We start from the raw sequence: 72089 nt of genomic DNA on the forward strand, positions 1-72089 counted from the left end.
GTGCATGTACGCTGTGATTTTGTTTTTCTGGATAATGTATCACAGCTGGCTCCATTAGCACTGCGCCTCATCATGTGTCATTATGCTTTAAAAGCAGAAGCACATGCACCCCCGTTGTATTTCAGCTTTAATAGACATGTGAGCACAGATCAAAAACAGGCGGACAGGACAGACTGATCGATCGGTGGATGGATAGATAGTCCTCGGTGCATTGTAGTTTCACTTTAAGTGCTTCTTTCTTTCTTTTGTTCTTTCACTATCTCACACTCTATTCACCTCTCTGTGTGTGTGTGTGTGTGTGTGTGTGTGTGTGTGTGTGTGTGTGTGTGTGTGTGTGTGTGTGTGTGTGTGTGTGTGTGTGTGTGTGTGTGTGTCTCTGCAGATCCTGTGTGCGCTGGAGCGGGACGAGCAGGCACGCAGGCAGAGGTTGAGGAGTAAGCTCGAGCAGGTGATTGACACCATGGCTCTGAGCAGCTGATCAGGGCTCCGAGTATTCACGACACACAAACTCTGAAGTCACACACACCCCCAAAACACACACTGCAAAGAACTGGCGCAGTACACTGGAGCTACTACAGAGCTGGGCACACACTATTCGTCTGTGTGTGTCTGTCTGTCTGTCTGTGTGTGTGTGTGAGTGTGTGTGTGGGTGTGGGTGTCAACACCAGGACACATCACAGGAAACATTTTGATTGTTGTCATTGGTGTATAACCTTTTTAATTATTATTTAGTTGTGATGTGTGTGTGTGTGTGTGTGCGCGTGTGCTGGACCTCTTCACACACAGACACACACACACACTTTCCGCCCAACATTTTTGAAGACTCAAGAAGGATGAATTCTGGGATGCCTCCACTGCAGCCATGCTATTGGTCAGGTGTTGTAATGACACACACCCGAGAGTTCACACAGAAGAAAAACAGGACATTTGGATTAGTGTGATTTTGTCGTTGCTTTTTATTTTTTATGTTGTACAAATGTAACGGACTGCCCTCTCTCTGCTCTCTTTTGCCACTCGTGTTACTGCTGAATTTGCACAGTTTACAGAAAAAAAGTACAAAGGACAAATCTTCAGATATTATATATGTATATAAATACTGTTACATTTTCAGCCAAGTGAAAACCAACATTGAGATTTTTTGCTATGTTATCACTGAAACACAAATAGAGTCGACAAAGATGAATTAGATATTTAAGCAAAAGAAAAAAAATTACATAGGAAGGAAAAAAAAAAAAGAAGAAAATGAATAAAATGTTGTCCTGTGCCATGTTTTATTTGAATGTCGTTTAGTGAAAAGACATTTTGTTACATGGGAATGTGCTATGATTTTGTTTTATTATGATCTTGCCTGATGACTGAAAAAAAAAAATTGTACGGAGTAGATAAATAGTGCAGGTAAGCTAGGATTATCCAGAGTTTAGAAGTTAAAGAGCTCGTTCTCGGGGCTTTGTGAACCAAATGCAGCTCTTTCTCCAGTTTTCTTCCTCTTTATGCACAATGCATGTGGAGGAAGAGCAGTAGATTTACACCAGCTCCTTTTTCTCTCACTCTCTTGTATACGAGAGAGAAAGATGGGGGTGAAGCTCTTAATTCGTCACTGCTTCAAACTCCGATCGGTGAGCGAGGAAGGGAAGGATGAAGGAGAGGATGTAGACTGAGAGAAAGAGGAGCTTTAGCCTCAGCTCATTAATGAGACAGGGCTAAGTAATCCTGTTAGCCTCTGGCCTGACGCCTCCAGTGTGTGTGTTTGATTTAGCCTGCTTCTTTATAGATGATCTTTCTAATCTCGTATGAGAGACGTGTTCTCTGACGAGAGTCTATCTTAGTGTTGCCTTTTTTTTTTCTCTTCTCCTTTTTTTTTTTTTTTTTTTTTTTTTTTTTTTTTTTTTTAATTCTTCTTCTTCCCGATTTCTTGCTTTACTTTGCTTGACTAAAATCAAACTGTGATCTGTGGTGGATTTGATTTGGTGTTTCAATTTTGTACTGCTCCATTTTGTTCTCCTGCCTCTGAATGTGCTTTACCATTTGTACCTGAAAAGCTGTGTTTCTTGCTCATCATTTCTCTCCATCACACGTACATGGGTGGTGCTGTGTAAGGTACGACTATTTTAACTTATGAAAAAAAACAAAAACAAAAAAAAACCAAACACAAGGTGACACGCCAGCCCTGCTCCCTGTACTGAGAGAGATTATGTGAAGTGTTGTCAGGCTTTTTTGCTGGAATCTTTTGAATGGGACAATGAATTTCTGTTGATGTTGTTTAGATTTTCCCCTTTGCTTATGTATCAGTGTTGTCTTCTAAGTTATTACTTTTCCTCTTCCATTCCCAGAAAGGCTTAGGGTACCATTATGTTCCTCAAACATTCAGTAGATACTTTTTTGCAAAAGTATTTTTTGGACCAAACCATCAGTTAAACACAGGTTCAAACAGGGTTGTTTCCTGCCTAGAGCACATCAAGCCCTGACTCGAGTGCGAGGGCGAGCTGTCAGCGCTGGTTAGCCGGCCAACGTCCGCTAGTTCTGACACCTTCATCCATTTTTAACCAAGGTGAACGTGTGGAGAGAGAGAGAGACAGACAGGCTGACGGAGAAAACCGCTTAGCTCGCAGATGTGACTACGCAGACGGCCGCGTGTGTGTGTGCGCATGTATGTGTGTGTGGGATTTTTTTTTTCTTCTTCTTTTAAACAGGCCAGTATCTTCACCCTGCCATAAGATCTGGCCTAATGGAAATAGATTAGCTTTGTGCAAGGAGCCCTGAAGCCGTTCCACTAACCGCTAGCTGATGAGCTATCAGACTTATGTAATCAAATGAATTTTACATTAGTCTACATAGCGCAACGCAGCTCGGCCTGTGCTCCTCACTCAGCCAGAGCGAATTGAGATTCTGTACAGCTGTGGCGAGCCTCGAAAACCCTTTCATAATTTGGCTCCTTTTGAGCCGCGTCGAGCTGCGTGTTGGACCGATGATGGTATGAAGATGCATCCAAACATCTCAGGATCTCCCTTTAGTCTCCTGTGTTGGTGTTGCCTTTTGGCTGTTCACACCGGATCACACGTGTGAAAGAACAGCAAGTTAGTTACGTTTCCAAACTTTTCGGTACCGGTGCGAGTAAGAGGCACGTCTCACAGACTTTTGGGAGCGTTTTATGTTTACTTCCACATTGTGCACCCTGTGTAGAGATCAATGGAGCAATCCTTTATTTTTCTCTCAGCGCTCATGCTGATCTGTATAAAAAGGGTGATGGTAATAGCGGTGAGTTTTCAGCTGGGGAAAGAAAGCAATCGTGCACTCGCTCCTTCGGGATGCTTTGATATAAAAGCTCCTCTGGAGTGGGTGCTGCTGATCCTGACCACCCCCTCTTTCCCTCCTTCCTGTGCCCATTCTGTCTTCCTCTTCCAATACTTCGTTTTCAGCACACATCTTTCTTGACTTCCTCCTACCGCAAGTCTTTCCATCCATAACAGCACTTCTCTGCTCCGGTGCTGCCTTCATCTTTGATGCCATTCCTGCCTTTTACTTGTCACAATTCCCAGCTATCTCACATCCTGACTCTTCCTCGGTTCTTTTTATCCTTCTCCAGTGCAGTAGCTGTCCTTTTCAGTCGGCCCCTAAACGCCCTAGGCTTGAATGAAGTACTAGTAAATGAATCACAGGAAGTCACACCAGTTGAGTTTTAATGCTATGATAAACTAGGTGATTTTTTTTTTTTAATTATTATTATTATTATTATTATTCTCAATTTTAGACTTGAAGTAATTGTCATACGTTGGCCGGTAAGCATCCATTGTGTAAATATTCTGTTGTTTCCTATTTTGCAGATTTACTACTTGTAAATAAACATACATCAAGATGAAATTAAACAGTTTTTTGCTAAATCATGCTTTCTGGTGTCTTTTTTTTTTCTTCCACTCAAGCATTAATTCTAAAACCTAATAAATAGAAATAGGAGCTCTGAAAGGATTTTCAGCATAAGCCCTAAGCTGGCTGTCCAAAAAAAAAATTTACATTTTTTTTCAGTTTTTCTTTTTCTTCCCCCATTTTTCAGCAACTTTGACCCGAGCTCCTGGTTCGGACTCTAAATCCGCTTGAATTTTACACGGATGACTGTCTTGTGCATCTACAGTATATGTGTAGGTCAAATAGATTGTATATAGCAAATGGCAGATGCAGTTATAAAAGTGTTTTATCACATAAAAAAGGAGCAAAGCTACGATGATGATAAATGTTTTATAGTCTTGTAAGAAATCACTAAGATGGTTCCACTCTTCCACATACTGTACGCACATGCTGCTGTTTGAAAGAGTGATGGTTTGCTATCTCAAATGGTCTGATGAAAAAGCTGCTCTACCTAATTGTAGTTATTTTATTAATGTAGTGACAGTGCATTGAGTCCATGTTTTTTTTGTTTTTTGGACTATCAACTGTGATATTTTCTGAAATTTGTCTATTAGAGTCTTTGGTGTATTTTTGGCCGATGTTTTGAGGGTCACCTTTATTATTATTATTATTATTTTTTGCCCAATTTAATCTTTTTTTTTTTTACTAAGGGAATTTGAAGGCAAACCAAAAACAACAGCAGATGCAGAAAGAACCTCAGGCTTGACGTCCACATGCGATGGACAGAGAGTGATAGTGAGAAAGAACCCGTACGGCTGAGTCTGCCTCTATCCTCCACCCACTCTCCTTATTACAGCTGTCTGATCTTGCTTTCCTCCACATCCAAGCGGGTCAGCTCCCAGAGGAATACAGCCTGTCCTTCTGATTATAGCCAACATGCCTTAGAGTGCAAGGAGCAGGGGAGAGAGCGAGAGAAGCTTCGAATTGCTTTTCCCCTACTGATTAAAACAGCACAATGTAAGGAATAAAACACAAGCAAGTTTGCTGGGATGGGAAAGTGATCAAGGACAAGTTGTGAGGTTTTCCCCTAACAGCATATCCTGTAGTGTTATTTCATCTCTCCTGCTCTGTGCTATATGTATTTATGGTATCGAGATGGGCTAAATGTCTACCTTGTAAATAAATCATTATTTCAATGTCGAATTCGTGTCATTATTCGTAAACAATCCAAACACTTCTGTTTAACGGCCTATAGTCAGTTAAGTCATAAACCTTTATCATGCTATACGTAACATAGCCAAGCTGCTGTTATGCAACTTGTTAAAGCACCATGAAATATGAAATATTAATTTGCAGTTTGCTGAATGGTGCTTACTGTTAGACTTTGTGTCAGCGTGAATACAAGAGAAGAAGATGAACTCTTGTAATACACACTGGAATAAAAAAATAAGCTGACTCGCTGATGTTACGTCTGACTCTAAGGGCAGAAAGGTACAACAGTTCTGCATCTGAGGTGGAAAAATATTGCGTTTGTTCTAGAGATAGACTGAAGTCTATTTGTTCAAGTCAAGCAAATGCTATGAAATCAGATCAAGCAGATTGAGCAAACATGGAGCATTTCAAGCCCGTAGTGTAACGTCTTCAAGTATTCAATTGCACTGTTGTGTAACTGTGTTTCTGAAAGCCTTTGTTCCTGCCATAATGCTGGTGTGTAGAGACTAGAGGGAAAAACACAGACAAATCCTAAATTAATGAACAGTTTCTTTTGGACTAGTTTCAAATGACAGCTTGATTTACAGCTTTGTGAGGAGGAGATAAGCCTTGGACATGGCTGGCAACATCACTGACAAAAGAGCAGCACTATGTGTCTAATTAATTAAAGCAGTGTGGGGGAGGACCAGCATCAAATACCACGCAGGAGCCGGAAGGTTAGGTGGCTGCTCAGTGAACCCCCGTGTCATGTTGTGGTTCAGTACGATAAGCACGGTCTCTAAGGAAAAGTGTTAATTACACACAAACACACACACATACACACATGCATTCTCTCTATCTGTCCATTTACTGCTAGCAATTCTCATGCAAAAGTCCATTAAGCGCCCGGCTCATATCTTACGCTATCTCCAGGCCATGTGCCTTATTAAAGACGAGAGCAGAAAGAGCGCATGTTTTCATTAACCTCTGTGATTCATAATTCAAGTCCTGTTCTTCACTGCCTTCTTTAATGTCCTCTCTACAAGCCATAAGAGATAGAAGTTGTCTAATTGGGGAAAAAAGTAATTGTGCTAAAACTGCTCAGTGACTGGAAGGATGGGGCTCATGAGAGGATCAGAGAAAGATACGCCTATGAGGTATAATAAGTAAAAGGTCTCCATGGGGCTCGCTGATCTAACACCTTAATGTGATTACAAATGAGCTGTGTTCATATATTTATGGACCTGACAGTTTACTCTAGCCTCTCACCTTTCGGTCTATATCTCAACAGCAGGTGGATGTTTATAGCGGCTACTTGTTAGATTATTAAAGCGAATAGTTCACACGAAGAAGTACAACGTGCTCTCTTCATCGCAGCAATAATTATAATTCATACATAATAATAATTCTGACTTATTCCTGCTTTTAAACTTGCCGTAATAACCGATAACGTTGTCTCTGTTTCTGAAGTTTTTCATAGGGAAACTTTCAAATGAACTTCTAACAAGAGCAGCGGAGTGCTCCAGTGCGCACACATTTATCACACTCAGCAGAAGCATGTAAAAGCCTAATTTTCTCCACTCTCTAAGAAATATTCAAAAACCCAAACAAGCTGCGAGCAGAAAGGTAGAAAGACGTTTAGAACAACATTCCTGATATCAATTAATCATTCATTTTTTTCGCAGTTTTGAAGCTCATTAGCATTCTTGAGCTCTTTTCGGCAAAAAATTCAGCAGAGACGTAAAGAATATTAGAAGCATGAGGAACATGGAGTCTGTTCATTTACACGTGGGTCAATCCTACAACGAACTGCTTTTTTTTGCTCAAGTAGCCTTTCCTGTCATTAATGAAATGATTTGAACCAACACTGTAATATGCTAAATAAACATACTGCTTAATTAACACTAATATGCTTATTTAACATAACTAGCCAGTTATTCACACAGTGTGGGACAAAGACCTGGCTGTTATGCCACATTGTAGAATTATTTCTACTGCAGTGAAATTCTATTTACATTTTCCTGAGTGATCGTTACTGAATGCATTTTTAATTCATTAAAAAAAAAAGAATTTTGTTCAGACACTTAAAAAAGAAAAAAACTTTTCCCCGCAAACATGTATGCAGTATATTAAGTTATGATGTGAGATCACAGCCCGTATTTAATTATTATCAATCGGATCCCATTCATATCAACTTAAATGAAATGAAACAAAATCCTGTATGCTGTACGTACAGTATATAGATAAAAGAGTTTCATTTAATGTGTGTATAATAAAGTATCAGGAATCAGGTCAATTTGTCCTCTGTGGTGGGCTTCATGCTCCATAATGCAGACTGCGCTTCAGTGCTACAGCTATCTGTGTGTATGAAGAAGAATAAGCCTTAAGTGTGGAACTGGAGAATGAGTGTCTACTGTGTCTCGGTCACTTTTCTGCCTCACAGAAGGCAGGAAGTGAATATACAGTACTTTAATGAAGCATGTTGTGAAGCATTAGCTGATGCTAATAATGCTAACGCATTCAACCTGTTTTCTTAGCTGATGTCAGGTCAGACTAGCATTGATTCCAGGAGCTAATGTCAAGGCAGCAAGTCAAATTCTGGCTTTTGGCTTTTTCATGATTAATTTAATGCTATTTTACTATAAGCAAACAGCATAAAGTCCTGTGTATGATCAACAAACTTACAAAGATAGGTGTTTTCAGTCAAAACAGCATAGTTGCTTTAAAATGAAACTCACGGTCCAGCAGCTTTAGATCAATAATTTTGATAACATTTACTTTTTAATGCTTGAATATATATATTTTTTTTTTTAAAAAAAAAGCATATTTGGCAGGCTACTTAATTAATATGAGATTAATATGTGAAACAAGTCATACCATTGTTTTATTCAGACTCCAGGTTTGATTTCTGATGTGTATATATGTGTATATATACAGTATACAGCTTGCAGTGAAATAAACATCTGGCCCACTCATCTTTAGAGCGTGTAAATAATGATGAGAAATAAAACATGAGTAAAAAAAAAAAGGAAATAGAAGTAATCAGAAATACTTTGTATGTTCAGGAAAAATTATATATATTTGGGGAAATAGAATGTGTTTAAGAAATAGAAAGAAATGTGGTTTATAATATAAAATATTTGAGAAATAAAATACTGGTTTAAAAAATAGAATATTTGTTTGAGAAACAATATTTGCTTGAGAAATGTAATATTTGTTTCAGAAATTAAATATTTGTTTCAGAAATAGAAGTCTGGTTTATAAAATAGAATATTTGTTTGAGAAAAAGAATATTTGTTCATTTAGATAACAGCTTTAAAAAAAACTGGACACAACTTGAGTTAAGCATCTTTCTGATATAAACCCCAGTAGCTTTAGTACCGTGCGCAGATCTACTGTTTGTTGTTTGTTACCTTGTCAGCTAGCTGATCCAAAACAAATGTTATGTGTGTCCATAGTATAAGTGCAGCACTTCCCTTGATTCACTTCTCTCATATATCTGTCAGTGTCTTCCTACAGCGCACGGAGTCAAAGCTTGTCCACTCTGTTACAATGCACAGCACAGCAGAGGAGACTGGAACAGGACGGATACTGCACGCTAAAGCTCCCGTTTCTGTCCATTAAAACAATAAACCAGCAGCACAAGATGAGCTCTAAGGACAAACATTAACCACATCTAATTTTCCATTGAATGTTAAATGTTATTTATATAATATACTGCACATTACCAAAATTATTCAAATATATTATTTAAATAACTTGAATGGAATCATTTCAGCTCCAAAAAAGAAAAATGAGGAGTAATTCAAGACGTTTGCTTACTGCAATACCTAGAAAATGTCTCCACCCAAATGATAACATAAACAGATTAAATGAAGGGCAGACAATCTTTTTAGATTCTAAAGAACCGATCGTTACAACCAATTATATTTTATGTGAAATATAAAAAATTACACATTCTAAAACCACTATGTAATTTTTTTTTCTTTTATATGGAGTACAGCTATGCATGAAGAGTCTATATTCCTTATATGTGATCTCAAAGCTAGTAAAATAAATAAATGAAATGAATGAAAAGTGTACATGTTGTGTATATATAAATGGAGGTGTGTGTGTGTGTGTGTGTGTGTGTGTGTGTGTGTGTGTGTGTGTGTGTGTGTGTGTGAGAGAGAGAGAGAGAGAGAGAGAGAGAGAGAGAGAGAGAGAGAGAGACAGAGAGAGAGAGCAAGTTGTGCTGCTTTATTTTCCCTTTAGAAACCGAAAAGTCAAGGTTGTGAGCACACTCTGGACATCTTCTCTGGTCTCAAACTGAACTGACCATGAATTTTTCATCAACCGTGTTGCGTGTGCTCCTTCTCTTTCTTACAATCTCTACTCCTCTCTCATTCTTTCTATCAGCACACACTCGGCTGTGATTTTGATTCGGAGAGAGAGCAAGAGAGGGTGAGGATGAAGGTGAGGACAGAGCAGACTCACTGCTGCATGAAGTGTGGTTCAGGGCTGGTGTCCATGGTAACCGCTTTCTCCTATCACAGCAGAGCATCGTTATAAGAATGCACACTACTTTACAATCCAGCAAAAAGAAATTGGTTGTCTGATGTGCTATTTACTTATTTACTGAAGAGTGACTGAGGAAACAGTTCCAAGGGCTGCTTATGGAATCAGGATTTGCTGCCAAAAGTGTGTGTGTGTGTGTGTGTGTGTGTGTGTGTGTGTGTGTGTGTGTGTGTGTGTGTGTGTGTGTGTGTGTGAGAGAGAGAGAGAGAGAGAGAGAGAGAGAGAGAGAGAGAGAGAGAGAGTGTGACAGTTTTTCAGAAATCTCAATTTTGATTTTATTATTTTAGTCTGACGTGATTGAGATTAACTTGCTTTAATGTGGTTTGAAGTCATGACGTGCAGCAGGTTGTTCATCATGTTTTGGTCATCATGGCCCTATAGTGCACCATAGTGTGGAGGTGAAACATGTATTATCTATTGATCCCATCATTTTAAATCCGATAGGTTTGGTTTAAATTGCTCACATGATGTAATGGTGCACATAAGTGATGGTGTGATGTCATTTTCACTCTTTTGTCTAGATGTCATGCTTCACTGCTTAATAGAAAGAATGGACATCCAGTGCTTCATCTCTCATTATGAAGTAATTTCTGTTCACCCGTCACCCGTCTCTCTCTCTCTCTCTCTCTCTCTCTCTCTCTCTCTCTCTCTCTCTCTCTCTCTCTCTCTCTCTCTCTCTCTTTCTCTCGCTCGCTCTCTCTCTCTCTCTCTCTCTCTTTCTCTTCCCCCTTCATCTCCACCTCCTCACTCCGCCCCTCCACTCTGCACGAGCCCATTTGTCAAGGTCTGGTGCAGACATAGAACTTAATGCTGTACGTGTGTGTGTGTGTGTGTGTGTGTGTGTGTGTGTGTGTGTGTGTGTGTGTGTGTGTGTGTGTGTGTGTGTGTGTGTGTGTGTGTGTGTGTGTGTGTGTGTGTGTGTGTGCGTGTGTGTGCGTGTGTGTGTAAGTAAATGAACGATCTGGGCCCAGGTGTTCAGGAGGAAGGGAGCAAATGGGGACTGTACCTTTCTTTTTCTCTCCTGCTATCTCTCCATCACAGTGATCTTGCAGTCAAAGCTTAAAGTTGGATCTCTCTCTCCTTCTCTTTTAGTGCCCTTCTTTGTTTGTAAACAAAAAAACAACACAATGCCAGTGCTGGTGTTGGAGCTGGTGATTTTTTGCGTTTTTGCGGCCCACATATCCTCCAAATAAGAGCCAAGTCATTATGAAATTAGTTTTGGGAGTATTGGTGTAAAAACAATAACAATTGTGAAGGATATTACAAGTTGTACTTTTGCCATGGAAATTCTACTTTATCATCCAAAATCAAATCCATCTATACATAGCACAAAGATGATATTATGGACAAGGAAGCACAAAATGCTGCTTTTAGCTGGATATTCTGAGAGAGCAGACAAATCCACATGAAATATGGGTCTGTTATTACAAAGGCAAGTGCATTGCATGCTGAACGTGGCACAACTGTAAAAATGTCGCTGCTGTTTAGTTCTCTGGTGATTGCCAGCAAAATTATTGTTCCTTGGATCACTGATTCACAATTGCAATATTAAAAATTCAAAGAAATTCCACGGTATTTATTTCTTATTTGCAGTCATATAAATAAGGTATTTACTGCATTTCGATTAAGCACCAGCATCATGTCAATGAGACAGATCTCTGTTGCTCTGTCACTCTGACTGCATAAGACAATGGACTCATTGGCCATGTTAGTTGTAGATTTTTATGGGTGACCAAAATTTTGCAATTTGATCAGAAATAAGATTACTGAAGAATCAGGCAACCAAGAGCCAGAGTAAAAAGAAAGAAATGGTTGATGGGATGCATGCGTTGAGACAACCTAAGCATTCTCTACAGTGGTCTACACAAAACATGGACACAGCAAGCTTTATACTGATGTGTATGTGCAAATGGCACTCTAGTGCATAAATATAATGCCCAAGGCTACAGTAAAAGAAAACCAGGAAAACATGAACGAGGACTAAAACATCTTGTCCCAAGGAACAGACACGGGTACGTCATGAGTGAACTAAGACTCCTGCATTAAACTGAACTCTCATAAGATTGAATTATGTACTGTATCTAACAACACATAAAGGAAAAATAGAAAAACAATCCCACAGTCAGCTGCAGCTCATCTCTTTTTTCTTTTTCGTCTCTATGTCTCTGTATCAGGTTCTGATGTGCTTCCAGGTCAGACATTGGCTCTTGTTAAACTTGTCGGTAGACTGTGTAACCATCAGAGTGGAAACACTAAGCCAGCTTGATTTCAGGATTTAGCATAAATAAGATTTTTCAATTAAGACACAAGTTTATTAAAGTTGTTTGTTAACTTCTGTTGCGTTTTTCAATCTTTGACATAAGAAAGGACAATAATGCATGATTTAAAGAACAGAATCTGTTGCACAACAACATGAACAACATGCACACAACTCCTCAATCAGTTAATAGCATGGCATGGTGAAATAATCTGGTAAACAGAAAAATGGCCGATGTAAACGGATGAATCAAACCATTTTCTCAATTGGATTTAAAAATACCTTGAGTTCATGAGACTCTGAACTTGCAGGTAAATGATGTGGTAGTTAGTTGTTGGACTACTGAGCAAAAGGTCATGAGTTTGAATCCCAGAGTAACTTCTGGGCCCCTGAGCAAGGCCCTTAATCCTCAATTGGATGTTGGGGTCAGAGTGCAGGGGCAGTTGTGATACAGCACCCTTGGAGCAGAGAGGGTTGAGGGCCTTGCTCAAGGGCCCAACAGTGACAGCTTGGCAGTGCTGGGCCTTGAACCACTTGAGCCACCACTGCCACGGCTGTACAAATTAGATAAATGTAAGCTTTTTTTGGTTAAATGCCATAACTGTAAATATTTGAATTGGAAGCCAGTGTTTAAGGTAAATTCTCAGTGCTTTTAAGATATGCAGTCTGATTGAAGTCATTTGTTTGATTAAAATGTGAACTTACTTACTGAGAAACGTAAAACATGAAGAGATGCAGATGCAAAATGCACTGATGATGGAATTCGCTGATATGCAGGTGTGTTACTTTTTGTTTTTTTCTTTCTGCTTTCTCGCTGTGAGAAGATTCATTTAGTCTTGTAATGCACAAAGATACTGTATTTGGAGCATACACACACAAGAACGACATACACATCACTTTACATAAACCTCAAGCACATCCCTAAATTCTCTCTCTCTCTCATTCTCACTCTTTCTCAAACTCTCTCTCTCTCTTTCTCTCTCTCTCTCTCTCTCTCTCTCTCTCTCTCTCTCTCTCTCGCTCACACACACACACACACACACACACACACACACACACACACACACACACACACACACACACACACACTCTCACTCTCTCTCTCTCGCTCACACACACACACACACACACACACACACACACACACACACACACACACACACACACACACACACACACACACACACACACACACACACACACACTCACACACATCATCTAATGGTGTTTAATCAATTTTGCACAGAGAGAAACTTTGAGATTGTGTTTTGCTTCTCTGTCAAATTGGTTGCAAATTGTGTAAATAATGTATCTGAGGCATTCAGAGATCACATTCTTCTCTCTCTCTCTCTCTCTCTCTCTCTCTCTCTCTCTCTCACACACACACACACACACACACACACACACACACACACACACACACACACACACACACACACACACACACACACACACACACACACACACACACACACACACACACACACACACATTCACACTTGCACACATTAGACATTAAAAGGTGTCAGATTGAAGCTCAGTATGAACCTCAGTTGGGGGTCTCTGCCATTAAACCCGAAATCCACCATTTTATTTATTTATTTATTTTCCCACAATTTATAAAGAAAGAAACTATTAATGTTCCCAGGCCTACTGTATATGGGATTTAGTCAAAAGGTATAATGAAATGAAACGTCCGTATATCTTTCAGATCTCACTGTCTGAAATCCCTTCAGATAAAAAGTGATGTAAGAGAATTTTGAGACCAAGGATTCACATTAAGGTAAAAATGTGCTGTGATCAATAATAGAACTCAAAGAGAGTGGATGTAGAGAAATCATAGACATAGTTTCAGAAGCGGTTTGGAGAAACCTACAAAAACTATACATGAATCATCATAGCATGCCATGACACATGCATTAAAGATGTCTAAAATATTTTGTACATTGTTCGGCACATCTCTTGTATCACTCAATGCCAGAACTAATTCAATTCAATTCGATTTTATTTGTATAACGTGTTTAACAATCTACAGTGACTTAAAGCAGAGTTACAGAACACAGGAAATATAGTATAAAAAGTTCAAGATTGTTATTGGACTTAGATTTAAACTTGTTTGTATTTACCCCCAATAAGCAAGCCTAAGGTGACTGTGGCCAGAAAATACTCCCTTAGATGGAAGAGGAAGAAACCTTGAAAGGAATCAGACTCAAGGGAACCTCGTCCTCATTTGGGTGATGCTGGAGGATGTGATTACAATTAATTATAAACACCAGAGAATGTTATTATGATTGTCCTATAATGTTTGATAAGATTGTTATAATGTCCTTTCTACAGTCATATACAGTCGGTCATTTGTTTATTGATTAGAAGGTTGTTGTTCATATGTAGATGTCATCTTCTCTTTGAATGTCCAAAATTTTCATGAGGCAGAATCCAAGTGGAGATGAATTAAAATAGCTGTTGTTCAGGAAATATGATAGAATTGAGAACAGTTACATAATAGTCTATAATGTGGAATTTCTGCAGCAATTCCAGACCAGAGATATGTCATGTGAGAGAGTGAGTGAGGGTGATCAAATTACAGAACCTTAACCAAACCCTTCTGACCCAACCTGATATTCATTCCACATAATGTGTCCGACAACCCTGTACTGATTTTTTACTAACATACAATATCCAGTAGGAGCTTCAGCTGAGATGACTGTGGCGTATATAATGATCTATAGCTCCATCATACGCTCTATTATCCTGCCTCCCACATCTCTGACCCCTCGGCTGTGGTGAGAATAGGCGGCTTTCCTATGCCTACGTCCATTTCTTGAAAGGACACAAAGGTGTTTTTTCCACGGAGAGGATCATTCATCAGCATTACAGGTAAAAAGGTTTTCCGCGTTCTGTAAATATCATCATGGCTTTATGGAAAACTTTTCTGATTGTATGTGTAGCTCATAAATTACACACTTAGTCTTAATTTTGCAAAAGACAGTTTGAGATGATTTGAATTAGTTAATTCAGATAATTGTAGATTTAACATTGGCAAAAGAGGAGATTGTGCACTCTTCAGTCCTGACAGTAATAGTAATAAATGACTTCTCCATACAGTCGCTGATCCTCTTTTATTTCTGTCAGAGCGAAAGTTCAATGTTTAACCATAACCACCGATGGGTTTTTATTCCTCCATTCTTTTAGATATCATTCGAAAAGATTCTGTTTTAAAGTCTGTCATAAGGGTTCATTGTTCAACCAACATGTCCTATGACTCACTGAACCAGCTGTACTGTCTTTGGTGCCTGCCTTTTTTATTCCAGCCTTATTTTAGCTACCTCACTGAAGCCCAGCACTAACATTACATGTGAATAATTAACGGTTTTTACTAGCATTTCCTTTGTAACTTTATTTAGCCTTCTAGTCTGCATCTAGACTACTGTGTTGCTAAAAACAAGACTCCCTAATGTTGTTATGGGCAAGCTGGCAATTCTAAATGTAAACAAACTTACCAGAAGAAAAATAATAAAGTTAAATGATAGAATCCAATACGAAGTGAACAGGCAGCGTTTAGTTCAGGGATCACCAAGTGCTGGACTATGGTCTGGATGCAGACATCCGAATCGGGACAAGCTACAGGGCTAGACAAGGAGAAGACTTTTTTATTTTATTTACCATCACTACTCCGATTAATAAACTAAAGATATGTTAAAAAAAAAAAAGAATGTGAATGTGACATGATGCTTAAGGATGAATAGACAAATTTATTCTCCCTGTGTCAAACTCCAAAAACCGCTCTGAGTTATCTGTTTAAAGTCCATGATATCAGTCAAAAGTAATAAATTTATGTGACACAAGGTTCGAATTGTCTTATTTATAGCCATAAAATAATTATGAATGGTTAAACAATAAAAAGTAACTGCTGCTGTCATTCAGTCCTGTTTTTACATGCACACACAGCCCTAATCCAGATCTTTGTAAGTAAGGAATTTTTTTAGCTGGACCTTCAAAGTTTTGTTGAAAACCCCTGCTGAAAGCCCCTGATCTTAGATTTGATTGAGAAGCATTGGCATTTAGAGCAATGCCATTATTAAATGTATGAAGTAGAGTATTCCCGTGAGGACATGCTGCACACAGAGGCAGAGAGGGCAGGAATAGCTGCAGGCTCTGGCTGACCATTTAGTAGCAAACAACTCATCATCTGTACGGTATTCATACACACACACACACACACACACACACACACACACACACACACACACACACACACACACACACACACACACACACATAAGCACGCGTGTATTCACACCTCTCAGTGGAAAGTGACGTTGAATATTTGTGCATTGTGACTGCAGAAGTCGATTTGTGTGATTTATTGTTCCAAGTAAAAAAGTCAAAAATGATGCATGTAGTAAACTAGACAAAATAATACCATAAGTGGCTGAATTCTAAGAAAGAAAACAGTTGCCTCATAACAAAAGCTTGTAACCACATTTCACTGTTTTTGTTTCTTCTTTTATTATTTCTTTCATTAACTTCCTGTGGATGTTGTATTGACTTTGAATTCATTTATGTGTTCTGCTTTTATCCTTCATGCCGTATTTACAGTCTTGGCATGAAGGCTCACATTTCCACATCATTTACACGTTTTCCTCTGGAGAAAATACAAGATTGAGTTGTTCAGCAAATGGCATGTTGTTGCCAGAAGGGTGAAGAAATTGACCAAACATTTCTTACCAGATAAAAAGCAATAATTTGCTTCAGCAGGTTTTTCTCCACTAAAATGTAGAAGTGAATATCAAGCTCTTGGTTATTAAGGAAAAAGATGTTGCAGTATCAGAATTTAACGCGAGTTGCAACATTCATTCATTCATTCATTCATCTTCTACCACTTATCCGAACTTCTCGGGTCATGGGGAGCCTGTGCCTATCTCAGGCGTCATCGGGCATCAAGGCAGGATACACCCTGGACGGAGTCGAGTTGCAACAAAATCACCAATTTGAGATTACTATTTTTAATTAAACTCACCACTTATATGCTTGGCTGTTTGTTTGTTTGTTAAAATGTGAGAACCGTAAACGACATGTGAACAGATCACTGTGCTGCTTTACCAGCTGTGTTGAGTTGGACCTCAGCTCTAATCCTAATCTCGGATTCTTGCAAATTTACAGATAAAAGAAATTGTATCAGAAGATGACATGTACTGTGAACAATGTTAGATTCCAAATTAAAATCTTTCCTGCTTTAGTCCCCTTCGGTATTCTGGAAATGAATTTCTGCTCCCTAGCAATAAACAAGACAGAGAAAGCCAGATGTGTTAAAGGTATCTGCCTGCCGTCTGTTTTCTGTAATATTCTGTATAGTCTTGTGTGGTATCCTGTGTTGTGACTTGCACATAAAGTTACAGTATTTATTATAAGCCTTAAAATTAGGCCTACACTTTACATGATGTTTATTAGTCGGGTAGAATTCAGAGTGACAACCTGAACTCAGGTTACTGTCTATGTGGAGTTTCTGTGTTCCTGAGACTTTCATCCAGGTTCTCTTGTTTCCAGAAACGTGTAAGTAGGTGGATTGGCTACATTACTTGCACCTTGGTGTGAATGTGTGTGTGTGTGTGTGTGTGTGTGTGTGTGTGTGTGTGTGTGTGTGTGTGTGTGTGTGTGTGTGTGTGTGTGTGTGTGTGTGTGTGTGTGTGTGTGTGTGTGCATGGTGCCCTGCAATAACCTGATGTCCCATCCACAGTGAATTCTCTCACATTTCTCCCCACGTAACCGGTACAGACTCTGGACCCACTGTGACTCTGAACAGAATTAAGCAGTTCCTGAAAACGAATAAATGTCCTCTGACCCTTCAGCATGTATTACTCAGTGAACCACGGAGTGTCAGCTAACATGATTAAGATGTCAAGGCTGAAAACAACACTGCTATCTGAGCTAGGATTAGCTTCTGTCTTATGATTAGCTTCTGCATGATACATAGTCATACTAGCTACATTTTTCATACTAATGCAGGCGTCTTTCCCACATACAGTCGTGTAGTGCTTCAGTATTCAGTAACCAGCTAAACTAACACATTGCTGTATGACCAGATTTATTGTATAAATTGCCTTTGTTTAGTTTTCTTATGATTTATGACTATTTTTTTGAGAGGGAAAACACAGATGAATATCAACCATATCAATCATAATGGTCATGGGCATATTTAATAATTTGAACGTTTATCATATTCGATTAATTAATCATCTTAAGTATCTGCTTTATCCTGGTCAAGGTGAAACTGGAGGCTGTGTACTATGTACTATGTGTACTATGTGTGCTATGTGGTGGGAGGCAGGAGTACACCCTGTATTCTGAACTGGATGGCAGTTAAAAAAGACACAAACATTCAAGAAAAAAAACAACAACAACCATTTTTACAGTTTCTCTTTAGTGGTTCTCATGTAGGATTTCCATTTAGAGTGCGATACAGTTTATTATAATGTTATTCCGAGAAAATGATCTAGTGTCTATCTGCATTGCTGTATTCTTCATATAAATCTTCACTATAATAATAAGAGCAAAAAATCTCTTCCTTGTCATATGGGTTTAGTTGCTTTGGCAAGCATCATATATTAAAACAGCTAACTTTTACTCTCAGATACTTGCCTTTACTTATTTGTAATACACAAAAAAAATCATCTGGTGGAAAAAATAAAGTATAAAACACTTTTTAAGTGTAGCATTAATGTAAAGAATTTGCATTATGGATAACTCTGTCTCTCTATAGCATTAGCCTGCTTTATTAGCATTCAGGCAGCACTTAGGCGGTGAAACTTCAAGTGAGTGAAGTAATTAGCCGCTTCAAGGTGATCATTAGCTGGAGCTGTTAGCACAGCTGTGGTGCACCGCACTAACAATCATAAAATGAACAGTGACAACATGAGCTGAGCCAAGAGGAAGACGGGACAAAATATCTTAAAAGGAGAGATGGGAAAAGACGTCATATTTCAGAGATTACGAGAGAAATGAGAGAGAGGTTTGATGCTGCCTAATTGACTTGTTTTTCTACCCAGGTGCGATATCTCTCATTTCTCAAACCCACTCCAGCTTTCTTATTTACTTCCTCAAGTGCAGGATTACTATTCTAGCTGTGTCTAAAAACTATCCAAACTCCAAACTCTCTGTAATATTTTTTTTTCTCTCTCCTATGTTTTGACAGCAGCTCTTGTTTCTCTTCCTGTCCTCATTCTAGAAAGTTCTTCTTCTTTTTCTTTTCAATCAGGCCTGCACATTGACATGCACTTGTCAGAGGTGTTTTAAAGAGTTCTGCTCCTGACTCTCAGAGGAAAGAGGGGGAGGAGAAGAAAAAGAGAGAAGATGAAAATGTACAGATGAAGAAACATGATGGATGGATTGGTGCAACCTGTTGGCAAAAAAAGTAAATAAATAAAAAACAGCAAGCAGACCATTTCTCTTCAAGATCATAACCCATACGAAAACATTCATGTATGTTCAACTATGTCATTTTTGTATTCTATTTCTGTAGCTATGTACAGTGACGCATCGATATTCAAATGTCTTTACATATATATTATAGTAAAGTGACATGAAATGTTTTCATAGGCCACTCTGAACCAAAAAAATCCAGCCGATTCCCAAAAGATTCAGTAACACTACTTTTTCTTTTTACTCACATGATGAAAATGATGATAAAGTGACAATTGCCTGTAAATGACCAAGCATAATCCTGGCATGGATGATGATGATTTATATTTAGATCAGAAAACAACTCAAAAAGAGCTAAAGAAACATAACAGAATGTATCAGTAATATATCAGTGTTACTTTCAATGTTTTGTGTCACATTATCTGTAACTTTGAAAAAAGGCTTAAGCTCCGCCCCCTTTGGCACTGAACTGTTTCTAATATAAATATTCCTTTTCTTTATAATCCTTATCAACACTGTGGAAACATCTTAAACCACACTGAATTTCAATCATTGTTAAGTTTCTCTTAAAATCATGCTCAGAAGTTTCTCTTAAAATCATGCTCAAAATCCTAATTAGAAGATAATTACATAGCGATTTCCCATAATGTTGATGAATGTTGGAGTTCTGCTAGATTTATACTAATATAATTCCACTAAAACTATTTGTTTGGTTAGACAGTTAAGATATTACTGTAAACATTTATACTCTGGAGAGTGTGTTCACAGTGAAAATGATATTTAATCCTCATCAATCAATAAACCATCAATAAATCACTTGATTTAAGGTTTGATTTATTGTGCATGTGGATGCATATTTAATTAGACAAAACCCTTATATGCATAAATAAACGTTCTTTTCCACTGTGGTGTCTTGACTTCTTACGGAATGAGAGCATTTCCGAAGATGTCAATAAATTTGTATGACGAGTTGAAATTAATCAGCTATTTAAACTTTACATAATATATTCCAAATATGAAAGGACCGTAATTCAGTGTCAATTATACCACTTATCGAATATCACTTAATACTATTACTGTTAACACTACTTGAACTATTGCAGGATATTTTTTTCAAGTGAACTGAATTTTCCTGAGTGAAGGTCAAGTTCAACATGTGCTTTATTGGCATGACTGTTGTAACAATGTCGAGAGGAAATAAATTGACGAACAATAAATAAAAGATAAGAAAAACAATAATGAGTCAAACAAACACTAAACATGAATTCAATTCAAAGATACATTTATATAAATGTAATAGAGATAGGTCAAATATCCTAATAATTACAATTAGCATTAAATTAGTTTAGAAGTGATTTGTATTTCTTATTTGATGACGAACGAATAGGAACGCAACTGAATCCACCTTTAATGTGTAAATGCTCGTGCAAGCGATTTATGAATAAATTCATTCACATCCAGTTTGATAAACAAGGCCTAACACGATCCTAATCGAATTACAAATGCAAGGCTGATGTCACATAACAAGTCTGTTTCTAAAGATATAATATGGTTTAGAAAGACGTTTCATTGTCTTTTCTCTGCACTACAGCACTTTAGAGTCAAAATGACGGCAGTAATGGTTGAACTCGCGACTGCCTTTAAAAGCATTTCATCCCTAAGAGGTCCATTTCGAGCCATTCAGGACTCATGCACATTCACTCAGTAAAATTTATTTCAGAACAGCAACCTAAACAAAGAAATATTGTTTTCATGTTTGACGTCTAGAATGACATCTGTTGTGCATCAATGCTATTGTAAAGTCTGTAATAGTTAAACATGTGGACATCTTCCTTCATTTCTTTATTTATTCCTTCGTTCAGCAATCGCTTCATTGTGGATCCGAAGCCTATCCCAGGAACACTGGATGTGAACTGAGAATTCTTCCTACTTTTGATGCCAGTCCAGTGAGAAGCACAATGCACACAGACACGGTCACAGACTCATTCACACTTAGGGGCAATTTGAATATATCCAATTCACCCTCTGTCATGTTTAGTGAGGGGTAGAAATCCTTGATTTTTGACCAAATCATGCCTTGGCAGGTTGAATGTGATTGCCTCAGTAGTTAAGGCTTTGAACAAATAATCAGAAGGTTGTGAGACTATATTTCATGACTGCCAAGCTGCTAGTGATGGCTCCTGATAAAAGCGTTGAATGAATTTAAAGGTAACTGACTCACTCTGTGCTGTTGCTGTGTCTGTGTTTCCGCTCATAGCTACATGTAATGATTCATGTAACGATCCATTTGGCAATTAATAGTTTTGTTTTTTTTTGATGTTGTATGATGAAGGTGTAGTGTGTTTTGTGATAAAATACATCATGGAGCTTTTTTCTTTGTAGGCGTAGGAATCCAAATCGGCTACAAATGCTTTTACATGAAAGCTGACAGTGTGCACTTTAACCCAGCTAGTAATTGTGACATTTCAATAAATTCACAATTTAATCACAGGCATGGCCCAACCCCGCTACTGTAGGACTAAATGCTTGTTAGTTGTTTGATTCTAAGAACAGAGAATCAGCAATGAAAGAAGAAGCTTTGAGGTCAGTCGCTCTAGATCACTCCCTTACTTTTAGGGGAAGACTAAAACTATTTTCTAGGGTACACTATCAACTCATCCGGTACAGAGCTACAGGAAATGCAGAGTGAACTGACACACCCGAGAGGACATATGCAGATCAGATGCTGAGATGTGCAGAGAAGGAACATTTCTGGGCAAAAAGGAGTGCAAATCAGCATTTTAGAGTATAGTGACGGGACAATTTAGGACAGACAGGACTTACATTTATTACCCCCAAGTGTGCTTATGCATGTTGTGTTCGAAAGCAAATAAGCGAGAAGTGTCTCTGAAGATGGAGTGTGTGAATGAAAACACGAGATTGGGATCTGTGTGTGCCTCAGCAGCAGATGAGCTTTTGTGTGAAGTGTGCACTAGGGAGCACATGCATACACACACACACACACACACACACACACACACACACACACACACACACACACACACACACACACACACACACACACACACACACACACACACACACACAAGCATGAATGTTCAGTGTTCTCTATGACCATCGTGTCTGCCGCTGCCTTCTTTAAAATTCAGGAACAAAATTGTCTTCAGTCTGTGAAAGAAGCGAATGGAGTGACAGGCAACAGTTGCAGCAGACAAACAGAGATCACAGGGGGGATAGGAGGAGAATGTGGGATGGTGAAATACTGAAAGAAGAGTGGGGACACGACAGAAACAAAAGGCAGAAAACAAGAAGAGATAACAGGGGTTAGCGAGACAGAAGGCACAGGAGTGTAGAGTTGATAGAGATTCCGTTCAGAGTCTCTCCATCTTTCCACAGATCCCTCTATTCTAGCAGCGAGATTGAATAGCATCGCTAGAAGACCCAGAGGAGGTGGTGATTTTACTGCCATGGCGATGTCCTAATTTACATATCATTATGAACATGCAACAAAAATAATAATTAGAATGAAAGTTCATTTATAAAACAGTGCTTAAGGTCATAAAACCCCAGGTTTACCTCAGGCGGAGACGTGATTGTGGTATAACTGTGTATAATGTGTGCTTCATATTCAGTACCATAGAAAACCCCCAGACAATTTCATAAAATACACATAAAATAACAGACTGCAAATAAATAATATATAAACACAGGAAAATAACATGTATACTGATAGCCTATTTCTACACAGTCACTAAGTTAAAGCTTGAAATTACCGTGTTTTATTGGCAGATGCTTATTTCACATTTTATTTCAAAGCAAGATTATCTGCCATTAGAACGTCATTTACAGCTTGAAGAAATGTGCTTAATAATAATTAATCTTGTTTTATAATAATCTCACTGAGAAATAATTGATAAACTATGTGAAATATTTTTACTTGATAAGATGGCAGTGAAAGATTCAATTCAGATACAGATTTTATGGAATAGGGCTCTTACATCACGTCTCATGAAACTTCAAACTTCATCCTTTACTAACATCCACCAGTCATCCGTGCCATCCCCCCCTATGAGAGTGGAACTAAGTTCAGTCTCTTGCTGCGCTGTGTTGGTTGGGTTCACACAGACTTAGCCCTTGCTCACAAACTCGTCAATACCAGCCAATTTACAAGCACATGAAAAATCGACCTGGGATAACAGGCAATTTCTCTGCTTCAGAGAGAGAGGAAGAGAGAGAGAGAGAGAGAGAGAGAGAGAGAGAGAGAGAGAGAGAGAGAGAGAGAGAGAGAGAGAGAGAGAGAGCAAGAAAACATCCCTGGTGTGTAGGGTGAGATAGAAAGTGGTTAAAACAGGATGGGGGAGTAGCTCTACTTATATGCCTGCAGAATTGCTGCCCGTCTGCTGTGTAACATGTTTTCCTTTTGTGTGCTACACAGCTTTCACACAGCCCCAGCATTGGCAGTCTTGGCTCAAAGAGAAAAGAGGCCCACCATGAACATGCAAATCTAACAGCATCAATTCAGATGATGCTTCCTGCCTTTGTGCCTGCTGTCATATCTGGGGCGTATCCCAAACGGCACTGTTTTTATCTGACTTTGTTTTTTTTTTTTATCTGTTTTTATCGGTTGTAATAAGCAACACTTGAAGAGAAAACATAAAAAGGCTTATTTCATGACCGCAGTGCCAACTAATCTGCCCTCACAAATAAAATATAAAAGATATCAAATTTTTAAATAGAATTGTATCATTTGAATAAAGAAAGTTCTTTCTCCTGTCATATACAAGTCCCACCCACCAGCCAGCTCTCCCCTATCACACCACAGCTACTGACCAGGGGTGAAGGTAAACAACAGCTTCATCTTTTGAGTACCCAAATTCACCTTTTCAAACTCCAGCCCATGCACCACAGGGCTACACTCAGAGGAAAGCATTTTTGTCTGCCATTTTTCCACATGCATAAGCTCACAGATGCCCACCATTGGCTGGTATTCCTGTGACTGACATATGATAGAGTGAATGTCCCCCTTCCTTCCTTTATCATAATATCATTTATGCCCTAATCCAGAGCAAATAACATCTTTGTCTGAGCAATTGAGGGTTAAAGGCCTTGCTCAGTGGACCAGCAGGGATTTGAACTTACACCCTTGTGAGCAGTAATCCAAAACTTTAACCACTAGGCTACCAAACCCGCACACTAGGCATAAACATCCTCCTTCTCTGAGAGCAGGAACATTTTTTTGCTGTTTTGGACTCCCAGTGGCTGTGGAGTCCCATTGATGGCTGTGGCATTGTCAGGATTTTGCCTCACGGTCTCTTGGGCAACAGGGCAACCATTTTACAGTCGTACCAAGAAAACATTTAACTTTACATATTCAAGAGAGATGCTAATCATCTCAGATCACAATATGATAGAATATGATAGTTTTAACAGGTTTCTTTGCTGACAACTGCTGCATTTTGCTCTTAAAGAATAACAAGATTGTAAATAACAAGGAGTAAGAGCCAGTATTTGATTAGTGATTTATTGTTTTAGCATAGAATTACCAAATACACAGAATGTGGTTAACTAGCCCCCATGCTAATCATATGAGAACATTAAGGGAGCCAATGATTGTTTAAATTATGTTTTAAGTATCTATAATTAGTGTCACAGGGTTGTACTTCATCAGTCAATACCACAATATCAAGGAAACAAAGAAAAATGAGTAGGAGAACTTACTCTCCTTCTTCTCATGATTGTCAGGAAGTTTGGATGATGCATCTTGTGAATGGAGTCGGTGGACTGTAGACTCTGGTACGGATTTTACTCTTTATTCCAGAACACCATTTAAGGCCAGTGTTGGTGGAAGAGAAGTAATGGCATACAACTTAGCAAAGAGAAGAATTCATTTTGTGTGTGTGTGTGTGTGTGTGTGTGTGTGTGTGTGTGTGTGTGTGTGTGTGTGTGTGTGTGTGTGTGTGTGTGTGTGTGTGTGTGTGTGTGTGTGTGTGTGTGAGTGCTTTTCCATCAGTGACTCACAGTATGTAATAACCGAATAAATGTGGAGCACCACACTTCTTGTTGCTTCTTGATGCACTGATATATAACAAAAACACCCAGTCACATCCACTGATGATGTCAAAGGCATGTACAAACAAAAGCATTCTAGCTCAACTCACCAAGCAGTAAGTGATGAGTAAAAATGCCCTAAAAAATTGGCCTAAAACAAAGACACTAATGTGAAAGATAAAACTATAAAACTATATATATTCTATCAGGGTCTTTTGTGTAGCATGTGATGTGTTGTTGTTGCCTATTCCAAATATTGTATAGGGTTGAATGTGTGCAGGTAACAGAGTAAAGGAATATTGTGGGTCAAGCAAGAATGTTCTGTAAGGGTTGTTTTTTTATGAATGTTTAAAATGTTTTAAATCTTAATTACATACATGGCATCACTCAGCTGATATTCCACATAGTGTGTTTCTAAACCAAGTCAGTGTTTACAGCCATGTTAAATTCGATGTATGGATGTATTGCATTTTGGGAACACACACTCAAGTATATCAACTAGATATGTTCTTACAATGTATTGTGGCATTTCCAAAATCTGTGAGATTCAAGTGAAAACTTTAACTAGACATCAGTTTCATCAGTAAAGCAGCTATTGGAGAGCAAGCCAGTCAGCCTGGAACATTCTGGTTGACAAATATTTCATCAGCATAGGGACGAGAGGATCACCCGCACTCTCTGATGATTTATTTATTTGTACTTATAAAATAAATAATATATCTCTATATATGATTTTGATGATTAATTTATTTATAATTATGTTAATTATGCATGCACTGTGGGGTAGAAGACCTCATTTTTCTTGGGCAACAGCTTTTGGAACAGCTTTGCAATGATCACAGACACAGGGGGCTGATCGGGGTCCGGGTGTAACGGTGCATGTATGTGTGTGTGTGTGTGTGTGTGTGTGTGTGTGTGTGTGTGTGTGTGTGTGTGTGTGTGTGTGTGTTTTGTTGTAATAATGATTTATTCATGGTTCACTCTGGACCTTGGACCCTTGAGACCTCTAGAGAAAGAGTGAGACAGAACAACAATGGTCGTAAGGAAAACGAGATTCAAAAAGCATGAAGAGGATGGAGAAAAATCTGATATGGATGTTTAGAATGAAAATGCAGCTTTCGTTTAAAATAAAATCCCATTTCTGGTTTAGTTATAGACACCAGTGTTATGGTTATTTGGGTATCAGCAAACAAATAAATTGGCAGAGTCATAACAGTTTTGTGAGGGAAAAAATTTGATGTGTTTGAGTAGAGTGTGTCTGTGTGCACCTGTGCATACTCCTCAAATATCCACAGTAAACATGCGACAAGTTCAATAAGTCCTTAACCTTTCCTGTGTAAACCGTGATATCTCTCAATAGTCCTCAGAAAAAGCGATGGTGTTAAATGAACCCCTACAGAGTGTGTTATGGTCCTGCACAGCCCACTGTGAACTCCAAATGAGCTCAGCCCAAGTTCTTAACCTTGGGTTAAATGCATTGGCTAGCAGTAGCACTCCGGGCACACGCACACACACACACACACACAATGTCACTACCCATAAAAAAACAGCCAGTATACATACAGATAGGGAACAAAAGAAAACACAGCATAAGCTCTCTCAGTAAAGTGTAGAGAACAAGTCTAGGGAATAAGAATGTAACAGAGAGCTCATCACAGCCTTACAAGATGAACCACAACTACAACAGCCGTGGCCTCATTACATCTGATGACGCACACCTGTTTCCCATCACACTTACACCATAAATAATACACACAACCTAACGGTCATTGCTGAATCTCTCTAACCTTTTCTATGTTGTTTGTTCTCCTAATTCTTGTTTTGTTGATTTTGTTGGATCCGGTTTCGACTTTGTTTTATTAACCTGAGAGCAAATAAATAGGCTGCCCAGGTATCTGTCTCTGCTGCTACCTGATAATACATTATTCAGCTTGAACACATAAAGTGTTGTAAATGGACACAAATACAGATAAATAGGAGGCACACTATTTCATTTCTTTTTTCTTTTCTTTCAAAAACGCTTATAAGAAAAGGTGTCTATTTAAGATTAGATCCAAAAAAAAGTTGTGCAAGATGTTACATATACAAATATCTGGAGCAGTGAAGGGATACAGGTAGTTACACTACATTACACCCTGTTCTGGATGTGTACTGGAAGAATGAGCCGTACTCTTACAAAAGATATTCCTTCAGTGGATGCTTTGATGAGGGTGATGAGAGCACTCGCTGACAACTCGGCCTGCAGTTTCTCAAAGGTATCCAAGAGGTTTGACGTCTGGCGATTATTAATGCCATGGCATATGATTTCATCATGTTTGTCCTTATCAAACCTTTCAGTGATCCCTCGTGTTAAGCTCCTAAGCCCAAAATATTTAATGGTACAAGGCAAAATCCTTCCTTTTACTGGCCTGCAGTGTGTCCCTGCTTTGATCAAGGTCTTTGAGCTTTCTTCTTAATTTATGGATTTTTTGTTTACAAGTTCTGTTCCCAAAGATGTTTATCGCAAAAACAAGTCTGTAGCCTTAATCCTGTGGGCTCATCAAAGCCTGATAAGAGACTTTAGCCAGGAGCGCTTGTCTGCACCCTCCCTCCCTACTCCTTCGCAAGCAATGGAAGGAGAGAGAGAGAGAGGGAGAGAGCTTGGGCGGATGGACAGGTAGATATCATCTGTGTGGTACTGAGCTTCTGTCTGGCCCTTTGTAGTGTCTAATTCCACTCTCAGCTCTCCAGACACGGCTAATAACACAGACCATTGTGCTGCTCGTGTCTGGGGAGCTGCAGAGATGTTTGTCATGAAGTGATAGACAACGAAAAGATGTTTGTTGTTTCTTTTTTACGAGAAAAGCAACAAGAGTAATAAACATTGAAGTGGCTGGAATGAAATCGGTTCAGAGTGAGATGGAAAAGTATGGAGAACAGAGAACTGTGTGCCTGTGTTTGTGTGTGTGTGTGTGTGTGTGTGTGTGTGTGTGTGTGTGTGTGTGTGTGTGTGTGTGCATTCAGAAAAAGTTAATTTAAAATATTGTCATGAAGCCAGTTTGCCTCTAATTTTAAACACAGACACATGCCTGATCATCAATGGAAATCTAGTTGTGTATACAGTAAAAGACAGAGATCAGTGCACTTAAATTTATTTCTTTATTTTATTTCCTGTGTGTGTGTGTGTGTGTGTGTGTGTGTGTGTGTGTGTGTGTGTGTGTGTGTGTGTGTGTGTGTGTGTGTCTTGCTGAGGTTGGAGATTGTGTGTGAAATCTGTCAATATGTGTGAAATGACAGGCTGGATTGGCCTGACCACTGCAGATAGATTTAGTAGATTGTATGTTCATAAGGTGTGTGTGTGTGTGTGTGTGTGTGTGTGTGTGTGTGTGTGTGTGTGTGTGTGTGTGTGTGTGTGTGTGTGTGTGAGAGAGAGAGAGAGAGAGAGAGAGAGAGAGAGAGAGAAAGAGAGAGGTGTGAACAGGACTTAATCCAGCCTTGAGGATGTTCTGCTGAAGTTGTAATATTTCTCCAATTTTAAACAGCAAGACATAGAGATGTTTTCTCGGAATATGAATATATATGACTGTTGAAAATAAAAACCTTCACCTTTTCGCCATCATCCCTCTGCTGCAGTTTTAAAGCTGTTTTTCAGCATCTCGGTGTAGACATACATACTACATATACATATAAATACACATTATATCTCAAATGAAAGCATTATAGGTTATATTATGCATTTTATTGTATAATAATGAGATGCTGGTCAGCTAAGCTGTCTATCACACCTGTGATAAAAAATAGAGAAATAAAAATACATTTTTCATACCCACAACTCTCTCAGGCATCCCAGGGTGCAATGCATTAGTTATCAAGAGCAGGGTGCATGCAGAAGAAAAGGAAGAGCAAACAGACTGAGAGAAAGAGAGGGGGATGGCAGTGGAGTGCTAATATTTTCAGTCTGTAAAGCTGTTCAGCGCAATACAGAATGTGTGTACATTTATTCAACATTAGTTCTTATTCATAACAATAACATAACTCTTACAGCATCCTAACCTTCTAGCTACAGCATCCATAGCATATACACAACAACAAAAAGTAAACTCATTAAACTGGTGAAAGGAGAAATTATATCTGTTGAGCTGGCTTGGGAAGAATAAAGTCTGGGCAAAACATCCCATTTATACAAAGTTAAATCAAATGGTTGAAGAAATGGGTGGTTCCCTTAAAGATACATAGTTTGTACCTTTGGCTTGCAGAACCTTGCATAAATATTCATCCCCTTTGAAAGGTAAATGAATTAGGCTTAAATGCACATTTATGTAAATAAATAAATAAATAAATAAATAACCCTTGAAATTAAAAATGAGGGAAAAATCAATATTGTTATCAACATGTAAAATTATTTATAAATGCAAAACATTGAGACACAGCAAAACTGTGGGACATTTAAATTAGTTCTAGTGCAAACAGGCATCAGAAGTCATATAATTTGTTGCATACTATTAAAATTTCATGTGATCTCACTATAAATACATTCACTGTTCCTGGTAGACCCCAGAGATTGTTAGAGAACATATCCAAACAAACAGCACCATTACGACTAGGACCTAGAAGCTATTAAAACAAGTCTGGGGGAAAAAAGTTATGGAAATATATCAAGCAGGCTTTGGTAATAAAGAAAATATATATGCCTTACTTTGAACGTCTCTTGCAACATTAAACTCATTATTTAAATAAAAAAAGAAAGAATATGGCACAACTATGCCTAGAGGAGACAAAAAGTCAGCATAACTGATTACTTAATCACTCTATGGTGTGTATATTTTATGAATGGATTTGCCAATTGTGCACCTTTAAAGATTTACAATAAAAAATAATGAATTGTACAACAGTGCTGAATGTTCAGTGATGTACATTAGTATGTGGCCACCTGACCATCACACCTATACGTAAATGAGTCTTTTCCAAACTGTTGCCGCAAAGTTGGAAGCACGCAAATCTATCGAATTTCTGTCACTGTAACAAAGAGGCCTTAACCTGTTCCAGCATGACTATGCCCCTGTGCACAAGGTGAGCTCCATGAAGACATAATTAATCAACTTGGAGTGGAAGAACTCAAATGCAGAGAGCATTGACCTCAACTCCACTGAACACTTTTAGCATAAACCGGACTGCTAGCTTCACACCAGGCCTTCTCTTGGTCCTAGAAGAGCACAAATCCCCACAGCCATGCTTCAAAACCTAGTGGAAAGCCTTACCAGACAAGTAGAGGCTGAAATAGTGGGATGTGGTAGCTCAGTAGTTAAGGCATTGGACTACAGATTGAATGGAGTTCAAACCCCAGGTCCACCACTACTGGGACCTAAAGCAAGGCCTTTAACCATCAATTGCTCAGTTGTATTAAATGAGATGCAAATGTATGTTGCTCTGGATAATGGTGTCTGTCAAGTGCCATGAATGAATAGCAGTAAAAGAGGATCCAGTCAATAATAATGGCCATGGATTTGGAACGTTCACTGGCCAGGTGTCCACACACATACACTGTACCTTCGGATACATTCTGAAGGCAAAAATGATGTTTCCTTGAAGAGTAATTTGAATAAATGAATTTTAAATTCTCAGCTTAATCAAAATTTCCAGCATAAGAAATGCAGGACAAAAGAATTAAATCCAGGAAATTGGACCATTAACAATACATAGTTTTAGCTTTGAAAATCTATATGTTTTGCATTATCATCCTGCTTGAAAAATAAAGCACGGCCCATTGATTTTAAAAGCATTTGAGCAAAAACGATAGAGTTACGATCCATGTGAATGAGGTTTATTAACCGAATTATTCACAGGGTTGATGTAGTCAGCCAGGAAATGGTAAATACAGAAAAAAATCAGTGTCAATATGAAATCCACCATCTTAATAATGAACTAGACAGACAAGAAAGCAACAAGGATCAACTTACACACACTAAATAGTTAGCATGACTTTGCAGTGTGGGTTTCATGTGTTTATATATGGTGTGATTATTATATATAAATGATTGAAGAACAGCAGTGGTACTTGGAAGAGAGTGACTGAAGGGTATTGCCTGTACTTGCTCTGACAGTTGTGTCAATAATTTGTTTCCATACACTTCAGAAGTCTTCTTTCTGCAGACACATCATTAATAAAGAAAAATGAACAGAACACATGATGCCTGAGATAGGCACAGGGTCCCAGTGACCCGTGGTAGTTCGGATAAGCGGTAGAAAATAAATGAATGAATGAATGAATAAGTGGTGAATCTTTTAATTATTTATTCTTTCTTCTTTACATCTTTACACTCTCATCTTTGTAACTCTTGTCTATAGGACAAATCTAGAAATCAAATGTATTCTGATTTATTTTGTTATTCAATTCAATTTATTTGTATTGCATTTTCAACAGTGAGCATGATCTCAAAGCAATATATAAATACAAAAATTTAAATATATTTTTTCCATAACTAATAAGCCTAAGGTGACGGTAGCAAGGAGAAATTCCCTGTGAAAAATTATATGAGGAAGAAACCTTGATAAGAACCAGACCCAAAAGGGATCCCATCCTCATCTAACACAGGATTGTGCAGAAGTGGAGTTGTGTAACCAGAAATGATTATAAGCATCAGCAACTAGTCCTTATGTAGAAACATCCTGTAGAGACATATGTGACCAACACAAAACAGCTAACCAATACTTTGTCCCTCAAAGGAAGGTCAGTGTATAGAAAAAGATCAAACTTATAAAGGTACGTATATACAGAAACTCACACAATATGAACATATAGAGTCTCCTTAAATCTGACATTCTTCTCTTTTAAGGCATTTTTTCAGTCCAGTGTGGTGGAAAAAACAACCAAACAAAAATGAAAATGGTGATTTACAGACATTGAATGACAGCAATGACTTAGGATTTAGGAATTCACATGCATTCAGCCAGTCTCAGTGACTCATTTGTAAGTGGGCTGCATGAAAAGAGAAACCTGAGTGGCAGGTAAAAGAAAGAGAAATCGTTTGCTTTGCAAAGGGAATGACAGACAGCGCGATTGATTTCTTTTCTTTTGCTGTTATAAGATCCCTTTTTTTACTTTCTCTGCAGAGATATTTTAATTTTGTATTTTTTTTTTTGATGTTCTATATTGTGAAAAGAAAATGAAAAAGTCAATATTATTCCAAAGCAATTTAATATAATGAGGAGCTGTTCCAAAAGGCAGAGAGGTTATATAATGTGGACAAGAGCAACTTTGGAAATATTGGCATCATTTTTGTCCTAACATTGAAGTGTGAGAAACAAGTTGTGTTTGTTAAAGATGTTTTTTGGGCTATCCAATGCTAATAATAAAGGATTGTTAAAACTTTCGCTGTGCCTTCACAGACACTGGACCATCTGCACAGTGTGGACTTCAGCAAAGTGTCTGTGATGAGAGGATCAAGAAGAAAGCATGTGAGGGTTTTCTGGGGTGTTTGTTTGAGATTGATGACAGTAATCGGGCAGGTAGCCATGCAAAACTAATGTGTTTGTAAGTAGCTATAAATATGTGCAAAGGGATAAAACAGCACTCTTGCTCTCACTGCTTCTCCTCGCCAACCGTTGTCTTTGACTAGAAAATGCATTTTTTTTCTAAGTCTTATTTTTACTTAAGATTTAAAGAAGTGCTTATAAATGTACAGCAAAACAGAATCGATCTAAACACAAGCGATGTTACAGCAGGAAGGAATTTTAGTGCAGGGAAGCTCACAATCCTCTTCAAGTCCCATTCAGCAGTGTTTTAAAGTCAACAGATCTGCAGGCTTTACTGTTCCTGACATTCCAGTGAACACTGAACCGATGTGATCCACAGACTCTTGTTTTTTAGTCCAGCACTGAAGTTTAGTGAATGATTCCAGGTTTACATGCTCTAGTCATGATTTTCACAATCACGCCTGGATTCAGGACAAATCAGCTGTGTTGCTGAGATGTTTCTATCTGATCATCTACATGTTCATTTTGATGAAGTCGAGTCTTGTCACTTTTCAGTCCTTTTGACGAAATGGCTGGAATGAATTTGACCCAAATGAAGGAGTGATTTCGTTACTATGCCTCTGTTTCTCCAGGTCAATATTGCACCTTCCTTGAGTTTTCTTTACTATTTTCTTTACTATTTTTACTGTAGACCACATTTTTGCAACAAAGTGTGAGCTTTATCTAAGAATATTTAAACCTAGAATTTCAATTATTAATGAAACTGCTTCTTTCTTTCTTTTTTAAATACGTGTTTAGTTACTCAAGTAGTGCAAATCTATCTATTTCAGTCTATTTTGAGTTTATATACTGCCTTGAAAAAACACTTGAGACATTATACTTATAGGATTTTATGAGTACAACACTGTAGGGGTGTGTGTGTGTGTGTGTGTGTGTGTGTGTGTGTGTGTGTGTGTGTGTGTGTGTGTGTGTGTGTGTGTGTGTGTGTGTGTGTGTGTGTGTATGTGTGTGTGAGAGAGATAACTTTGACAGTTAAAGGTCATGCGGAAGGAAGAGCACATCTGAGAATTTGAAGCCTTTGATCACTTCACAAGGAATGAAATCTATATCTTTCTGTCCTTCACCCTAATTTATCACTTTCACTCTCTGCCTGTGCTCAGAGCTCAGAGAGAGAGAGAGAGAGAGAGAGAGAGAGAGAGAGAGAGAGAGAGAGAGAGAGAGAGAGAGAGAGAGAGACTGGGAAAATTCAACAATTCTCAGCTCAATGAGGATTTAATAGATTTTTAAGTCTTACATTATTACATCATTTTTTTTGACAAGGCAACAATTTGGTTACTGTAAATATATTTATTATTAACATATAGAATAATTTTATTGTTCATATAACTTTTCAGATATTATAAAGAAATGATGCATTAAATGTATATACAATGTAGTTCTACATTTCTCTGAATGCCTGAATAATAATCTGAAAATCATACGGCGAGAGTCATATTTGAGTCATAATGTGTGTGTGTGTGTGTGTGTGTGTGTGTGTGTGTGTGTGTGTGTGTGTGTGTGTGTGTGTGTGTGTGTGTGTGTGTGTGTGTGTGTGTTTGTGTGTGCATGTTTTTACAGTATATCATGGTGGGGAGCAAATCTTCCCACAAGGAAAGAAATATCTAACAGTCTTAACTGTTTAGAAAACTGCTTTTCTTTTGCAAAAAATGTAGCTATTATTTGTTAAATAGGTGTTGGTATAAGTTTAAATTATCAATTGGCTACATTAATAATCATGTCAGAGAAAGTTCCTCACAAGAATAGTAAGACAAATGTGTGTGTGTGTGTGTGTGTGTGTGTGTGTGTGTGTGTGTGTGTGTGTGTGTGTGTGTGAGCTTTATCGATGCCTGTCACCATGGAGATTTATTTCCTTTTCAATGCCTGAGCCTAACAATCTGAAGAGAGTGGGAGAGAAAGTCCAGTTATTCATGAACCTGTCGCCTAATCTGACAGGTGAAGCTAATATGACACCCTGCTGAGAGAGGAAAGGAACGACAGATGACTGAGAGACAGGAAGAGAGAGAGAGAGAGAGAGAGAGAGAGAGAGAGAGAGAGAGAGAGAGAGAGAGAGAGAGAGAGAGAGAGAGAGAGAGAAAACAAAAACAAAGCCGAGGCCAGGGGACCCACATCTCCTCAATGGTACTGTAATGTCTTATATGGTGACCATCCTGCTACTATTACTGCACATTTATGAATTGTTCAATGACAAGCAACATTGTACTAAAAACCTAAAGCTCACATTTATACACATATTATATTTATAAAGCATTAGCAAAGGTGCAAAAATCTGCCTTTTTTTTGCCTGTTATTATAATAGAACTACATCAGAATGGAACTCAGGTCTAATAATTTGCTGAAATTTCATCACTTGCTCTATGCTGATGATATTGCTAGATAAAAGTTAAGATAGCATGAAATGTGTGTTTAATAAAGACAGTTTCTGTGGGCACTTTAACATAAAAACCAAGATCCCTGTAATTGTAAATATGAATAAGTTCTCTCCTGATGGATGTGAGATAAACACATAGACAAGTTCAGCCTGCTTAGTTCAATAATCAACAAGGAAATGACAATCATTCAAGAAACTGGATGACAAATTGCTTTTGGCAGGGCAGCATTGAAGAGCTTTGAAATGTGATTTTGTGAACAAATGTTGTTTTTGTTTAAGCCATGATATAGTATATAACAAATACAATGAAACAAAGATTTAAATTAAGACAGACTGAAACCTTTGATTTATGGAATCGGTGGAGAAGTGCTTACAGACAGGGAAGCTTGGTCTGTGTGCAGTGCAGTCTTTTTGTTTTTAATTAAAAAATAATAAAAATATATTTTTTTTTGTTGTAGTTATTTTGGCATACACCAAAAACACCAAAATTGGAATTGGAAACATACAGTTTATCTGTATATTTAATCTGGCACAGGTTTTAATCTGAGCTTTGGACCAGCACTGAGAGTAAACCATTCAGTGTCTGGGTTTATGTTCATATTACAGATTGTTTTTAAATATTCATTTAGGCACTGATTTACTCCAGGTTTAATTGACATTTTTTTGTGTATTTTACATATAATAGGTTGTCTGTCACTTTAGAATCCAACAATAAATGTAATGACTTTTAAAAGCTTCTGATTGGTTAGTTTTAATTAGTTTAGAAGTTAATTGGGAATGCATTTGTAACTCTTAAAGGGACCTACTTTTAGATTCACCAAAACATTTCAGCAAAAAACCATGTGAAACTCCACAAATCCAGCTCCAATGTAGAGGTATTACAATGTGCCATAAAGCACTGTACAAACAATTGTATTCAAATATAAAAGATTTGCCACCACACAGACTCTACATCAATCAGTGAGGAGGCACAGTTTACCTCAGAGGGATGAACATCCTTTGGTCTTAACAGTTCATCTGAACGGCAACACAACACCAAAGGAACTACTTAAGGAATTAAATATTGTATATGTATTCACTATTAACAGGGGACAAGCGCCAAAAAAAAAAGCCAGACTGAAATTTGCAGAGTCAGTCAAAGCCTTTTAGCGGAAAAACATTTAATTGTTTGTCCATAAGGATCACTGCTATGTAAGGAGGAAAAAATGTAAGGTTTTTAATCTGCAGAATACCATCCAAATTTTGTAGCATGGAAGTGGCATTGGTTGGTGGGTTTTGCTAGAAAAGGGACTAGTTTATCATAATCATCATCAAAAATCCAAAAAATTCACATCATAATGAAAGAGATTTATTTAGAAATACTGAAGCAACACCTCAAGACAGAACAGAAGTTCCCTTTCGGAACTCGAGCTGCGTCGAAACGCTATGGGAACGCCCATAGCGTTTCGACGCAGCGTCTCGTTCCTCAGGGAACTAGGGTTACGGTCGTAACCTAGAGACGTTATAACTAAATGGCTTATAGACAACCAAGAGAAAGGAAGCAGACAAACCTGACTTGTGAGAATCTTGTAAAACTTTTTTTTGTGTGTGTTTTTATTTTGTAATTAAATAGATATGCTTACTGACTTAACAGGAAATTATCAGGAAATATGTAATGTTCTGGTAATATGAAATGTGAGGAGTCTGAAAATATGATTTTGAATGTCAATAAACTATATGTATGAAAAACTTTGGATTTAACTGTACAATTAGGCTAAACTACATACTGTTCCTTGTTAAGACGTGTACAATGGAGCATTATTTTCATAAAAAATACAATCAAATATATCCTAAAATTCCAGCAACTGCTAATTCAGCTGTCATATCATCCTCCATATTTAGTAGTACTTCAGGAAAAAACAGCATTAATTAATTTACCTTGATACGCATCTGGGTCATTCAGGATTGATTCAAGACTGTTTATTCCGTTTACCCACAGAATAAATCTGAAATAAACATTAGCATGCAAAGTAGAAGGTATTTTACTGTTTATTTTGAAGTTTAAATTAATTAATTAAACATCTCATATTGTGTATTTTAGTTAAGTTTATTATTTATTTATTAAGTTTTTATACTATTGGAAGTGAAAATTAATATATGTAACACATGGACAAACCACATTTTAATTTCTATACATTGGATACATCATGTAAAGTAATAGATGATTGTCACCTCACAACAGGCTTATTTGAAGACGAGAAGATTAGCAATGCTATGCACAGACTGGCCATGTGTCGATACTTAACAGCAAATGTGAAGCACATTCTACCTGATTGAGCGCTGTTAAAGCTAAATACACCCATCATGCTTTGTTTGTCATCTCTCTTTGCACATGGCACATGAATGCCCTGCTTTGGAAATGGTTCCTGTGAAGAACAAATGGTGTGGATTGGCAGGCGGCAGTAAGAAACACCACTCTCTCATTAATGCAGTGTGGTGGTAGCCATTTTGCCAGGGACAGTTGGTGCAAAAGTAGAGAAAATGTGCTGACCAGATCCCAATGAGAAGTGAGAGAGTGTGAGCAAAAGAGGGACAGAGAGATGGAGATGAATAAGATGATTTTCTATAGATTGTCAGATCATGTTTCTGGTGGGGAGATGGTGTGATTCTTACAGGCACAATGACTCACACTGGCCTTCTGTTCTCTGGCGTTGTTACTCTGCTCATTTGTTCCAGTTTTTCTCGCCGTTGGTTGCCTTTTATTGTCCCTATTGTTCTTTAATTTGCTCATTTCTCCTCCTTTGTTTCTTTTCAATTTATTTCCTTTTTCCCTATTTCTTGTTTCATTTATTTTGCACAAATTGCAGGGATAGGTACACACTTAATGATTCGTTTTTAAAACAAACAAACAAACAAATTAATAAATCAATAATAAATTAATTAATTAATTCACAGTGAGGTACAGTAGATAGTTGATTGCCTGCTGTTGTAGTGATACAGGAACACACCGTAGATAAGATAATATTTGTTTTAACATGCAGGATTCCAAACATGCAGTATTCATCCCTAAAAGTCAATAACATTTGATTGGTCACCCAGCAGCAGTATAGCTTACACCTAATCATCCTTGCAAAGACAGCCTTCTATACTATGAAAGCAACCCATTTACTCATCTACTAGCTTTCGTGTGAAATCCCACTTCTCATGTTAACAAGCATTACTTTGGAAAATGGTGTTAAGGTTGCACCTCTCTCAGAGCATGTGAGAGTTTGCATGTTGTTTTTCTTCATTGTTGTCTATGCGGTAATGAGCAAACATGCCCATAAGTTACCTCTATGCCTTTTCTGTCAGTGACACATTGTGCTTGTGTGTGTGTGTGTGTGTGTGTGTGTGTGTGTGTGTGTGTGTGTGTGTGTGTGTGTGTGTGTGTGTGTGTGTGTGTGTGTGTGTGTGTGTGTGTGTGTGTGTGTGTGTGTGTGTGTGTGTGTGTGTGTGTGTGTCATAAGAAAGTCTTCTCTCTCTGCATGGCTCAGCACTGTTGTTTACCCATTTCTATCTGTCCATCCACTGCTCATTAGGAGTTTCTCTCTCTCTCTCTCTCTCTCTCTCTCTCTCTCTCTCTCTCTCTCTCTCTCTCTCTCTCTCTCTCTCTCTCTCTCCCTCTCTCTCTCCCTCTCTCCCTCTCTCTCGTTTTCTCTCTTTCTCTCTCCCTCCCACTAATGACATGTTTTCTGCTAACTAGTATTCTCTTAATGATGCTGTGATAACCGGAACTGGCCAATATTACACCAGGTTTTTATCCTCATTTTATAATAACAACCACATTGGACCATGCAAACAGCCTCATTAGAGCTCTGCATCAGTCTCTCACTCTCTCTTTCTTTCTGCTCTGTGTGTGTGTGTGCACGTGTGTATGTGTGTGTGTCATAAAGAGCTCCACAGCACAGTTTGTTGTTTGTGCACTAATGAATGAATGCTGAAGCTTCCTGGAGCACACAGAGAGTGAGCAGAAACTGTAGACTGCAGACTCATAAGGTATGTGTAAGCAAAATATGTAAATAAAATGTTATATCGATGTTGCGCAACATGATTAAAATATTTATATTTCACATTATGCATGATTTCAAATGGAATGACTTGTTCTATGAAATTTTATGCATTTTATTTCCTGTTACAAATCTGTTGCAGTACCGTATTTAATGTGCTGAATTAAAATGGTAATGTTATCTCTCTCTCTCTCTCTCTCTCTCTCTCTCTCTCTCTCTCTCTCTCTCTCTCTCTTTCACACACACACACACACACACACACACACACACACGTATATATATATATATATATATATATATATATATATATATATATATATATATATATATATACGTGTGTGTGTGTGTGTGTGTGAAAGAGAGAGAGAGAGAGAGATATGCACGTGTGTGTGTGTGTGTGTGTGTGTGTGTGTGTGTGTGTGTGTGTGTGTGTGTGTGTGTGTGTGTGTGTTCATATCTGTGTGTTGTGTGTGTGTGTGTGTGTGTGTGTGTGTGTGTGTGTGTGTGTGTGTGTGTGTGTGTGTGTGTGTGTGTGTGTGTACAGAAAAGCTGACAGACTGAATATAATGAGAAACAGAACATTTAAAAAAAACCTAACCTAAAATGCTTCTTGGGAGCGATTAAGATGGATTTATTTTTGCTCTATTGATGCTGGTATATCTAGGCTGGTTTATGGTTGAAGTGGTGGTGTGTGTATGTGTATTATCGCTCCTTGGATGTCATGGTGCCAGTCCGTTTGTGCCTCCCAGAAAGTGTCAACCAACACTCTAATTAAACATGGATGTGGGGCAGGGAGTGTACAGATGGGGCACATGCCACGCAGCTCTTTCTCCATAATGCCAATCCAGAATGAGCCATGCCAATCTTTGCCAAACCATTCGAGGCCATGCCATCCTCTGCAACTCCTGCCACCCCCTAACAAAGCATGCCAACCAACACCAAGCTTTTCCAACTGATGCCAGTCTTTGCCAACCTTTCCATAGCAGGCCAGGGCAGAAAAAGAGGAGCCCAGCATGTATTCTCTTTAAGCTGCAGCTAATTAGTCCAAAATGAGGCTGAATCTTGCCTTCACAGGCTTAGAGAGCATTAAAGAGGAACTAATGCTGTTTTTTTCTTTCACTTTTTCATCTCACATTTACTCTCTCCATCTCCCACTCAGTTGCTCTTTATTTCTAAACCACTGTCTCTGTCTACTCACAGGGCATTGCGAATAGATCAATGGAGGAAATATTTAATTTTATATTGGTTATTCTGAGAAAAAAAATGATTAGACATTAATGCATTCAGTGGGAGGATGGCTCAAATTTGAAGATTTTCTGAGAGCCTTTATCCTAGATTGCTGTTTTTGGTGTTTGTTATGCATCAAACCAAATAAATTAATATTTGTTAATTTTATTATCTCATCAACACTGTTGACTCTAACTCGTTTTTGTAAATGTTTGGTATATTTGACCTGAAAATGTTCAGCTTAGTTTCTGAACATGACAGAATCCTTCAACAACCTATGCAGCTTTAAATACTGATGATACATGTTTAAAAAAACAGAGATTACATAAAGAGTAAAGTTATCTGTACCATATCTACAGTCCCCTCCAAAAATATTGAAACCTCAAGGCCAATGCTGTTATTTTTGTTTCTGAAGATATTTTTGTTTGAGGATATGATGTATAATGGATGAGAATGAATGAAAATATGAGATGATGGATCACCCAATTTTTAGGTGAGCAAAAATAAACAAACAGATAGGCTTAAATAAAATAACACTTAATATTTGATTGCATATAACTGTGTCAAGCTAGCAATCCACTGAAATCCACTGATTACTGAGCTTGATTCAATGCAAGCTTAAGTCATATCACTACTGTACCTCCACCACGATTGACAGATTAGCTTTTATTTCTTGGGTCAAGAGCAGATTCTTTCTTTCTTCATCACTTTCCAACTTGGCTCCAGAGCTTTTGTGGCCCATTAATGTATTTTCTTGTGATTTCCAATCTGACCTTCAGATTCTTATGATTGGTTTATTTCATGTGCTATGCCATCTATATTTCTGCTCTCAATGTCTTCTTCAAACAGTGGATTGTTATACCTTCACCCTGCCCTGTGGAGGTGTTTGGTGATGTCACTGATTGTTGTTTTGTATTTTTTCTTCACAGTTCTCACAGTCATCAAATGCTGTTGTTTTCCTTGGCTGACCTGTTTGAAGTCTGGATGTTACACAAGTAGTTCTTTTCTTTTTTAGGATGTTCCAAATTGTTGTATTAGCTATGCTTAATGCCTGTGCAATTGTGCTAGCACCTTTTCTCAACTACAAAATGGCTTGCTTTTTTCCACCTACCTGAAGGCACTTATTGCATCGCTCTGTGCTCCACCGTCCCTTAAAGTCTCCAGCACAACTCGACTTGACCCACCTTCCTTCACGGTATGAGAAAGACAAGCATGAGCACTTCACTGTACTGGCACTCAGGTGGTACAATGAGCTTCACTTGACTGTCCAAACTGCTGAGTCACTGAATGTCTTTAAATAAAGGGACCTGAAGCACTGAAAATGAGCACTAAAATACTTCCATTGTATTGTTTGGGTTTCTTTACCAAGAAGCTGTATTAGATTTGAAACCTAAATGCTAATATCTTTCAATAGCTCCACAATGAATCTATTAAGGCTGTGCAATGTATTATATCAAGTGGTCAAAGGCGTAATAAGAATGACGTGAAGCAAGCTATTACAGTACATACACACTGAAAGACAGATAGGCAACTGCTTTAAGGATTTCTTATTTCTTTAAATTGTTTTAAGTCTGCAATTCCATGGAGGGTTCTGCTGAATACCAAACAAAGCAAACAACAGTTATAACCCTTTTCTTTAACACAAAACACTAAATGATTTTCCATTTTCTCATCTGTTCGTTTTATAATTTTTATTTTGATAGAAGTATTTGTATAATACAATTATAATTATACATTTCGATATCATTTGTATTTGCACGGCATTTAGTCTTTAGTTTTTCAGTTTCTTTTCCTTTTAGTTTCTCATTTAAAAGCATTCTAGTGAAAAATTGTAATAGAGTATGGATAAAGTATTTATCGTGCAGCTTCTCAATCACTGCAATCACTGCTGATGATGTTCTATGGATGTATAAATCTACAGTCTAGGATAGAAAGTTCTACTTTGTGGTACTGCTTGCTTGTTCCATGTTATTGCCTTACAACTTTTGTTAACAGCAAATAGTCTGGGGTGAACACCAAAAAAAATGAAATCTTATATTGAGGCATTTTTACCTTTGAAAGACAGAGAAGCTTAACCCTGCAGTCCATTTCTCCCAGGCATCCCATGCTGTACAAACTCATCTCTTACAGGGTTTTGCTTCATAGTCTTCATAGACCCTGACCTACTTGTACTAACATGAGGATATGTATTTCATGGAGACTACGATGCTCTTCGGTATAAGGATGTCTGCCAAAAGCTGTAAATGTTAATGTGTTCCCATCTTGTGTTCCCAGGATGGGCTCTAAAATGCTGTTGGTCAGATTTGTGGGCAGTACATTAAACTGTCTCAGGACCCAGATTTTTTACTGGCACCCCTCAATAAATAAATAAATAAATAAATAAATAAGTAAATAAGTAAATAAATAAATAAATAAATGCACATAAACTCACCATCCACTTTATTAACAACACATGTACACCTGCACATTTATGCAGTTAATAACATCAAACATAAGAATGGGGGAAAAGTCTCTGATCTCTGTAACTTTATCCATGGCATGAATGTTGGTACCAAATGGACTGATTTGAATATTTCATAAACTGCTGATCTACTGGGCTTTTCACACACAACAGTCTCTAGAGATTACACAGAAACCTGTGAAAAACAAAAACATCCTGGATCTGCTGAATGGAAACACCTTGTTGTTGAGAAATCAGAGCAGAATGAATGGACTGGTCTGAGCTGACAGAAAGTCTACATTGACTCACATAACCCTGAGGAGGATGAGCTACAACAGCAGAAGATTATATCAGGATCTACTCCTATCAGCCAAAAACAAGGATCTGGGAGAATCATAGGCACAGACTCAGTGAAAATGCACAGTTAAATCCTGGAAGAAGACCAGGTGTTTTTCCCTAATGTTTAACTGTGCAGTTTTGGTGTTCATGGCTTACAGGAATAGAAGCCATTACAGTCTTCTGTTGTTGTAGCCCATTCCACACTTTGTGCATGCTGAGATGCTTTTTTTTTTTTTTGCTTACTATGGTTGTAAAAAGTGTTTATATGACTACTGAAGATTATATCCTTCCTGGCAGCAATTTGGCAAAAAAATGCCAAAAAAAAAAAAAAAAGATGCAAAAATGGCCATTTTCCTTTCACCTCTCTGATCAACCAGGCCACTTGTTTCCACCCACTGAACTTTTTGTTACCATATTCAATTACTATTTAGTGTTTATTCAAACTTCAATTTAGTGTGAGAAGCTCAAGGTGTGCATGCATTAACTCTTGTTATAAATGTCTAAGTATTTTTAAAAATTAATGCTTGACCTTTAAGTATTTCTCTTTGCCTGTCCAGCTTTGTGCCAGACCATGTTCATCATTTGTAAATCTTGTTTATTCTAAGACATTGCTATGGAAAGAAACTTTTCTTTGACTTTTCTGGTGCAATGTGATCTAGAATGGACCTTCATTGGGGTTTTTTTGTATGTTGTTGCTGGTTTTGTTGTTTAGTCACCCATTATGTCCTTTGCAGCAAGCTTCAGAATACATACTGTCTGGTATGGTGTTTTTTTGTTTGTTTATTGTGTGGGTTCATCATAATAAAAAAGCTATCTCAATCTCAAATTTTTAACAATTTGCACAAGGTCACAAGTGCAAGTATGAAGTTTAAAAGATTCTCTCAGTTTTTGTATGAAATCACATTCAGAATGTAAATGTCTGGACAGTGAGATGGCCTGAAGTAATAGAAGAAAAACATCACTCTAAACAAATCACAGTTATTTCAGTTAAACTACATATAATGTCTATTGAAATGAAGCAGGTCTAAACAATACTGATGGGACTAATCTGCCCATTAATTGGGGCTTTTTTGTTCAGTAGGTGATAGGAAATAATGGGATGTTAAAATTGTTAATTAGATTAGCCTTTAAGTTCAAAAATGTTTAATTTCTATTTCCTTAGTTAACACACTGGGCTTCAATCCTTGACGAGTGGAGATTCCTCCTATCCAGCCCCGCCAAAGCAAATACCCCACAATGCATTTGGCCACAACATTTTCAAGCTGTTTCCCCATTGGACCACCAATCTGTTCCCACAGCAGCCGGATAAGCAAAGGGTCCCACAGGCTTGTGAGTAATGCACCTGTGTTTAATACCTGGCAACTGAGAGCCTGGGATGGTAAGAGGTGAGGTAATTGAGTTAATTTTAGGTAATTAGACCCCCTCGTGTTTGTGTCTATGAGAGTTTGTGGTTTCATGTGCACGTGCATGTACATAATGTATATAATCATTTTTCTCCCCTTGTGCCTCCATGTGTAGGTGCCAGAAGGATGCAAAGCCGCAACAGGCTGACATAATACACATGAATATGGGTGTGTGTGATTGTAGTGTGTGCAAGGCCAGCTGTTCAAACAGGCCTGTGAATAATGAGCTCTCTGCATGTCTCCCAGCCAGACACGCAACACAGCCAAGATGAGCAAACTGTGGAAAAACATCTATTACTGATTCCCTGAACCTTCAGAACCAGCAACAAAATGGATATCATTTTTCATCATAAATTGAGAAGTTATATATTACATTTACTGTGTGTAATGTTTACATGAACACTTTTTTCTATAATTATGTTTACTCATTTACATTTTGAAACAATTAAAATTTTCTGTGACTCTAATTAGGAAACTCAGAGACTGGTGTAAAAGTGTGCATATGACTACTCTGTGTGAATTGTCCAACATTCATTCATTCATTCATTAATTCAGTCAGTCATTCATCAGAAATTTATAGAGCACAGGGAATGAGGCAGGACTATACATCAGCTGGAACATCATTCAATTGCAGACCACACACACACACACACACACACACGTTCACACATTCACCCCCTCATTCACACTGAAACCTACAGAAAAACTGTAGATATGTAAAATTCCACAGAGACAGTATCCTAAGCTAAGAATTAAACTGGAGACCCTGGAACTGTGAGGCGCTGCTATATTTAGTGCCCTATATTATGTTAAGTTTTTTATGTTTGTCCAGTAGAGAACAACTAAGAGCTACCATATTCTATATTTTCTGTCTTTTCTTATTCCATATATTAATTGCTGATAAAGTAGTAATGTTTTAGTATGTTTTTTTAAACAGGGCTTTATATCTTATGAATAAAAGTTCAACCAAATTTCAGTATATTTCATTTTAGTTGCTGTCGTCCGGTTCTGATTTAAAACTGTAAGACTAGGTTGAATTTTCAATTTGTTCATTGCTTGTTTTTTTATTTTGTCTGTGAGTGTGTGTTTGTGACACATCATCACTTCATCTTGTATTGATATTTGTGGACCATGACTAGAAATGAGTCCTTGTAAGTAATATTGTCGCAACTGCACTGATGCCATCAGAAACCAGAGCTGCTGATGCAGAAAGCACTTATTGTCACACTCAGTCCCGACTAATAAAAGTCTTCTTTTCTCTCTCCCATTTTTCTCTTGGACACTCTGGGGAGGAAAATAATCGTCACTAGAGATATATTTTTAATCTTCCCTATTGCCTTGCTGGGCTGCTGAGCGTAAATTGGAATGCTTCTCCAATTAGGTCCATGAAAGCACTTTGCAGGGACGTGAGAAGTGGTGGCACTATGGCAACCACAAAGTCATACATTAGTGAGATAATAGCCTATTGCACATCTTTTTAGTTGAAGCCAGAGTGGTTGGAGACACAAGCGGGGATGATGGTAGACATCCTAACTGAACCAACTGTCTGTTTTGTCCTCATTTACATTCTCTCAGATGGAGAGTTCTAACACATCACACATGCTTTAGTGATTATAGGTTGCTAATTCTCCCTCTCTTAGGATGTTCAACAAGTGATTTAAGTACTGTATATTGTGTAAAATCTTGACTTTTTTTTTCAGACTTACTTATTTAGATTTTTTTTAATTATTGGTTAAGTGTAACTATTTTTTTATTTTAACGGACATCATATATTTACATATTTTAATTTTCATACTCATCAAAGCATCCAGTGATCGCTCATGCTCTGTGGATTGAGGTATTGTCCTCTTGAAAGAGTCCACTCCCATCAGGATAGAAATGTTGCACCATGTGAAGGTGATCTGACAGAACATTTTATTGATTTGTAGTTATCTTTATATCTGAGAGGACAAGTGGACCAAAGCCATCTCAAATAAATATCCCATAACACATATGTGTAGCCTAACACAACCACCAGTTGTTCCTATGAATTTGTCACTGCATGCCATAAATGTATTTATATTGCATTGGCTTTATGATGATAGTTAAATCAGTTTTAAAAGCCAATAATAATAATAATAATAATAATAATAATAATAATAATAATAATAATAATAATAATAATAAGAATAAGAATAATAAGAATAATAAGAATAATAATAATAGATTCAACTTTACACTAAATTTGACTTTAATTATTTAAAAATAATTGTTATTTAAAATAACGGTTAAATAAATAAATTGTGCATGAATGCTGGAGTTGGTGTAGATGGTGTGTGATTGTGGAGCAGGGAAATAATGGTAAGGTTTGCACTAGGCTTGCAGATTATTTGCTCTGGTCTATGTTTTTTGAGTTGATTTGCTTCTCTGAAGAAAGGGCAAATAGTGTAAATGAAACTGTGCATTGTGTTCACTACACTTTGCTATGAATAATACATGGAATACATACAATAATTACATGGAAATCTATCACCAATATCCATGGCTTAACTAGTGATGTGCATGTTAACCACCTGATAAACAGGAAGGTTCCTTTCATTGGAGAATCCACCAGTTCTTACTGGAAACTGGAGTGTGACCATCAACAAAGACCATTAAAGAACAGGTTTTGTATACTACTGTATGTCTCCAAAATGAGATTGGATCATCTCAGTTTTCTAAGTTGTATAACTGCACAATTTATTTCATGAATCGGATAGTTTTTCTGAATCCCTTTTAGTTTATGTCTCATCACTCATTGTTAACATGGAGTGATTTCTCTGAAAAGATATATGAAGTGATGTCTTTATTTAATGAAATAAATTACAGTTCAAATAGCATGATTATATTGGTACTGTTAGATACTGTATCTGATTTATATGTTTTGGCTCCGAAAACTTAATAATGCTCTGAAAAATGTACTAGTATGTGTGGGCTGGGTCCGCCCACTTTAACTAAAGTAAAAACCAGTCTGGATTATGGCCCAAGGGAAATAAAGCTCACCAAGGCTCAGTGCTGACATTTAAATTGGTATTTTTTTTTTTACCTGTATCAGTATCTATTCACATTTCTTATGAGTAAATCTAATACACTGAAAACAGGTAAAGAAGATTCTCTATCTTGTCTGGGTAAAAATGGTAAAATAGTGAGTCTGAATCTCTTTTCTAATGAAGCATTTATATTGATTTAGCCACAAAACATGAGATGTAAGAACCAGTGCATTTAAAAGTACAATATATGGCCAAAAGTTTGGAACACTGACCATTGCACTGATATGTAGGTATTCTCCAAATGGGTACCACAAATATAGAAGTGCAAATTTGTATAGAATGACTTCCATGCTGTAGCATTGGATTTCACTTCACTGGAACTAAGATGCCTGAACTTGTTCCAGCATATCAATGCCCCTGTGCACGAAGAAAACTACATGAAGACATGGTTTGCCAAAGTTTATGTGGAAGAACTCAAGAGTTCTGCACAGAGCCCTGACCTCAACCCTACTGAATACCTTTGGGATGAATTAGAACGCTGCAAGCAACCCCAGGCCAACTCACTCAAAATTAGTGCCTGACCTTACTAATGCTCTTGTGGCTGAATGAGCAAATTCACACAGCCATGCTTCAAAATCTAGTCAAAGCATTCTCAGAAGAGTGGAGGTTATTATAATAGCAAATGGGACTAAATCAGGAACTGGATGTCCAACAAGCACAAAAGTGTGATGGTCTTGTGTTCAAACCCTAGTGTATTTCCTGGCCTTCGTATTGTATCATTTAAAATACTATTGTGTTGTTGCAAAAAGAATCATACTGGGAAAATGACTTAATTTGAAGCCTCTGAAGTATGTAACAGAATGCTGTGAAGTGGTCTTAAGGAAAAGGACCTTAAAATTATATTATGTGTTCAAGTAAGGAACAAACTAAATTTACAGACATCCTTAAATGCTGTTGAAAGCCTCATTTCCTCTGTATTATTTTCACTGTAACTATAACTGAATTTAGTACATGTGAACCATGCATGCATAATAAGCATGATTGAATTCAAGGTGACATATGGCTTTTAGTCAAGCCTATATTTATTACTCCGTGACTATTGGCCTCTCTCTACTCCTTTGTTCTTCACATGGTGTATTTCATACCGAGCCATGCTCTCTGTATGCATCATCATCAGAGATATGAGAGGAAAGAGAGACAGAAAGAGGGAGAGAAATGCTTGTGAGCATAGCAGGGGATATGGAGGAGTGCTGCCAAGTTTGAAGTTCAAAGATCCTGAAAATCAATAGCGTCAGAGGGGAGGGGAAGGGGGGAGATAAATGGACAGAGAAAGTGAAGGGCTATAATAAAAAGAATGGATGTAGAAATAAGGCACACACTGAATTAGTGTTCAAAGCATAGAGTGTCTGGCCACTGGGGATCTACTCAGAAGGAATTATATCCGCTTTTTTTCTCCAGCTATTCTCATAGCCAAAAGCATTCGCAAGCACACACTAAAATCCAATTACACTGAATAACAGCATGCATTATAACAGCATAACAGTTAGTCTGTCTAACAGTATAACTGATGAAAATGAAAGTCAAGAAGATTCCACTTTTTGGCCTTGGAACACTACATAGTTTCTGTAGCCTTATGATTCAATTCATTGTCCTGCTACAAGATGAAGTTCCATTTACTGAGTTTTAAAGCATTTAGCTGGACCATTTATTCTGCTTTTATAAATTACAAAATTTGTCCTGTTGCTGCCCTCATGCACAAGATTTAGTCAAGTATGCCATCTAATCTGTCACTAGCACGCTCGGCTTTCTTGTTTCAACATACCAAACAATTGATCAGAGGCTAAAATGCTTTGTCAATATTGCTGAATGATATATTCTGATGTTTTACCATCCTGACAGTTTACTTGCATTGATACTTTATTACATATGTTATCAGACTCCTTTTTACCTTTAGACTCCTTTAGACTCCAGACACAGATCAGCATACTTATACAATTATTTTTGAACCCCTAACCTGGAAGGATTATATATAAAAATGACTCAGTTTTTCAAAATGAAAGACATAACCACAGTTTCAAGCTGGAAATTACCACTTTATTATGTGCTATATCATTGAACAATAAATCATTATGACTATACATAAAATTTTAACACAACCATATAGTCAACTCCAGAATTCTTGACACTATTTATTAAAAAGAGCCAACCAGATAATATCTTAGTACCTGCAAGAATTCATAAAACCATTAAGCAATCTTCACATGTAAAGCATATAAAAGGCCCTCATTAGGTCTTCTTTCACAATCTCATCTTGTTAAAGAATTGAAGAAGAGATTACTACAGTGCTCTATTCCTTTTATTTTTATTGTTATACTGTGCAATGTCAGACAGAGTACTTTGAGGCAAAACACAGGTGATGGAATATATGATTTATAAATTTCATCACCACTGAGGTATCAATTCTGTCTGATCAGGTCTCTGATTGGTTCTCTGATCAGGCCTTTGACTGGGTAGTCTGCTGTATAACTGATAACTGGCTGCTGTATGGACAGTCCCAGGATAATTTGATGAACCAAACAAGGTTCAGATGAGCTCACATGTAAACGCTCTGGGACGGAAAGACAGTTATGTGAAAAGTCATTTAATGTGCACAGACTATACTGTTCATGCTGTATGCGTGGAGCTACACTTACAGGGTATTAAAACCTTTATGATGAGGTGTCTTGATCATAATGCCATATTAAAAGAAGCAACCTCAGTGATAAAACTGGGAATGTTGCAACTCGAAAAATTTCAGAGCTGAATGAATCCGCAAGGAATTTCAACGATATTGCAAAAGCCTGTGTATGTATTGGCGACAAGAGCATGTATACACACCCTGAGGCATTCATCCAGAGCATGTTTTCTCCTTCAAAGTATGCCCTTAGGTGTTCTCCATGCAAAGAGGGAAACAATATCTACAGATGCCTCCCAGCAAGGATGGAAAAACCTGAAGGTGAATTTTTTTTTAAACGAAACTCAATGTCAGCATATCAGCCTAATTTAAATGAAAGCTGTGTGGATAGCATTGCAAAAATTGTCAGGATATCCTAATAGGACCACATGCACTAGTATGGAGTGCAACACCAGAATGGGTTTTCTACATCCAGTACTCAGGACACAATATCTCAATGTAGAGATGGGAAAACAAGCTCTGAAAGTGCTCATGTGTCTGACAGAAGTGTAGCTACTGGGTCAGTGTAATCAAACTCAGTACTTAGTGAACTAGGTACTGGAAGTCCACAAAAAGGTGTTTCAAATTATTTGGAATATCTTTGGCAAAATGGAGGTTTAACTGTTTGCAAGAGGACAAAAACTTGAATGACAAAGCAGAAACAGGAGCTTTGAACAAGAATGCAATTGTGAATAGTAGGCCAAATAAACAGATATATACCTCACACCATTATCACTGCTACAGGTGACACTGCAGCATGCTCAAACTATGCAAACAGCATTGGTGTTAGCTCCATTCTTGACAAACAGACCATGGTTGTGCTTATTAATGAGAATAGTGTTGGGTCATCTTACCTGCTGCAAATTAAACCACACCTACTGTTCCAGACATGAATTAATCCCTCCAGATATGACCCCATACTGGGACATTTCTAAGGGTCAGACACAGTCTTGTTAGTGTCCTTGTACCATCTGCACACCAGTTGCTTACAGGAATTTTATTCTTAATGATATAACGTGTACACACACACACACACACACACACACACACACACACACACACACACACACACACACAGACAGACACACACACAGACAGACACACACACAGACAGACAGACACACACACACACACACACACACACACACACACACACACACACACACACACACACACACACACACACACACACATATATATATATATACGTACAAATGTGTAGATAGATGCTTAGCAACAGACCTCATACAGTATCTAACATTTTTTTCTTTGTGTGAGATGTTATTTAAACCGGCCACACACTGTAGTCAAGCTTTCAGACACCATATATAGTTAGTCCAATACATAGTCAATTGAAACAACGCTCCTCCTGGACTATGGTGCTATATAATATGCAGAGCCACAAAATCCAACACATAACTAAGGACTAAGTAAATTATCACAGCTTCATATAAAGTGCATTTGTGCAAACAGTGCAAGACAGGAGACCCTACAATGTTGTACAGTACACTACAATACAGAACAACAGTGTACAGTGTGAAACCTCATATTCTAAACCCCCAGGATTAATTGTTAACCCCAGGTAAAGTATAATACTGAAAGTGTGGTTAAAAACTGGCATCATATTGAGAAGTTCCCACCCCTATTCTGGCAGGAAACAAACTTCCCCATATTTGCCATATGAGCATGTTGTTTAGGACTCAATAATATTACATCTTTTGAATCAAACAGAGTTGAACAAATTAAAAAAAGCACACAAATTATGAAAATTAACCATGTTTTTAGTTGTTTCCCTGATTAGAAAGGATGTGATTAGCATTTTAATAATGTGATCTGATTGAAATAAACAGTGATTGAAAAATATTTGTGCATCTGAAAAGTTTGTTTACAAATTATGCAAATTAAACAGAAAGGTGACAGTATTATGTAAGAGAGTTGCAATTCCACCCGTTGAGTAAACTGTATGTTTTTGACTTTTTCTTTGGTTATTTGTCTGTGCTGAAGGTGCTGGATTTGGGATCAGGTATCTTTCTGTTCACTCACCGAAAATTGGTTTATGTAGACAGATTGTTCAAGTTCATTCATATGTTGTTGTCAATCAACTACCTATTATGGTTAACTCTAACTATTCATTAGATTCACTACGAGTGAGCTGTTAAAGCATAAGTCAGGAGTGTTAGCCTTTCAGCTTAGTTTTCTTCTATATGTTTGTCATTGTTTAAAGCTATCTTGCCCTGTCATGAGCCACTCAGCATATATCAGCTATACTTCCCATTCCCCGTTATTTGTGCTATCCTCAATCAAATGCACATATATGAGGAATAGAACCATACTTTCCATGTTGCTACATAAATAGCCTCCACATTAGGCCTGAACGGCAGTTTCATTCATAATGTGCACATTGTCTGGGCAGAATGCAGCCTAATTACACATTCAAATTGGAACAAACAGCTTACTGCATCCAGCACCCAGTGTTGAGTTATGATGGCTGCTCAGTGGTATCTGTTTATTTGTGTCTTTCTTGTCAGGAAGTGAAGCTACTATTGCATTGTCTTCAGTGTTTTGGGAGCAGAATTGTGAGCCCTGTTAGAATCTAAAGCAGCAATCAGTTTCAATGCGTGCCTCATCAACACTGATCAGTGTGTGACTCCCTCTGTGCCTCCTGAAGCCAATAACAAGCTTTCACTTTGTTGATACTCAGAGCCAGGTTGTTGTGGCACCACACTTCCGCCACACCATTGTTGTTAATTAGCCCAATAGCTATGCCATCATCAGCAAATTAGTCACTGATGTGCTGTATAGTACACCGGTAGGGTTATAGTCAGTAGACCCTTGAGCTGTGTAGGAAGAATCGCCAGGTCCCAGTGCACAAAACAGTCTTTTCTCTGTAATTGTTCAAAAAAGAATTGACTGAGTTGAACTTTCACCCTTTGCCAGTATAGAGCTGGAAATGCCCAATTCCATTAGACACGTTCAAGTTACTGGAGTTGAAGCTAATATCAATAAATGATTTCTCTTGATGTATTAGAAACATAATCCTTGTCACATACTTTTGGTGGTGGGTAGAGAGCACTACTGTTGATATAAGCTTTTGTTGGTCCTGCTGTGAATACCTCTGGGCATTAGTCAGGGTTACTTAGGGTTGGTGTGTTGGAAGCACAGTGGGAAAGCAGACAAAGATAACCTAGATTTCTCAGTACACACTTGCCTTTGAGGATAGAAGATGCAACAGAATTCCTTAAAGATGTGACAACACATAAGAATGAACACTATCCAGGACAGCCCCAGCTGATAAAAAAAAATCAAATCCCCACTGAACTTGGTGTAAGAACTCACCAGTGGGGGTTTTGCTCTGTGTGCACTACAGGAAACTGGGTATTACTGATTTGCCCAATAGTTCCCCACTAGGCCCAGTATATTATCAGCCTTCAATCTTTTTCTGTGCAATTCTTACATTTTTCCTAAATCAGATGACAACATGGACCAGTTAATAATATTGTATCAGTATGACTGTATCAGTATTGATACAGTATTGTATCAGAATAATTCAACTAATTGAAAACTTTGTTAGATGCTACTATGACAATGTTGTGAAATTTGTGAAAGTTCGTTAAATGCAATATGTTTATTACAAATAGTCTTTTTAAACTTTTACTAATCTTATAGAAAATGAGTTTATAAGGGGTTGGAAAGCCATGATGGTCTATTTAGACTTCTTTTTGTGAACATGCCCCCAAAACCCTGTAATCTGCCCCAACTCAGTTTGTTCAGAGAGAACAGTGCAACCAAATACAGAGTAATAAATAAATAAATAAAAATGCTGTGCTTTGAAAAACTTAAGGACAACTAACTCAGTAAACACTGAATAAACACTTGCAGCATTTTTCTCTAGTGGAATAATTTTGTACTTGTGAAGGGGATGAAACGTGATGCAGAAATAGTGATGTAGCTCCTGGACAAGACACAATCTGTATAAAACTTTGTCTGGATGGCTGGATGTACATAAAGAATAGGTAAATATGGCTTTATTTGGATAAGCCACCTTCATAGAAATGTATGTAATGCTAACTTAGCAGCTGTGCTAACAATATTATAGAATAGGTCAGATGAAAACTCACTGAGAGCTCAATACAAAGAGAAACAGCACAGAAAATTTACTTTTGACCATAACCATAAATCAATATGAGCCAAATTTTGCCTATTTGTATTGTTTGTATGACTTAGCTGAGTTTGTATAAAATGGTTGAGTGGGCCAAAAATAAATGCTAAAATGCTAACATCAGCCAACCCTCTCATGTGGGACACCAGAGACTCCGAAGTCTCAGCGCTGTTACAAGCAGAATGCTTGTTTAAGACAATAATTCAAATAAGATAAGTGAAATGCAGCAGTCAGATATAAGCAAATGTAACAAATATAAATATATATAACAAATAGCCTCCCTATTCTCATGTGACATTGAGATCTTAGCTGTGAGAGGACCACTCTTGTGTTTTTATTTATTTAGATCTCCTGTCAAGCACAGTTAGTGCCGTGCTAGTTAGGTATTTATCTACTTACAAGGTTTTATCTTATCATGTGCTATCTGAATGATCGTAAAATTTGGTTTCCCACTGGGAAAGTGCATGTGAATGAGATTCATAATTTGCAATTATGACGGGTAAACTTGGGGATCGATCTGATTGCCGAGTTTAAAAGATGAGAGAACTTTCAACACAGCTGATAGTACAGTTTCTGTACTAAATGAAAGGTTTATTTAAAACTGCAAATCATTTTTAGAGCTTGTCAGATGGACTATTTTATGTAACATTATGTTATTTTTGACACTGCATGTTCAGTTTACATGTCGTAACTGCACCGCAATGTTATGCCATAATATTAGTATTCTAATTAACTATGTGATAGATATTTAAATATAACCAGTGTGTTTTCAAGCAAAACTAGACCCAACAATGACCTTAAGCATGCAAGAGGTTTGTAACTTTTGAGCTGGAAAACAACCATGTGAGTGATAAAGAGGTTTGCAGGTGTCCGAAACCTAATGAGGCGATGCTGTTGTTCATTGTGTAAAATCAGCATTGCATGACTGAGTCTGTCAAGCTTGACTAAAACAGAATTATGTTGTGCTCAGCATTTTATAAAATAATAGTTTAAAAAAAAGCAGACTGGGCTCTCGACACAAATGACAATAAGATGAGAACATGGGAACATGGGATAATTGTGGCTGTCATTTTGATACTGTATAAAAGGATGACTTAGAGTACAACTGTTAATTCAGATCATCTGCAGAGGTCTCTGATATGTTGTCTTCTAATAAAGTCTGATTTTTTGGCATCCTTAATCTTTAGAAGTTTTGATTTTTGATTAATCAAGAATTTCCACATTTCGTTTTAGACATTGTTATGTACGTAATGAATTTTTACACCATGAAAATATCTTATATTAGACATAAATTTCAAATATATATATGAATATCATGTTACATCAGTATGTAATGGTGTCAATATAGAAGGAAAATTAGTTATTAATAATAATAATAATAATAATAATAATAATAATAATAATAATAATACTACTACTACTACTACTACTACTACTACTACTACTACTAATAATAATAATAATAATAATAATAATAATAATAATAATAATAAATATTGAACTGACCTACTTAACTGTTTTAGACTGTTTTAGCTAATTTTGCCTAATCTTTTCTAATGCCTTTAATCTTGCTTTTAAATGATTCTTTTTTTGGAGACCGCAGCAGAGAGACGCATCCTTGTGCACAGCGTGTGGGCTACTGGGAGCATTTTTCATGGGTTTATTTTGGGGCTCAGTAAGGCATTGTTTATGTCAAGCTACGGGAACAAACCAGTGACATCAGGAAAAAATAGCATCGAGTTCCTGTTATTCATAAATGAACATTGTCTTTGTCCCGAGAACTCCCTAATGCACCCTTAGTGAGTATAAAGGATAAAAGTATGAAATAATTTTGTTTTTGCACTCTGTGGGACACTGGGCTTGAGTCACAGTTCTGGTCTCAACCAAATTTGTGAAGAAAAAAAATTAACAATGTTTAGAACAAGACTACCATGACAGCTTCTTCAATACTATAAACACACTAAATTCAGCTTGTAATGATTTATGAGAATGGGCATGAATGAAATCACTGTTCTGTTTTTGATTGTAAATCGGTCTCATGAGCCTAAAAGCATTGATTTAAGCATGTTAGCATTTTAATCTACATGATTGACCATTCAGCTGTTTAATAACCAAGTTACAATGCTATAAACATGCAAAATTCATCTCTCACTGATTTATGAGAAATCCTACACTGTTTTCCTTTTTATATGATGTATTATAAGCGTAACACCCTGGTATCAACATGTATGCATCGTTAGCATTTTAAGCTACACTATAGATCATTTAGATGTTTGAAAGCCAAATCATAACACTATAATGCACAGGCACAATCTGTCTCATATTGATTTAGGAGAACGGTCAATAGTGCGGTCCTGCTTTTTTTTTTTGCTTTGTAATTAAGGAAAAGCTTGACACAGAATGAACCACTGAACTGGTATGTAAATGAATTCTGTGTAACACTTTAAACTGTTTGTGAATGGCCTGCTTTACATAATTAATCAAATAGAAATGCTAAGCTAATTCTGCATCCAGCTTCACCCCCTTCACCAGTAATAAATTACTCCATGTTGTAAAAGGGCTGCCAATGGTTCATCTGGTTTTATTGCTTTCCTTGTCATTACTTTTTTTAAGCACAGTGTGATTTTTTGCTTCAAGTATTATCTGGCTGGACTAGGGATTTTCCCACCTCAGCCATATTTTTTAATTTTGAGCAGACTGAGATGGCAAGGTAGTGAAGGGCATTGGGAGAGTTTCTAAAAATGAATGAACTGTAACATTGATGTGGTAGCTTAGTAGTTATAGTGTTGGACTACTGACTGGAAGGTTGTGTTCCTGAATCCCAGGTACACCAACTGCCACTGCTGTGCCAATGAACAAGGCCCATAACTCTCAACTGCTCGGTTATATACATTGAGATCAAACCTATGTTTCTTTGGATGGGGATGTCTGCTAAATGCTGTAAATGTTTCAGTCTTGAGTTAAATCCTTATTTTTGGGGATGTGGTAGGTTAAAGCATTGGACTACTCATTGGAAGGTTGTGAGCTTGAAATCCATGTACACCAAGCTGCCACTGCTGGGCCCTTGTATAAGGCATAAGGCACACGTTCATTTAATACACTTGACCTGAGATAATGGCTTACTTTTTTTTATTATTATTATTGATGTTCTATTTATTTCTTTGTTTGTTTGTCAGTTTGTAAAAGTAAAAATGTTGTGTCTGCAACCAGGCCATACTGGGTGTAAGTAAGGGTATGTAAGGCTAGTTTCCCTGTCAGTGCATCCAACAACAATGCATGAAGCAATATAATTTGACACAGAGAACTACTCTACTAATCAGTGCAAACGTTTTCATTTTACATATTTTCTTTCAATAGAAGTCTGCCACTATTACAGACGTTTTGCTGCACACAAATCTATATCTGACTGAAATGACTATATCTACACATTATTTGAACCTGAAGGAACAATATATTACACAGTTTATTGTCTCCACCCACAAACCGCTCTGTAACTAGTCGTTTAAAAATGCACAGATTTAGTGGCATTTTTATCACTCACAGACTTACAGGACCCGAGGCGGTGTATCGTGGAGGGTGTGATAGATCTGGTGGAGCTACACACACACTCTGACACACTGATTTTTGTAAATGAAACTGTTTAATTAGTGAAGGCTAATTTGTATCAAATCATTTACATGGTGTAGTCAGCCTTGCCATGAATATTTTAATTGATTATTTTTGCCTAAGGTATTTCTGTGTGTGTGTGTGTGTGTGTGTGTGTGTGTGTGTGTGTGTGTGTGTGTATGTGTGTGAAAGAGAAAGAGAGAGAGAGCTTGTTCCATGCAAAATTTCTAATCACTCCCAAGCTCAACATCTACAAATTAATCTCATACATAGAAACAGCTTCGAATATTAAAATACATTTTAAGATTGCCCCTCTCTCGTTTTAGTTTCAGAAGCACTTTATTTAACCAAATGTTGTTTTAGTCCATGTACAAAAAAAAAAAAAAAAAAAACCCAGATAAACAAAGAAAAAGATTTATTTTTTTTGCTAGTGAAGCTATGGCTAAAGCCACTTGACTGTAATATGTCATGAATTTTTAGGTTAAAGATAAATAAACAGACAGATTCCATCAAAAGCTATCAATGTATTTAGGATACAGTAGTAGTCACCACGTGTTAAAATATTTGATAGATCCGTGTCCGTTTCAGTTTCCTGGGGCTATTGAGTGCACTTAACCAGCTTTCTTACACCTGGCTCATCTGCCGTCTCTCACAATCCGTATATCATGGTGCTCTGCATTATCGAAACAAAAGCCACAGAAATCTAGCTGCTCTATTATTTCTGAGGTGCCGAAGTTCGACTCTGCTTAAACAACCTGCCATTTTCTTTAAAGAAAGAGCTCCATTAGAATTATCCACCTCTCACCTTCTCTTTTCAAAAATCACTGAATGTCCAGCTAATGTAACCACTTACAGAATGATTTTTTCATACCTCCCTTTCTAATCAAAGAGAGAGAGAGAGAGAGAGAGAGAGAGAGAGAGAGAGAGAGAGAGAGAGAGAGAGAGAGAGAGAGAGAGAGAGAGAGAGAGAGAGAGAGAACAGCATTGGGACAGGGAACAAAAACTTGGGGTGTGTATACGGTTATTAAAATTCATCTCTTATTGCAGTCACAGGCCTTTTCAATGCCATATTTCCAGCTACTATTCACCCTGACGCACAACAAAGGACACAGAATTAAAGCCTAACCGTTGCCATGGAACCCAAGAGCTGTGCTGAAATTTCCAGTTGCTTCTTTTTCTTGCACCTCCACCCCCCAGCGCACTGTTGCTTTTAGGGACAAGCTGATAATTAAAAGCAGGAGGCAGAGAGAGAGAGAGAGAGAGAGAGAGAGAGAGAGAGAGAGAGAGAGAGAGAGAGATGTGAAATGGTTTCAAATGTGTCAGCACCAGAGACAGAGACTAGCTACCAGAAAGCCTACCAGAGCATTAACGTTGTTCACATTGTATCATTCCAGTAGCTTTGAATTCAAGATGAATAGAATACACAGCATGCACCCATGCTTGTTGTTAAGGTAGAGTCGATTCACAACTATGTTTAAATTTCAATTTCAATGTATCTGACAATTCTCCGTTCAGAAAAGCTGGAAGCTCTTTGTCTAATTTTCGCAGGTTGGGTTTTTAGAGGGTTGAGTCTAATTGGGATTATTTATTGTCTCACTGCTTATTCATTGTCTCCCAACAAATGTGGTTTTCTACAGTAACACAATTCAGGATATACTATGGAAACCAAAACAGGAAAGAACAAAGTATTCTTCCCTTTCTGTTCTTCTTGTTTCCCTAAATTCCTGCTTTGGTTCAGCTAGAATGATTTGTCGTGATATTTTCTGCTACTAAGACCAGGTCACCTGCAGCATACACATACTAGGTAATGTGCATATTTACTGCATGTTGTCTATAATTTCAGGAGTCGCTACACTGTGTGTGTGTGTGTGTGTGTGTGTGTGTGTGTGTGTGTGTGTGTGTGTGTGTGTGCGTGTATGTGTGTGTGTGTGCGCGCGTGTGTGTGCGTGTGTGTGTGTGTGTGTGTGTGTGTGCCGTGTGCCTGTGTGTGTGCGTGTGTGTGTGTTTGTGTGTGCGTGCGTGTGTGTGTGTGTGTGTGTGTGTGTGTGTGTGTGTGTGTGTGTGTGTGTGTGTGTGTGTGTGTGTGTGTGTGTGTGTGTGTGTGTGGTCCACACAAGGACAGGAATATCTGATACCTTTGACCTTGTGGATACTTTTGGCTGGTCCCCATTAGGAAAAGCTGCTTTTTTTTATTGTTACAGCTTTTATTTAAAAAACAAAAACAGCCCAAAGGTTTTCTTCTGGTTCCTGGGGTTAAGGTTAGGTTTAGGTTTAAGTGTAGGCATACTGTACTATTAATTAGGTACATTAATAACCCTGTCAAGGGAAAGTCTTCACAAGGACAACAGAATAAGTGTGTGTCTGTGTGTGTGGCTGGTTCCCAAGAGAGTTGGGTTGTTATATGGTCAGGGACTAAATAACCTTTTCTCGTTATTCTCTGTTGGAAAATGACACTGTTTTCATTGGGTTTTTTTTTTATGTATCTTTGTATCTGTGTATGTGATAATTTTTTTTATATATACAAAACTTAAATGACAAGTACATGAATAAAAGATCTGGGTGTCTGAATAAATAAGTAAATAAGTTCATTCATAGTACATACAGGAATAAAAGATGAGCCAATATGATGAAAGTTAAAGAAATGTCAAATAACCCCAGGGCAACACTGTGAACACCTCTCTCTCTCTCTCTCTCTCTCTCTCTCTCTCTCTCTCTCTCTCTCTCTCTCTCTCTCTCTCTCTCTCACACACACACACACACACACACACACACACACACACACACACATACAAGCACACACACAGAGACTGAGTTTAATGCACCGTTGTGAAAATAATTTTTGTACACCGTGTACTGCAACATAAGAGTAGACCTTGTCACTCAAATAACATGATGTGCAACACTTTAAGAGCATTTTTTATTTTCTGTGTGTGTGCAGTGTATACGCGAAATGTCATGTCGTTCCTTTCTTTCGAAGATGCACTGCACTTACTGCAGGTTAGAAAAGAAATAAAAGAAAAACACCAGAATGGTTCAGTTTCCATGGGTGTGTGAAAGAGAGAGAGAATGTATGGCTGTGTGTGCGTGTGTGTGTATGTGTGTGTGTGTGTGTGTGTGTGTGTGTGTGTGTGTGTGTGTGTCTGTGTCTGTGTGTTTGGGGTGGGGTGGGGGTCTATTCTCCGCCATTACAAGTAGAACAGAAAGGCTCTTTGTACACTGAGCACACACAGTGTGAGTGAGAGAATTTCACACCTGTGTAAGTGTGAGCTTGGTGATGCAAGCAAAGAAAAAAGTAGCTCTGATTGAGAGATCAAAGGAAGAACAGCTGATCACTCCATAAACCTGTCGAATGATAAGAATGAAATATAGCAACACACTGATGATAAGGTTTGTTTGATTGGGTGCATTACAGGCAAATGTATGTTTAGAGCACAGGGCCAGAGGTGTACCTGCCCTTTGGTAGTGTAAAGCTGTGTGGGTGGCTACAAGAACATCTACAGACACAGAATCCTGAGAGCTGCATGTACTGAATGCTGCGTGCTTTTAATATTTCTCTGCGTACCACACGGTATATTCGACACAGCATTAGTTCATGTAGTATTGATCACATGGCGCATAGGAATAAATTCCACAGTAAAGTGATAATGCTTTCAAGAATAATGATATGAAAGTTTTTTTAAACATATCCAAGCATTTGAAAGAAATCAGCAGTAAATGTTAAATCGGGGAAATATTTGGTATGATTAATCTTTGGTCATTTTTTAAAAATCTGCATCTATTTGTAAAAAAAAAAAAGGTAACTGCACTGCAGTTTTCTAACAAAGTTGGCTGACATGTTTGTCTGAGCAACAGAAAACCTTTGGTACAGATTTTGGCACTCTTTTCTTGCTGCAGTTCTCAGACTGCCTTAAAATCTTTAGCCAAAAGAAAGTTATCTGTTACCTATATTACAAGTAGAATATTATTGACAAAGATAGTCAAGGTGGTTTAATGATTAACATGTTTGCTGCACATCTCCTTAGTTGTTGTTTAGATTCCCACCTTCACCCTGTGGTGCAGAATTTGCATGTTGTCTCCATCTGTTCAGGGGTTTCCTTTAGGTACTCTGGTTTCCTCCACAGTTTAAAGATATACATTATAGGCTGACTTGCATCTTTAAATTGTGTGTGAGTGTGTCCTGTGATGGGTTGCCCTGAGTTCAATTGCATCAAACATCTAAGAGTAATTTATTAAAAATTCATAATTGTGTACTTATTATTAATCAAACGCTATGTCAAGACATCGATGAAAATTGTATACTATATTATTTCAGCAATTCAATGCCAGATCCACTCATTCTGCATTGAGCTGTCTTTAGTTTAAGTAATTCACTTTGTGCTGTTGTGGATGGTCCCACATGGATCCTCTAAAGTTTTACACAGTTTACACCCAAGGCCCACCCTTACACACTTTTCTCTTTGATTTGAATTTAAAATGAATTGATTTGAACTGAACTGAATTCACTGAGGTGAATCAAACGGGTACGTACTGTATTGTGGATTATTGGTTAGAAACATTCGCTTCACACCTCCAGGGTTGGGCAATTGATTCACATCTCTGCTCCATGTGTGTGCGGTTTGCATGTTCTCCATTCCTTTCAGGGTTTCTTCACGGTGCAATGGTATCCTCCTACAGTCCAAAGACATGAGTTGTAGGCTCATTGGCATCTCTAATGTGTGTGAAGGTGTAATGTGTGAGTGTAAGGGCGATTGTGCCCTCCAGGGTATCTCTGTGAGGGTAGGATAAGCGGTACAGAAAATGGAATTGAATTAAAATGAATTTTATTGACTGGTGAAAAGTTTCTGGATCCTTGATGGAATGTTAAATAATGTTAATAGAAACAAAGGCTTTTATATGATCTGAAAGTGACTCTTTCTCTTTTCCCCAGGATTATGTAGATATCGATATCTTGTGGACTCATCCCAGACCCCTGACATCAAAAAATGTGGTACATACCCACAGGAAAGCTATCAGATTAATAGCAATGTGATGATATGGAGGTCTAATTCAATAAGTATTCCCAAGCTGTCTACCCTGTGCCAATATGAAATGTGACAATCATTGAAATGGAGAAGAGAAAGACGGGGGAGAGAAAGATAGATAGACGGATAGATAAAGAGAGAGAGAGAGAGAGAGAGAGAGAGAGAGAGAGAGAGAGAGAGAGAGAGAAAGAGAGAGAGAGAAACTAGAATCTCTATCATCTTGCTCATGTGTCAGCTAAGGCGAAAGTGTCATTTGATTGACAGCTGCTATCACAGTGTTGGACTATTATCAGCCTCACCTGATCATCACAGGAGCCTCATGATATCACTCCTGCTTTTTATCTATGCAAGTAAACCTACATCTGACATTTACACTTTATCTACAGACACACACATGCAGCCCTATGCGTACTGCGTGCATGTCTCCTCCCACAGCTACCTGCACACACTTTATTCCAGATAGAAGAAGAAAATAAAGAACGTACAAACAGATGGATAAATCTTAGATCTTATTACCTTTCAACCTTTGGGTTGAAAAGTGTTTAAATGCTACATTAAATGCTACTTTTTCTGTTGTGGCTCTGCGTTGTAATTTGTGAAGCAATAATATGTATACCTGTGAGTGCAAATTTTATATTTTGCACAAAGACAGACAGACAGACAGACAGACAGACAGACAGACAGACAGACACACACACACACACACACACACACACACACACACACACACACACACACACACACACACACACACACACACACACAGTAACATAAGTTATACTCTTGTAAATCTTGGAGTTATCGGTTCAGGCGAGCATGGAGCAGAGGAGGGCTGGATGAGTCTGCCTCTTATTTAAGGCTGAGCTCTAGAGACCACTGGAGGGTGAAATTATCCCAGGCACACCACAGCATGTGTGGGCTACTGGAGCGTGACCGCCTGGGACCCCCAGCCAGACCTCCAGGACCCAGGGGGGTTTCATCATAGCCAAGGGTTAAGTAAATGATCAGAGGATGGTGCCAGCTTGTATGGTGTTTTTATGTATCTGTATGTTCCCTGAGTGCTCAGGAGGTTGGTTTGGGAGCCACGTGATTTGTACAAAAGTGCTAGTGTCTCTCAGCCAGTTGCTGATCTCCTTTTACATCTTCCATGAATAAGAACTGTTTTTACTTTAATCATATTCTAGTAAGACACTCTATTATGCAAACTTTACAAGATCTTGCCTATTTTATATAAACCCCTATCTGTTCATTCCACTAAGACCTCTTTTTTTTAGTTTGACAACAGTCATGTTGTTATGCTAAGTAGATGTCACACTTTGCTTTGTGTCACAGTAACTAATGGTTAATCTTCTTCTTCTCTCGCTCAGTCTCTCTCTCTCTCTACACACACACACACACACACACACACACACACACACACACACACACACACACACACACACACACACACACACACACACACACATGTTCTCCTGCAGTTTTCTATCTGAGCCGCAGTACTCCACCACTCCCAATGGGCCTTATTACCAGTGACATTCAGCCCTATCTACCTCACTACTGTCTCATCTTAGCGAGAAAGAAAGAAAAAGATTCACATAAGTAGGCTGAGAGACTTAGGCCTCATTTTTCTTCTGTGCTTGCTGGTCCACACCAGGAGATGTACATGATCCTGGAGGAGATCCATGTTATAGACAGTGTGCAAAGAGATTGTCGAAATTCAGCATTGAGGAGCCCTTTCTGAGACACTGCCTCCTCTCTCTGGAACTGCCAGTGATTTTTTTTGTACTCTGATTTCTAAAAAAGCTTTAATATCTCCACAAATAAAGCTATAAAAAGGTGATCTGTACAATCCACTGTTTTTGCTTAGTCAGAGTACAGAGCAACTTACAAAAGCAAATCAATTAGGGTTGAATCTAGGTTATGCTTCACTGAGATTTCCTTTTTATTTGCTCATGTGTGGCGGGCGGGCTAGTGAAGAAAATGCTGTACATGTACGAATGATAACAATTTGTGAGATATATATATATATATATATATATATATATATATATATATATATATATATATATATATATATAATGGTTTACAATTATTATTATTGTATTTGTATATAATACTATATGCAAACACTATAATAATAACAATAACAGCAACCATTATTATTATTATTATTATTATTATTATTATTATTATTATTATTATTACTTTAAAAAATAATCTGTTTTATTTTTACAGTATTTTGATTTACTTAAAACCCATAAACAAAAGGTTTCATGCTCTACTTCAAAAAGGTGATAAGATCCATATATGATCATAGCATTTTAAATTTCTGTTGTTTTCCAAAAACATACATAAATAAAACCAGGGAAATAATATTAGGTATTGTATTTATGATAAATTTAACCTCAGATAGATATACTGTTTGAAAAAGGCAAGTTAACAGATTCCGAAAAAAACAGCATACTGAACTTGTCTAATCGCATGTACAACAGACAGGTCGACCACGTACAGTACATACACAAATTCAGTATAAACATAATCACAATAACTGCAAGTAGTCTTAATATAGGTCTATTTATAGGATTTCCAAGACCACTGACAGAACGTAGTTATAATTTTTATTTCAGCATCAAGTAAGCATGTCTTTAAGTTAAAAATGATGATTTTTTCTTTAGTAAAATATTATTAAGTTTCAAGTCAGTGAACACTTTCTCCAGGGCCCTAGGAATAATGGCAGTATTTTTGTAACACTGACCTCAAAAATCATACAGTGGCACCTTAATGTTAATAGAGCCACTGCTGGAACAGTTATACACACCACAAGCTAATTACAGTTTACAGCCATCAGAAACCACTGTGCATCATTCCTAAAAGCCTTTCCGTAATGTAGAGCAGTGTATAATCATTGACCAATGTAGAACACTTTCCTTAGAAAAGTAATATACTTACCATATACCTATAATGAATTAAATATACATAATTGTGTTAATAATGTGACCATATGTAACTCCATTTGCTACAGTTGCTGCTCAAATCTATAACAGGATAGATAGTGCGAGGGCGTCAATACCTGTATGATACATTTGTGTAGTTTTGGCTTATGTAGCTTTTAGATAATTCCTCTACCATATTTTTATTGTAACATCCCAGCCCAGCAAAAATCAGATAGATTTAAACCAAGCTGTCCGAGGTTCCCAGTGGCATGACAGAAAAGTGATAATCCGATAATTCTACAGCCGTCCATAGCCGAGGAGTCCAAGACAGTATAATTGGCCATGTTCTCTGGGTGGAAAAGATGGTATTACATCGACATTAGCCAACTTGGATTACAGCAACACTGACCAATCCTGGAATACAGGAAAGGCGAGTTTACGTGGTCTACTAGGTGTGTTCAGCTTCTGTGTGACACTCTTATTTGTAAGATCTCTCAACTGGCTTCAAGGTTTTTGGAGGAAGCTATTGCTTCCCTCACCATCCACAGAATCTGTATACTTACTTTAAAGTGGAACGTTTATATGAAATCATACTTGAATAGTGAAAATGTGTCCTTAATATGTAGTTACAGCCAATGAAGAATAAATATATATTATAAACCTTAAGAAAGCCTTGTCTACTTACACAAGCCCAAACCAGTTGATGCAAATATTTACACTAAAGCTGTACTACTGCAAGGAAACCTATACTAGAATGCCAATTTACAGTAAGCAAAAAATATATAATAATAACCCAATGCTTTTTGCCAATTTCTATTGAATAATAAAGAGATCATATATTAAGGTAAGTTTTGTGATGACTGCTCAATGCTACCTCTGTCAAACTGCCACCAAATGCTGACCGGCTATAGATGGCCATGCTTTTTAAGTAATCGAGTGATTAAAAATCTTGTTACAGGTGCAGCACACCAAACTTCAATTCAACCATTTACATAATGTAGCAGACACCCTTATTCAGAGCCACTTACATTTTTCTATTTTTGTTTAATTTATACAACTGAGCAATTGAGCGTTAAGGGCCTTGCTCAAGGGCCCAGCAGCGGCAGCCTGGTGGATGTAGGAATTGAATTCACAACCTTCCGATTGTTAGTCCAGCACCTTAACCACTAGGCTACCACATCCCAACCAGACTTTGATGACATCCCAACCAGACTTTGAGGACCTTAGAAATATCTACTGAATTTAACTCCACCACTTATTGACTACACTCCAACCATCTCAGACATCCCAAGAACCTTGTACTGAACATGTCCTTCAAATTTGTTTCAAATCCATATGACCAATCATGAATTACTGTTATTTTGAGGAACCAGTTCTGGCTACTTAAATTTGATTGACATGTACCTGCCATATTGTTTACAAATCTTAACATGTTTTTTTAAATCTCGCTCACCAGAGTAGTTAAGTGCCACCACACTTGTGAAGATTGGCAAAAAAAAAAAATATAAAAATCCTAGAACTAGTTTGCAACATTAGGATTCACATATTATGCAAATGATCACAAATTTGTGCAAAAAAATCAAACTAAAAAAGAAATGTCACTGTACACCTTATTTTCCAGGAGATATGCTAGGTTGTGTGTGCACAAACACAAATAGTGCCACCCAGTGGATAATATAAGAGAGATTGCATCAGATAATAGGTGGTCTGTATCCGAACTATTCCATACCATTCAATTTTGTGACAATAGCTCAGAGTTAACCCTGTGAAATGTATGCTTAAATCCGATTGGCTGATGGCAGCCAAAAGTTAAGCAGGCAAGTCATCATCAAAAATCCAGTGTAGGACATAGATTCACTTAGCCCCGCCCCATATATAACAATGTACCAAGTCAAGAAGCTTTTATTGTCATTTCAACCATATCTAGCTGTTGCAGCAGACAGTGAAATGAGACAACATTTCTCCAGGATCATGGTGCTACATACACTTTAGCACAATCTTTTTATTGCAAAATTTGTTTCAGAAGAAGAAGAAAAAGAAGAAGCAGCAGCAGCAGCAGCAGCAGAAGAAGAAGAAGAAGAAGAAGAAGAAGAAGAAGAAGAAGAAGAAGAAGAAGAAGAAGAAGAAAGCCTTCTTCGGCCATTTTTGTCCACAAAGGCTGCTCAGGTACTTGTTCAGTCTCTTGTCATATCTAGACTGGATTACTGCAATGAACTGCTGGCAGGTCTACCTATGAACGCAATCCGTCCTCTGCAAATGATAAAAAATGCAGCTGCCCGGCTTCTTTTCAACCTGCCAAAGTTCTCGCATACCACCCCACTGCTGCGATCTCTTCACTGGCTTCCAGTAGATGCACGCGTCAGATTCAAAACACTGATGCTGGCCTACAAAGCCAAAAATGGACCAGCTCCCTCTTACCTCAAAGCCCTCATCACTCCTCGCACTGCACCTCGCACCCTCAGATCTACCAGCACTGCTTGACTGGTTCCACCATCTCTCAGGGTAAGAGGCAACTATACTACAAGACTCTTTTCTGTTCTGGCACCAAGGTGGTGGAATGAACTTCCCCTAGAGGTCTGGACAGCTGAGTCACTGGCTATTTTCATGCGGCGATTGAAGACCTACTTATTCAGGAAACACTTCAATTAGCATTTCTTTAAAAAATACAATCTTTGACACTTTTTCATTGTAACTTTGAACAAATGTTTTAAACTCATGGTATCTTAAGTATGTAACCTAGTGAACCAGCATTAATGTATTCAATGTTAGAGATTTAAGCACTTATGTACGTCGCTCTGGATAAGGGCGTCTTCCAAATGCTGTAAATGTAAATGTGAGGAGAAGAAGAAGAAGAAGAAGAAGAAGAAGAAGAAGAAGAAGAAGAAGAAGTTCTAATAATACATATCACAGAATAATAACACCAACCAATGAGAGCACAAAACTCAGTTAACTTTTTGGCTTTGCTGACATGGCAGAGGAACCCATATAATACGATTTGACCTTGGATTTTGTATGTAACGGTAGCCTTTGTTTATTTTTGGTGATAAATATTACATAATAATCTTTACAGTCTACTTGTAAACCAACCATAAACATTTTTATGTTTGCAGAATGTAGTAAAAATGATAGAATTCCACTCATCTTTCTCACCCAACCATCTTGTATAATGCCCAAGACAGAAACTTAAACCAATGTCCTCCCCCTGCAGAGAGAACATGGCTGCTCTCTCACCTAGCAAACAGCCAGGATGAAGGAAAGTAGGAAAGTGTTCTGTATGATAATAGGCTTGAATGGGACCCTTTGCAGCTCGAAGTCTCATTAATTGGACATCAAACAGCCTGTGTGTGGGAGAGATTAGTGTGTGGGGAGGGAGCTGTTGGCTTGAAGCAACACTGAAACCATCAACGCTATATCACACTGCTTTGTTCTACATCTGCACTGTTGTCTCAGGAGGGTTTTTTCTAAAAACAGCTTTCAGTATTGAATGACCAGAAACATTTATTGCATTGGATGCTGACAACATGTTTTTTCTTGGAGGCTTGAAAAGTTGTGTAGCTTTCTAAATGTTGTTTTCTAAGCTAGTTATATTATCTATATAAAATCTACCATTGTATCAACTTATCTTCCATAAAACACACATTGCCTCCTGTTTAAAAAGTGCTGCCACAATGTTTCCTCAGCTTCCCCAACATGATGACACTACCAGAAATGACAGAGTGCAGAGCTATACAGGGTATGAAAGGATCCTGCTGACCCAGACCTAGATAAAACTGACAATTTCACGCAGATATTTCTGCTTCATTTTACAGAATCCTGGAGACACTACATTTGGGGTGTATTGCAAAGACTTAATCTGTATTTGTCTAGGAATATTGCTGCCAATATTTTAATCTGTATCTGAATTCGGATTAAAGCTCACAGTGGGTATATTCTACATCTGAGCGGGTTTTTGTTTGTTTGTTTGTTTGTTTGTTTGTTTTAATCAAATTTGAACCCTACCAATATCCCTTCAGAAACACCACAGAAGATCTAGTGGAAGAAATGTCAGCACAACTGGCATGGTCTGTAAATTGAGGCTCTGACTGTTCTGACTGCTCAAGTTCAGCTATATCAACTGAGTTCACAACTAGAGGTGTGCACAGAACTATTATTTTATCCTGCTTGAATAGGTATTGTTTTATTTATACCTGTCCCGGATATTTTCTAATAAATTTGGGTACTTCTAGTTAACAAGTAGCTTAGACAAGTGCATGGACAAACTACAGATACAACCCAACAGTTGGTTTTAATTCTGGCTTGGTGTTATTTTATTTGATTCCCACATATGACCTTGCAGTGAGTCTCCACTAGGTGCAGAGGTGGTGCTACGGCATAGCATAATATGTTAAGCAATAATCATGAGTGGTAGATCTCTTCACCACAGTGGACCGAAATCAATGGCTACATTCAGTAAGCTGAATATAAATTAACCTAATAATCATAAGTCAGGGTACAAAGCCAGTCTAAACTCAAGAAGTTTATAACTACTGCCCTACTGTGTATTTACTTATATTTAATTGTAGAGAACTGATTTTTAAAAAAATGTACTCATTTTTTGTGTTATGTTTTATGCTGGTATGCAATAGTTATGTTCTGTTGCTTAGGCTCTCTTCTTGGTACACTGATAAAAAATTGACGTGTTTATGGACCTTAACTAATCACATGATAAATCTCCCTTAACAAATTACAAATAAAACAAAATTGGTTTATAGGTGCAAATGCTTCACTTTTAAACAGAATTACAGAGTAGTTTCATTTCTATGTTTTAAATGAACAGGAAATAAACAGTATCTTGAAACTGCTTGTGCAAGTTAATTTTTTGTAGTTAGAAAACTCAAATGTAGTGTTCATTTATGTTCAAATTAGGCTGCACTCAGCTGCTAGTGGCCGTAGGCAATTATTGGTATTTCATGGTGTGACAGGTATCTGGAGAGAGCATAGTGGTTCGTAGCCAGCAAGTTAGTTGTTTGATTGCGAGTAATATAGTGCCATGTGGTCTAAATAGCAGAAGAAAAAAAAATCTATTTGTTAAAGAAATTCACATCTCTTTTTTAATACTTAGAAAAAAATATTAGCACAACATGCATAGCATGCATTCTGTTGGTCCATTCTTACAAGATTTGCAGATTTGTGGTGTTAAAGCTCAACCAGATGAATTCAGATATGCAAGACGGAAACTTTTTTTTTTCGTAAAACATGACCTCTTCCATTCTGGTTAGTGGCCTTTTTTTTTTACCATACAGTATATTTTTGTGCCCAATATTTTAATATGCTACCATTTTTGTAAGACATGCACCAAGACATATGTACCTTCCTGTCACATCATGTGTGGCACAGGCAAGGATTTTTACCAAAATCACTGCAATACAATATTCATACTTGATCTAAATAGCACATGTTCTACATTTCAGCCTGTAGGGCTACTGTAGCAGGAAGTCAGTTAAAGATTTTATCAGTTAAAAGTCATGAAATAACAGTCTGGCATGAATTGATATATGTCCATAAATATTAGTTTTATTTTATGATGTGAAAATGGATTGTCTGTAAATGGTCAGTAAACAGGCCAGTGGTTTACTGACAATTTACGGGCATCTAATGACGGACAGAACTCAAATTCAAATCCAAGACAAAGTCCATAATTGTACTTAGCCCTGTTGATATTTATTTTATATTTTACAGGTTTTTGACATCCCATCTAAAGTGTATTCCCAGAAGATCAACTGGCAAGATAAAGTGGTTACTGAAGATATGTGAATGAACAAATGAATAAAATTTGAAATTCACTGAAGAAAAAAAAATCAGTGTAGGTTTTCTGGTCAGTGGAAGAGAGAATGGAGTCATTAGCTGAGAGTTAACTTTGTGCAAACAACAAGAAATACATAACTTGACGGATTAAAATATCTGTAGTGCATGATATGAGAATAAAACAATGCAACATTTATCAAAACAACTCATTCATGCAGTTGATACAATAATTTATCCTC

At 37.6% G+C, this 72089-nt stretch overlaps 1 protein-coding gene and 1 long non-coding RNA gene across 2 annotated transcripts in view; both read left to right on the forward strand.

Annotated features, from left to right (window-relative positions):
* The window catches only part of plxna1b (plexin A1b), a 199802-nt gene extending 195924 nt beyond the window's left edge, over positions 1–3878 (forward strand). The window contains exon 32 of the mRNA XM_027147335.2: positions 383–3878. Within this exon, the coding sequence (XP_027003136.1) occupies positions 383–478 (96 nt within the window). The 3' untranslated portion in view covers positions 479–3878. The remainder of the gene's footprint in view (positions 1–382) is intronic.
* Positions 3879–39075: 35197 nt separating this feature from the next.
* On the forward strand, positions 39076–45901 carry LOC113642664. The gene is made up of 3 exons (XR_003440635.2): positions 39076–39206; positions 41374–41639; positions 44386–45901. It is a non-coding gene; the product is annotated as an uncharacterized LOC113642664 (long non-coding RNA).
* Positions 45902–72089: the final 26188 nt, after the last annotated feature.

This window comes from Tachysurus fulvidraco, chromosome 5, assembly GCF_022655615.1.
Source record: "Tachysurus fulvidraco isolate hzauxx_2018 chromosome 5, HZAU_PFXX_2.0, whole genome shotgun sequence".
NCBI classification, from domain to species: Eukaryota; Metazoa; Chordata; class Actinopteri; order Siluriformes; family Bagridae; genus Tachysurus; species Tachysurus fulvidraco.